Below are 72,089 nucleotides of genomic sequence, written 5' to 3'. Positions count from 1 at the left end.
AAAAAAAATTGATTCCAAAATTGTGCTGATGTAAAGTAGACATGTGGGAAATGTTGCTTATTAAGTATATTGTGGGATATATCTCTGTGATTTAAGGGCGTGAAAATACAAAGTTGGGAAATTGCAAAATTTTAAAAAATTTGACAAATTTCCATTTCTTTCACAAATAAACGCTGGTAATATCAAAGAAATTTAACAACTCACGTGAAGTAAAATGTTTCGAGAAAATGTGTCAGAATCACAAGGATCCATGGAAGCGCTCCAGAGCTATTACCTAATAAATGGACAGTGGTCAGAATTGTAAAAATTGGCCTGGTCATTAACGTGCAACCCACCCTTGGGGTTAAGGGTAGTGTTGAGCGATACCGTCCGATACTTGAAAGTATCGGTATCAGATAGTATCGGCCGATACCCGAAAAGTATCGGATATCGCCGATACCGATACCCGATACCAATACAAGTCAATGGGACACCAAGTATCGGAAGGTATCCTGATGGTTCCCAGGGTCTGAAGGAGAGGAAATTCTCCTTCAGGCCCTGGGATCCATATTAATGTGTAAAATAAAGAATTAAAATAAAAAATATTGATATACTCACCCGTCCGGAGGCCCGTGCACCTTACTGCTGTTAACCGGCAGCCTGCTTTGCTTAAAATGAGCGCGTTCAGCACCTTCCATGACGTCACGGCTTCTGATTGGTCGCGTGCCGCTCATGTGACCGCCACGTGACCAATCACAAGCCGCGACATCATTCTCAGGTCCTAAATTCCTAGAATGAGGAGTTTAGGGCCTGAGAATGACGTCGCGGCTTGTGATTGGTCGCGTGGCAGTCACATGAGCGGCACGCGACCAATCAGAAGCCGTGACGTCATGGAAGGTGCTGAACGTGCTCATTTTAAGCAAAGCAGGCTGCCGGTTACTACCAGGGCGCATCAGAGGGTGAGTATATCCCTATTTTTTATTTTAATTCTTTATTTTTTACATGGATATGGATCCCAGGGCCTGAAGGAGAGTTTCCTCTCCTTCAGACCCTGGGAACCATACACTGGGAACTTCCGATTCCGATTCCCGATACCACAAAAGTATCGGATCTCGGTATCGAAATTCCGATACCACAAGTATCGGCCGATACCCGATACTTGCGGTATCGGAATGCTCAACACTAGTTAAGGGGTTAACATATTTTTATCAAAAAGTGCAAATGCCAGTCAACCATGTTAAGGTGTACCTAGAAATGTTTGCTTCATGTCACTAATGTCCTAGCTCTATTTAATATCCTCATGCCTAATCTCCTACTCTTTTTTTGTAGTACATAATGGGGGAGTTTGGCTCCTTTCAGGGTTCAGCACTCTTATTCAACCATCTTTCCCATACAAAGTTTTAATTGCGAGTGATACTGTGTTTCCTTTTCACGTCTCCAGTTCATTTAAAGCTGGTTTGGCACATGAAAAGGTACTTAGGTATAACTTGATGTGGTCAGAGGATTTTTCACTTTTTGATTAAAAAATGTCAACTAACTGTGATACTTCCACCACAACCTGCTCCTGCAAGGTGTATTTCTGTCATCACTCAGCCAGCCGTGCTTTTGGTTGAAGAGATGTCAGAAATATAAGCTCTTCATGGTACAAGCTCTGTCCTGCCACTAAGGTTAGAGTGACTGGGACCAGTAATGATGTTTAGTCTGACAGAATAGGTGTCACAGTCTGCTGTCCAGCTCAAATTATGAGATCCTTACTTCAGCCTATTGAAAGGCACTACACCCTACTAAAGCTTCCAGCTTAATGCTGGAAGCTGCCAGATATAGTATTGTGCTTCACTGTTTAAGTCCCGTAAGTGCTTTGTTGGGTCATTGCTCTTTGTTTTGACCCTGCTTATGTTTTCTGAATATTCTTAAAAATCCTGTTTTTGCACATTATGTGACTTCTCAGCTTTGTAGCTAAAACTCCCAAAACCAAGGAAAGATCAGAACTTCCTAACAAATGGTAATAGGGGCTGGTTAAGGCATCATTGTATTCGGCCAGGCCCCCCGTTACACCTGGAGACTAAACATGGCTTTACCTCCTGGATTCTACTAGCTGTTCTGCATATTTTGCCACGCTGAGGAGCTAGAATGGATCAAGCACCTGTAAGGCATTTGGCCCGTTCCACAGATCTCAAAAATGTAACCGATGTGTGACTAGGATGTACAATAATTCTACATTAAATCTCCTTATGAAATTCTATCTGACTGGAGGAAGTTTGAATGAAGCAGTCACACAGTGTGAGCTTCACAGGTGGTCATCCTGTATGAGCCTGGATACTAACTGGTGGGGCTGGAACACCTGCTGAGTCAAGTGCCCTGTTGCAGCTAAACATGGTAAAGTAGGATTGCAAGCTGCCATTATATCCCCCATACTCTTCACACATCCCCTTTAGAGAGCTATGGGCTGCAGTTTGCGGTGTTTCTCTACGTGCACGTCTACAACCTCCCAGCTTTGGGATAACCAATCAGCATTACTATGTTAATTACCTTTCTTGTGGTGAATGATGAAGTAGTACTGCTAGAGTGCAAGGCTCCAGCATAACAACTTCCCTTTCATTCCATATACGGTGTGTAACCAGCTAAGCGGGTTGTGGTTTGTTTCTGCAGTAAATTGGGCCCACATAATTGCCATCATGGAGTAGGCCACCTTCCTTAGATGAAACTTCAGGTTCAGGGACAAGACTTGGTGTTCTTAGCTCATAGAGTCAACCTGACTGAGCACAGTACCAAGGACAAAGTCACAGGCGTCATTCTGTACTACAAACAGCTTTGTGAAGTCAGTGGCTTGTAGTACCAGGGAGCAGGAAAGATTGATCTTCAGTGCTCGGAATGCTGTTATGAACCGGTGACCTTGGAGCCGCATGAGAGACTTTCTCAGGAGTAGGTGGAAACCTGTACTGACCGCAAACCCTAAACTGACACCGCAACTAGAAGTAGCCGTGGGGTGTACCTAACATGTCCTAGACACCTCGACACAGCCGGAGGACTAAATACCCCTATAGGTGGAAATGGGAATTCTATCTTGCCTCAGAGCAGAACCCCAAAGGATAGGCAGCCCCCCACAAATATTGACTGTGAGTATAAGAGGAAAGACACACGCAGGCAGAAAAACAGAATTTAGCAAAAGAGGCACTTCTAGCTAAATAGAAAAGGATAGGACAGAATTCTAAGCGGTCAGTATTAAAATCCTAAAAATATCCACAGCAGAAAATACAAATATACTACATCTAACTAAAGACATAGCAAGTATATCTGCAACTCCTGAGAATCCAGCATGACTGAAAAATCCAAACAAAGTCTAAGCTGGACAAAAACACAATGAATTACACTGAATTGAAAAGCACACTGCATGTGTTCACAGAGACAAAAAACCAGCCACTTATCTTAGCTGAATTGGCAGCAGAGCATGAGGAACCAGAGAGAGATGCAATCCCTCCAAGAACAATGGACAACTGGCCAGGAGTAATGGATCCTGCAAACCTAAATACCTAGTAAAGCTGCAATCAGCAGAAACACCTGCCCTGGATTACAACCCCAAGACAACTGCACTACCACTAACAACCACCGGAGGGAGCCCAAGAGCAGAACTCACAGCAGTACCCCCCCTTGAAGAGGGGTCACCGAACCCTCACCAGAGCCCCCAGGCCGATTAGGACGAGCCAGATGAAAGGCACGGACCAAATCAGCAGCATGGACATCAGAGGCAAAAAACCAAGAATTATCCTCCTGGCCATAACCCTTCCATTTGACAAGGTGCTGAAGCCTCCGCCTCAAAAGGCAAGAATCCAAAATCTTCTCAACCACATACTCCAACTCCCCATCAACCAACACAGGAGCAGGAGGATCAACAGAGGGAACAACAGGCACCACATATTTCTGCAATAAAGATCTATGGAAAACATTATGGATGGCAAAAGAGGCCGGAAGGGCCAAACGAAAAGACACCGGATTGATAATCTCAGAAATCCTATAAGGACCAATAAACCAAGGCTTAAACTTAGGGGAAGAAACCTTCATAGGAACATGACAGGAAGACAAACAGACCAAATCCCCAATCCGAAGCTGGGAACCAATACACCGACGACGGTTAGCAAAACGCTGAGCCTCCTCCTGAGACAACACCAAATTGTCCACCACATGAGCCCAAATCTGCTGCAACCTGTCAACCACAAAATCCACACCAGGACAATCAGAAGGCTCAACCTGCCCCGAAGAAAAATGAGGATGAAAACCAAAATTACAAAAGAAGGGCGAAACCAAGATAGCCGAACTAGCCCGATTATTAAGGGCGAACTGTCATGATCTCTGCAGGCAGAGATCATAGCAAGCCTATAGAGGGACAAGCTCTCGGAAGATGGAACTATACTGACCATGAACTAAGCCTGCCGCGCAACTAGAAATAGCCAGGTAGCATTTCCTATTTATCGCTAGATGCCCAGCTCTGGCCTAAGACCTAAATAGCTAGCAGAGGGAAATATAAGACCTGGCTCACCTCTAGAGAAATATTCCAAAGAAGACAGTAGCCCCCCACATATAATGACGGTGAGTTCAGATGAAACAACAAACGTAGCAGGAAAATAGTCTTAGCAAATTTGAGGTCCGCTTACTAGATAGCAGAAGACAGATAGTATACTTTCATGGTCAGCAGAAAAACACTAACAAAACACCATCCAGAGATTACCTTAAACTCTGGCATTAACTCATAACGCCAGAGTAGCAATCCCTGATCAACGAGAGCTTTCCAGACACAGTAACAAAACTTCAGCTGTGAACTGGAACAAATAGGCAAAACAAAACATGGACAAAAGTCCAACTTATCTAGTAGTTGTCTAGAAGCAGGAACAAGCACTGAGAGGCATCAGATAACATTGTTGACCGGCAAGAAACCACCAGAGAAATGAGCTTAAATAGCGACACCCACTACTGATGGAACCAGGTGAAAACAGGAAAGAGGATGACAAGTCCAATTCCACAAGCGGCCACCGGGGGAGCCCAGAATCCAAATTCACAACAGTACCCCCCCCTCAAGGAGGGGGCACCGAACCCTCACCAGATCCACCAGGGCGACCAGGATGAGCCCTATGGAAGGCACGAACAAGATCAGAAGCATGAACATCAGATGCATTGACCCAAGAATTATCCTCCTGGCCGTAACCCTTCCAGTTGACCAGATATTGGAGTCTCCGTCTGGAAACACGAGAGTCCAAAATTTTCTCCACAACGTACTCCAACTCACCCTCAACCAACACCGGAGCAGGAGGCTCAACTGAAGGTACAACAGGTACCTCATACCTGCGCAATAACGACCGATGAAAAACGTTATGAATGGAAAAGGACGCAGGGAGGTCCAAACGGAAAGAAACAGGATTAAGAATCTCCAATATTCTATAAGGGCCGATGAACCGAGGTTTAAACTTAGGAGAAGAGACCCTCATAGGGACAAAACGAGAAGACAACCACACCAAATCTCCAACACAAAGCCGAGAACCAACACGACGATGACGGTTGGCAAAACGCTGAGTCTTCTCCTGGGACAACTTCAAATTGTCCATAACCTGCCCCCAGATGTGATGCAATCTCTCCACCACCGCATCCACTCCAGGACAATCCGAGGATTCCACCTGACCGGAGGAAAATCGAGGGTGAAACCCCGAATTACAGAAAAACGGGGACACCAAGGTGGAAGAGCTGGCCCGATTATTGAGGGCGAACTCTGCCAATGGCAAAAAAGCAACCCAATCATCCTGGTCAGCAGAGACAAAACACCTCAGATATGTCTCAAGGGTCTGATTAGTCCGCTCGGTCTGGCCATTCGTCTGAGGGTGAAAAGCAGATGAAAAAGACAAATCTATGCCCATCCTAGCACAGAATGCCCGCCAAAATCTAGACACAAATTGGGTACCTCTGTCAGAAACAATATTCTCAGGAATACCGTGCAATCGGACAACATTCTGAAAAAACAGAGGAACCAACTCAGAAGAAGAAGGCAACTTGGGCAGAGGAACCAAATGGACCATTTTAGAGAAACGGTCACAGACCACCCAGATGACAGACATCTTCTGGGAAACAGGCAGATCTGAAATAAAATCCATCGAGATGTGTGTCCAAGGCCTCTTAGGAATAGGCAAGGGCAACAGCAGTCCGCTAGCCCGAGAACTACAAGACTTGGCCCGAGCACAAACGTCACATGACTGCACAAAGACTCGCACATCTCGTGACAGGGAAGGCCACCAGAAGGATCTTGCCACCAAATCCCTGGTACCAAAAATTCCGGGATGACCTGCCAATGCAGAAGAATGTACCTCAAAGATGACTCTGCTGGTCCAATCATCCGGAACAAACAGTCTATCAGGCGGACAACGATCCGGTCTATCCGCCTGAAACTCTTGCAAGGACCGCCGCAGATCAGGAGAAACGGCCGACAAAATTACTCCCTCCCTAAGGATACCTGTGGGTTCAGAATTACCAGGAGAGTCCGGGTCAAAACTCCTAGAAAGGGCATCTGCCTTAACATTCTTAGAACCCGGTAGGTATGACACCACAAAATTAAAGCGAGAAAAAAAATAAAGACCAGCGCGCCTGTCTAGGATTCAGGCGTCTGGCAGTCTCAAGATAAATCAAATTTTTGTGGTCAGTCAATACCACCACCTGATGCCTAGCCCCCTCGAGCCAATGGCGCCACTCCTCAAACGCCCACTTCATGGCCAAAAGCTCCCGATTCCCAACATCATAATTCCGCTCTGCGGGCGAAAATTTGCGAGAAAAGAAGGCACAAGGCCTAATGACGGAGCAGTCGGAACCTTTCTGCGACAACACTGCCCCAGCTCCAATCTCCGAAGCGTCAACCTCAACCTGAAAAGGCAGATTCACATCAGGCTGACGCAACACAGGGGCAGAGGCAAAACGGCGCTTAAGCTCCTGAAAGGCCTCTACAGCATGAGGGGACCAATTAGCAACATCAGCGCCTTGTCTGGTCAAATCAGTCAGTGGTTTAACGACATCCGAAAAACCAGCAATAAATCGGCGGTAAAAGTTGGCAAAGCCCAAAAATCTCTGAAGACCCTTAAGAGAGGAGGGCTGAGTCCAGTCACAAATAGCTTGCACCTTGACGGGATCCATCTCAATGGAAGAGGGAGAAAAAATATACCCCAAAAAGGAAATTTTCTGGACCCCAAAAACGCACTTAGACCCCTTCACACATAAAGAATTAGACCGCAGAACCTGAAAAACTCTCCTGACCTGCTGGACATGAGAGTCCCAGTCATCAGAAAAAATCAGAATATCATCCAGATATATTATCATAAATTTATCCAGAAAATCGCGGAAAATATCATGCATAAAAGACTGGAAAACTGAAGGGGCATTAGAAAGACCAAAAGGCATGACCAAATACTCAAAGTGGCCCTCGGGCGTATTAAATGCGGTCTTCCACTCATCCCCCTGCCTGATCCGCACCAAATTATACGCCCCACGAAGATCAATTTTAGAGAACCACTTAGCACCCTCTATACGAGCAAACAAATCAGTAAGCAATGGCAATGGGTATTGATACTTAACAGTGATCTTATTCAGAAGCCGATAATCAATACATGGTCTCAAAGAGCCGTCTTTTTTTGAGACAAAGAAAAACCCAGCTCCCAAGGGAGAAGAAGATGGACGAATATGTCCCTTTTCCAAAGACTCCTTTATATATTCCCGCATAGCAGCATGTTCCGGCACAGACAGATTAAACAAACGACCCTTTGGATATTTACAACCCGGTATCAAATCTATGGCACAATCGCACTCACGGTGCGGAGGTAACGACCCAAGCTTGGGTTCGTCAAAGACGTCTTGATAATCAGAGAGGAACTCAGGGACTTCAGAGGGAATGGACGACGAAATAGAAACCAAAGGTAAGTCCCCATGAATACCCTTACATCCCCAGCTCAACACAGACATTGCTCTCCAGTCCAAGACTGGGTTGTGAGACTGCAACCATGGCAATCCCAGTACCAAATCGTCATGTAAATTATACAGCACCAGGAAACGAATAATCTCCTGGTGATCCGGATTGATACGCATGGTTACTTGTGTCCAGTATTGTGGTTTATTATTAGCCAATGGGGTGGAGTCAATCCCCTTCAGAGGAATAAGAGTCTCCAAAGGCTCTAAATCAAAACCACAACGATTGGCAAAGGACCAATCCATAAGACTCAGAGCGGCGCCAGAGTCAACATAGGCGTCCGTGGCAATGGATGACAAGGAGCAAATCAGGGTTACAGACAAAATAAACTTAGACTGAATGGTGCCAATGGAAACAGACTTATCAAGCTTCTTTGTACGCCTAGAGCATGCTGATATAACATGAGTAGAATCCCCACAATAGAAACACAATCCATTCTTCCGTCTAAAATTCTGTCGCTCGCTCCTGGACAGAATTCTATCACACTGCATACTTTCTGGCGTCTTTTCCATAGACACCGCCAGATGGTGCACCGGTTTGCGCTCCCGCAGACGCCTATCAATCTGAATAGCCATTGTCATGGACTCATTCAGACCTGCAGGCACAGGGAACCCCACCATAACATCCTTAACGGCATCAGAGAGACCTTCTCTGAAAGTTGCCGCCAAGGCGCACTCATTCCACTGAGTAAGCACAGACCATTTACGGAATTTTTGGCAGAAAACTTCAGCTTCGTCTTGCCCCTGAGATAGTGCCATCAAAGTTTTTTCTGCCTGAAGTTCCAAATGAGGTTCCTCATAAAGCAAGCCCAAGGCCAGAAAAAACGCATCCACATCGCGTAACGCAGGATCCCCTGCTGGCAATGAGAAGGCCCAATCTTGAGGGTCACCCCTGAGCAAGGAAATCACAATCCTAACCTGCTGAGCAGGGTCTCCAGCTGAACGAGACTTCAGGGACAAATAAAGCTTACAATTATTTCGGAAATTCTGGAAGCTAGCTCTATTCCCTGTGAAGAACTCCGGCAAAGGAATTCTCGGCTCAGATACCGGAGCATGTACCACAAAATCTTGTAAATTTTGTACTTTCATGATGAGATTATTCAAACCCGCAGTTACACTCTGGAGATCCATTATTGTCAGGTGCACACAGAGCCATACAGAGATTAGGAGGAGAGAGAGAAAAAAGACTGCAGCAAGGCAGACTGGAGGAAAAAAAAAAAAAAAAAAAAAAAAAAATTTCCAGCAGACTTCTTATAACTCTCCTTTCTCAACCTGGGTCTTTAACACTTTATTGGCCGGTCAAACTGTCATGATCTCTGCAGGCAGAGATCATAGCAAGCCTATAGAGGGACAAGCTCTCGGAAGATGGAACTATACTGACCATGAACTAAGCCTGCCGCGCAACTAGAAATAGCCAGGTAGCATTTCCTATTTATCGCTAGATGCCCAGCTCTGGCCTAAGACCTAAATAGCTAGCAGAGGGAAATATAAGACCTGGCTCACCTCTAGAGAAATATTCCAAAGAAGACAGTAGCCCCCCACATATAATGACGGTGAGTTCAGATGAAACAACAAACGTAGCAGGAAAATAGTCTTAGCAAATTTGAGGTCCGCTTACTAGATAGCAGAAGACAGATAGTATACTTTCATGGTCAGCAGAAAAACACTAACAAAACACCATCCAGAGATTACCTTAAACTCTGGCATTAACTCATAACGCCAGAGTAGCAATCCCTGATCAACGAGAGCTTTCCAGACACAGTAACAAAACTTCAGCTGTGAACTGGAACAAATAGGCAAAACAAAACATGGACAAAAGTCCAACTTATCTAGTAGTTGTCTAGAAGCAGGAACAAGCACTGAGAGGCATCAGATAACATTGTTGACCGGCAAGAAACCACCAGAGAAATGAGCTTAAATAGCGACACCCACTACTGATGGAACCAGGTGAAAACAGGAAAGAGGATGACAAGTCCAATTCCACAAGCGGCCACCGGGGGAGCCCAGAATCCAAATTCACAACAGCGAACTCGGCCAATGGCAAGAAAGCCACCTAATCATCCTGATCAGCAGACACAAAGCATCTCAAATAAGTTTCCAAAGTCTGATTAGTTCGCTCGGTCTGGCCATTTGTCTGCGGATGAAATGCGGAAGAAAAAGACAAATCAATGCCCAGCCTAGCACAAAAGGCCCGCCAAAACCTAGAAACAAACTGGGAACCTCTGTCGGACACAATATTCTCCGGAATACCATGCAAACGAACTTCATGCTGAAAAAACAACGGAACCAAATCAGAAGAGGAAGGCAATTTAGGCAAAGGCACCAAATGAACCATCTTAGAGAACCGGTCACAAACCACCCAGATAACCGACATCCTCTGGGAAACCGGAAGATCTGAAATAAAATCCATAGAAATATGCGTCCAGGGCCTCTCAGGGACCGGCAAAGGCAAAAGCAACCCGCTAGCATGGGAACAACAAGGCTTAGCCCCTGCACAAGTCCCACAGGACTGCACAAAAGAACTCACATCATGCGACAAGGAAGGCCACCAAAAGGACCTACCAACCAAATATCTGGTACCAAAAATACCAGGATGGCCTGCCAACACAGAACAATGAACCTCAGAAATCACTCTACTAGTGCATCTGTCAGGAACAAACAGTTTGCCCACTGGACAGCGATCAGGTTTGGCAGCCTGAAATTCCTGTAGAACCCGTCGCAAGTCAGGGGAAATGGCCGAAAGGACCACCCCTTCCTTCAGAATGCCGACCGGTTCCAGTACCTCAGGAGAATCAGGCAAAAAACTCCTAGAGAGGGCATTAGCCTTAACATTCTTAGAACCCAGAAGATACGAGACCACGAAATCAAAATGGGAGAAAAACAAGGACCATCGAGCCTGTCTAGGATTCAGCCATTTGGCAGACTCGAGGTAAATAAGATTTTTATGATCGGTCAAGACCACAATACGGTGCTTGGCTCCCTCAAGCCAATGTCGCCATTCCTCAAACGCCCACTTCATAGCCAACAACTCCCGATTGCCGACATCATAATTGCGTTCAGCAGGCGAAAACTTATTGGAAAAGAAGGCACACGGTTTCATCAAGGAACCAACAGAATTCCTCTGAGACAAAACGGCCCCTGCCCCAATCTCAGAAGCGTCAACCTCAACCTGAAACGGAAGAGAAACATCTGGCTGACGCAACACCGGGGCAGAAGTAAATCAGCGTTTAAGCTCCTGGAAGGCAGAGACAGCCACAGAGGACCAATTCGTTACATCAGCACTAGTGTTGAGCATTCCGATACTGCAAGTATCGGGTATCGGCCGATACTTGCTGTATCGGAATTTCCGATACCGAGATCCGATATTTTTGTGATATCGGGTATCGGGTATCGCAACAACATTAATGTAATAATGTGTAAAAAAGAGAATTAAAATAAAAAATATCGCTATACTCACCTGTCCGACTCAGCCGGGACCTCAGCGAGGGAACCGGCAGCGTTGTTTGTTTAAATTTCGCGCTTTTACTTGGTTACGTGAAGTCCCGGCTTGTGATTGGTCAGGGCGGCCATGTTGCCGGGACGCGGACCAATCACAGCAAGCCGTGACGAAATTACGTCACGGCTTGCTGTGATTGGTCCGCGTCCCGGCAACATGGCCGCCATTAACCAATCACAAGCCGTGACGTCACGGGAGGCTGGACATGCGCGTATTTTGAAAAGCGCGCGTGTCCAGCCTCCAGTGACGTCCCGGCAACATGGCCGCCATTAACCAATCACAAGCCGTGACGTCACGGGAGGCTGGACATGCGCGTATTTTGAAAAGCGCGCGTGTCCAGCCTCCAGTGACGTCCCGGCAACATGGCCGCCATTAACCAATCACAAGCCGGGACGTCACGGGAGGCTGGACATGCGCGTATTTTGAAAAGCGCGCGTGTCCAGCCTCCAGTGACGTCCCGGCAACATGGCCGCCATTAACCAATCACAAGCCGGGACGTCACGGGAGGCTGGACATGCGCGTATTTTGAAAAGCGCGCGTGTCCAGCCTCCCGTGACGTCACGGCTTGTGATTGGTTAATGGCGGCCATGTTGCCGGGACGCGGACCAATCACAGCAAGCCGTGACGTAATTTCGTCACGGCTTGCTGTGATTGGTCCGCGTCCCGGCAACATGGCGCCGTGACCAATCATAAGCCGGGACGTCACTGGAGGCTGGACACGCGCGCTTTTCAAAATACGCGCATGTCCAGCCTCCCGTGACGTCACGGCTTGTGATTGGTTAATGGCGGCCATGTTGCCGGGACTCGGACCAATCACAGCAAGCCGTGACGTAATTTCGTCACGGCTTGCTGTGATTGGTCCGCGTCCCGGCAACATGGCCGCCCTGACCAATCACAAGCCGGGACCTCACGTAACCAAGTAAAAGCGCGAATTTTAAACAAACAACGCTGCCGGTTCCCTCGCTGAGGTCCCGGCTGCGTCGGACAGGTGAGTATAGCGATATTTTTTATTTTAATTCTTTCTTTTACACATTAATATGGTTCCCAGGGCCTGAAGGAGAGTTTCCTCTCCTTCAGACCCTGGGAACCATCAGGAATACCGTCCGATACCTGAGTCCCATTGACTTGTATTGGTATCGGGTATCGGTATCGGATTGGATCCGATACTTTGCCGGTATCGGCCGATACTTTCCGATACCGATACTTTCAAGTATCGGACGGTATCGCTCAACACTAATCAGCACCTTTCTTCGTCAAATCGGTCAGGGGTTTAACCACACTGGAGAAGTTAGCAATGAAACGGCGATAAAAATTAGCAAAGCCCAAACATTTCTGAAGGCTCTTCACGGATGTGGGCTGAATCCAATCATGAATGGCCTGAACCTTAACCGGATCCATCTCTATAGATCAAGGAGAAAAAATGAAGCCCAAAAAAGAAACCTTCTGCACTCCAAAGAGACACTTAGACCCCTTTACAAACAAAGCATTATCACGAAGGATCTGAAATACCATCCTGACCTGTTTCACATGAGACTCCCAATCATTGGAAAAAATCAAGATATCATCCAAATATACAATCATGAATTTATCAAGATAATTCCGGAAGATATCATGCATGAAGGACTGAAAAACAGATGGAGCACTAGAGAGTCCGAATGGCATCACAAGGTATTCAAAATGGCCTTCGGGCGTATTAAACGCAGTTTTCCATTCATCACCCTGCTTAATATGAACAAGATTATATGCCCCCCGAAGGTCAATCTTAGTAAACCAACTATCCCCCTTAATCCTGGCAAACAAATCAGAAAGCAAAGGTAAAGGGTATTGAAACTTGACCGTGATCTTATTCAAGAGGCGATAATCAATACAGGGTCTCAAGGAGCCATCCTTCTTAGCAACAAAAAAAAATCCCGCTCCCAACGGTGAAGAAGATGGCCGAATATGTCCCTTCTCCAAAGACTCCTTAACATAACTCCGCATGGCGGTATGTTCAGGCACAGACAGGTTGAAAAGTCGGCCCTTGGGAAACTTACAGCCTGGAATCAAGTCAATAGCACAATCACAGTCCCTATGCGGTGGAAGGGAACTGGACTTGGGCTCATCAAATACATCCTGAAAATCAGACAAAAATTCTGGAACCACAGAAGAGGTGGAAGAGGAGATTGACATCAAAGGAACATCATTATGAACCCCCTGACACCCCAACTAGTCACAGACATAGACTTCCAATCCAACACAGGATTATGTATCTGCTACCATGGAAAACCCAGCACAATAGCATCATGCAAATTATGCAACACCAGAAAACGACAATCTTCCTGATGGGCTGGCGCCATGCACATGGTCACCTGTGTCCAAAACTGGGGTTTATTTTTAGCCAAAGGTGTAGCATCAATGCCCCTTAAAGGAATAGGGTTCTGCAAAGACTGAAAGGGGAAATCACAACGCCTGGCAAATTCAAAGTCCATTAAGTTCAAAGCGGCGCCTGAATCCACAAACGCCATGACAGAAAATGATGGCAATGAGCAGATCAAGGTCACAGACAACAGAAATTTAGGTTGTACAGTACTGATGGTAACTGAACTAGCGATCCTCTTTGTCCTCTTAGGGCAGACTGAAATGACATGAGAAGCATCGCCACAATAAAAACACAACCTATTCTGACGTCTGAATCCTTGTTGTTCCGTTCTAGACAGAGTCCTATCACACTGCATAGGCTCAGGCATCTGCTCTGAGGACAAAGCCACAGCGCGCACAGTTCTGCGCTCCCGCAAGCGCCGATCAATCTGAATGGCCAGAGACATAGAGTCACTCAGACCAGCAGGCATGGGAAGCCCCACCATAACATCTTTAACAGATTCAGAAAGACCCTTTCTGAAACTTGCAGCCAAAGCATCATCATTCCATTTAGTCAGCACAGACCATTTTCTAAATTGACAATACAATTCTACCACTTCTTGACCCTGAGACAGGGCCAACAAGGTCTTCTCCGCTTGATCCACAGAATTTGGTTCATTGTATAATAATCCTAGAGCCTGAAAAAAGGTGTCTACGTTAAGCAAGGCCGGATTCCCAGATTCCAGTGAAAATGCCCAATCCTGAGGGTCGCCACGCAAGAGGGAGATGACAATTTTAACCTGCTGAATGGAATCACCAGAGGAACAAGGTTTCAGAGCAAAAAACAGTTTGCAGTTGTTTTTAAAACTCAAAAATTTGGACCTGTCCCCAAAAAACAAATCAGGAGTAGGAATCCTAGGCTCTAAAAGCGGAGTCTGAACAATATAATCAGAAATGCCCTGTACCCTAGCAGCAAGCTGGTCTACACGAGAAACTAATTCCTGAATATCCATGCTAGCACAAGTCTCCTCAGTCACCCAGAGGTAAAGAGGGAAGGAAAGAAAAAACAGGCTACAGAAAAAAAATGGCTCAACACCTTTCTTCCCTTCTTTTGAGATGCATTTAACTCATTGTAGGCCAGTTGTACTGTTATGATCCGGTGACCTTGGAGCCGCATGAGAGACTTTCTCAGGAGTAGGTGGAAACCTGTACTGACCGTAAACCCGAAACTGACACCGCAACTAGAAGTAGCCGTGGGGTGTACCTAACATGTCCTAATGTCTATAGAAAAAACAGCCGCACACTCAAGACTTGCAGGTTTTTACGTGAAAGTTGTATTTTTTATTATTAGTACAGGCATCACCAAATGCTTATTAGTGTTCAGAGAAAATTACGGATACTTTAAGTTACGGTTAACGTTTCGACCAAGGCTGGTCTTTGTCAAAACCACACTGAAAAACAAACATACAGTGTAAGTACATGATATAGATATGCTGTACATGTATCTGTGACATGAACAATATACAGTAATCAATATATTAACACAATAATATTCACCTAAAACGAGGATCCAATATATACAATACATGCATATTTACAACCTAATATATACAAAACGATATTAACTAGAACCCCTAAGTCCAGGGGTAATGTAGGGACTCCCTATGAACATAAATATTGTAGAATCAGGAGAAGCAAGAGGAGTATGAGAAGGGCTGCCTAGGTATGCCCTGTAAGTAATATATATACATATATATATATATATATATATATATATATATGTATATATATATATATATATATATATATATATATATATATATATATATATATATATATATATATATATATATATATATTATATTATATACACAACCACCCAAGAGCCTAAATCCTATTATTGTACTAACCCCTGAAGTCACTAGTCCAATATACAGGAAGGAGCAAAAAAGGAGACCGCGGCCGTTATATTACAGACCCTAGGTTCAGCATAAACCATATACATGCAAGCAATCTGCAGGAAAACATATGCAGGGAAAACAAACAAAGTAGTCTGCAATCTGCTGGATCCTGGAGCAACATTAACCCCTATCTAGAGTCTCTAATACCACATGTGACACTGACCTTCTAATGGAGGGTAGAAAAGGTGCAGAGGCAGTCCGGAGTGGGCTGTGAGAAGAAAAGAAACTTATAAGTATCCCACATGTATACCTCTGCGGTGAGAGAATTGCAGATTAATAAGAGTCTAAAGGTACCGTCTCACAAAACGATTTACCAACGATCACGACCAGCGATACGACCTGGCCGTGATCGTTGGTAAGTCGCTGTGTGGTCGCTGGGGAGCTGTCACACAGACCGCTCTCTCCAGCGACCAACGATCAGGGGAACGACTTCGGCATCGTTGAAACTGTCTTCAACGATGCCGAAGTCCCCCTGCAGCACCCGGGTAACCAGGGTAAACATCGGGTTACTAAGCGCAGGGCCGCGCTTACTAACCTGATGTTTACCCTGGTTACCAAAAAAAACAAACACTACATACTCACCATCTGATGTCTGTCAGGTCCCTTGCCGTCTACTTCCTGTTCTGACTGAGTGCCACCGTAAAGTGAAAGCACAGCACAGCGGTGACGTCACCGCTGCGCTCTGCTCTCACTGTATGGCGGCACTCAGTCAGAACAGGAAGTAGATGGCAAGGGACCTGACGGATGCCGAAATGTGAGTATGTACTGTTTGTTTTTTTTGGTAACCAGGGTAAACATCGGGTTACTAAGCACGGCCCTGCGCTTAGTAACCCGATGTTTACCCTGGTTACCAGTGAAGACATCGCTGAATCCGTGTCACACACACCGATTCAGCGATGTCAGCGGGACCTCAACGACCAAAAAAAGGTCCAGGCCATTCTGACACGACCAGCGATCTCGCAGCAGGGGCCGGGTCGCTGGTACGTGTCACACATAGCGAGATCGCTATGGAGGTCGCTGTTGCGTCACAAAACTTGTGACTCAGCAGCGATCTCGCTAGCGATCTCGCTATGTGAGACGGGGCCTTTAGTGATTCCCATTAGAAATCCAGGTAATTACCGGAGTCTGCAAGGGTCCTGTAGCACTGAGTCCGTCACCTTGGTGATGCAGTGTCTGAGAGGGGGGGATGTGCCTGGAGCAAGGCCGTGTGATCTCTGTGAGGAGCTGAAATTGAACACCCCAGGAGAAATGTCTGAAAACCAGGAGATGGACGGGAAGGAAAAAAAAGGGGGAAAAAATCCCCTAATAGTAAAAATAAAAATAAAAGATTAAGGATTAAAGGGACGGGTAGCCTCTCGGTAGTTATATTGGAAAAATATGCCGGAAAGAATAAGCACAAGACGAGAAAGAATAATAAAGAAAAAATAATAAAGAAAAAAAATGAAAAAATAAGGAAAAAACATCCCAGAATATCAGTAAAACGAAAAAAAAGGGGATAATAATAATACCGTATACCCCCCCCTCTCAGACAGACTACACAGATTCATAGATCCCCACGTGGCCAGACTGCTTGTTTCCATAGACTCCTGTGACACAGCACTTCCAGCACTGTGCTGGGAGCGCTGTACTGGGCATGCCCGGAAATGACGTCAGACGCCTTCAGCTTAAAACACTGGGGGTTGTCACCATTCTACACTGCATCACCAAGGAGACGGACTCAGTGCTACAGGACCCTTGCAGACTCCGGTAGTTACCTGGATTTCTAATGGGAATCACTTAGACTCTTATTAGTCTGCAATTCTCTCACCGCAGAGGTATACATGTGGGATACTTATAAGTTTCTTTTCTTCTCACAGCCCACTCCGGACTGCCTCTGCACCTTTTCTACCCTCCATTAGAAGGTCAGTGTCACATGTGGTATTAGAGACTCTAGATAGGGGTTAATGTTGCTCCAGGATCCAGCAGATTGCAGACTACTTTGTTTTTTTTCCCTGCATATGTTTTCCTGCAGATTGCTTGCATGTATATGGTTTATGCTGAACCTAGGGTCTGTAATATAACGGCCGCGGTCTCCTTTTTTCCTCCTTCCTGTATATTCGACTAGTGACTTCAGGGGTTAGTACAATAATAGGATTTAGGCTCTTGGGTGGTTGTGTATATAATATATATACATATATATATATATATATATATATATATATATATATATATATATATATATATATATATATATATATATGTTGATATTACTTACAGGGCATACCTAGGCAGCCCTTCTCATACTCCTCTTGCTTCTCCTGATTCTACAATATTTATGTTCATAGGGAGTCCCTACATTACCCCTGGACTTAGGGGTTCTAGTTAATATCGTTTTGTATATATTAGGTTGTAAATATGCATGTATTGTATATATTGGATCCTCGTTTTAGGTGAATATTATTGTGTTAATATATTGATTACTGTATATTGTTCATGTCACAGATACATGTACAGCATATCTATATCATGTACTTACACTGTATGTTTGTTTTTCAGTGTGGTTTTGACAAAGACCAGCCTTGGTCGAAACGTTAACCGTAACTTAAATTATCCGTCATTTTCTCTGAACACTAATAAGCATTTGGTGATGCCTGTACTAATAATAAAAAATACAACTTTCACGTAAAAACCTGCAAGTCTTGAGTGTGCGGCTGTTTTTTCTATAGACATTGTGACTTTGTGTTCAGCCTGCACCTTTTTTTTCCATGCGGAGTGCACCACATCTCTTGTACTACCTAACATGTCCTAGACACCTCGACACAGCCGGAGGACTAAATACCCCTATAGGTGGAAATGGGAATTCTATCTTGCCTCAGAGCAGAACCCCAAAGGATAGGCAGCCCCCCACAAATATTGACTGTGAGTAAAAGAGGAGAGACACACGCAGGCAGAAAAACAGAATTTAGCAAAAGAGGCACTTCTAGCTAAATAGAAAAGGATAGGACAGAATTCTAAGCGGTCAGTATTAAAATCCTAAAAATATCCACAGCAGAAAATACAAATATACTACATCTAACTAAAGACATAGCAAGTATATCTGCAACTTCTGAGAATCCAGCATGACTGAAAAATCCAAACAAAGTCTAAGCTAGACAAAAACACAATGAATTACACTGAATTGAAAAGCACACTGCATGTGTGAACAGAGACAAAAAAACAGTCACTTATCTTAGCTGAATTGGCAGCAGAGCATGAGGAACAAGAGAGAGATTCAATCCCTCCAAGAACAATGGACAACTGGCCAGGAGTAATGGATCCTGCAAACCTAAATACCTAGTAAAGCTGCAATCAGCAGAAACACCTGCCCTGGATTACAACCCCAAGACAACTGCACTACCACTAACAATTACCGGAGGGAGCCCAAGAGCAGAATTCACAACAGAATGCTGTCTCACAGTTGTTTGTCCAATCAACTTTGGAGGGCAGCTTCTTCTTCAAAAGGTCCATCAGGGGCTTCGCCATGATACTATAGCAGAGGGAAAACCTCCTATAATGCCCAGCGGCACCAAGAAAGGACACCACCTGTTTTTTGGACGTGGAGGAGGGCCATCATGCAATGTCATCAACATTCCCAGGCTCCAACTTAAGAGACCAACCTCCTACCCGGTGTCCCAGTTAGTAAACCTCACTCTTACTCAGCTGGCACTTTTCTAGCTTAAAGGGAACCTGTCACCCCCCAGGCATTTTTAACTAAAAGAGCCACCTTGTGCAGCAGTAATGCTGCATTCTGACAAGGTGGCTCTTTTAGTTCTGGGTGCTGTAACTGCCGAAATAATCAGTTTTGTAATTTGTCTGAAATACCTTGTCTTCAGTCAAGGTGGCAGGCCTTTCCCCCCCTGCTGCAGATGCCACACAGCCATCACTCAAATCTTCTTGGCGTCGGGCGCCGCCTCCTCAACTCTGTTTTCAAATGTCCCGGCACCTGCGCTCTTTTCCCCTGCCTTGGGCAGGCGCAGTGAGCGCTGCCCGTCTGTCCTCATATGCAGTACAGCTGACTGCGCCTGTGCAGAGGCCCTGCCTGTGAATCCCAGCCCCGCAGTGTCTTCTGATTTATTCAAATTGCGGGGCTGGGATTCACAGGCAGGGCATTCGCACAGGCGCAGTCAGCTAGACTGCATATGAGGACAGACGGGCAGCACTCACTGCACCTGCCCAAGGCAGGAGAAAAGAGCGCAGGTGCCAGCACATTTGAAAACAGCGGTGAGGAGGCGGCGCCTGGCACCAAGAAGATGTGAGTGACGGCTGTGTGGCTGTGTGGTGCCAAGAAGATGTGAGTGACGGCTATGTGGCATCTGCAGCCTGCCTCCTTGACTGAAGACAAGGTATTTCAGACAAATTACAAAACTGATTATTTCGGCAGTTACAGCACCCAGAACTAAAAGAGCCCCCTTGCCAGAATGCAGCATTACTGCTGCACAAGGTGGCTCTTTTAGTTAAGAACACCTGGGGGGGTGACAGGTTCCCTTTAAGGATCAAGCCAGCCAGGTGGATCTGCCAATCAACTACACCAGATGCACAGACGGGTGCCATGGTAAGCTTGATTGCAATTATCAAGTGGGGCTCATGTTATCAGAAAAACTGTTAGTGAAGGTGCAGGAGCCGAGGATCAAACTGATGAGGATTAGGAGGAAAAGGTGATGGACGCACAACAGTAAGGAGATGAAGATGATAATGACTCCCTCTCTTTTGTCCATGGTTGGCAGGAGTAGACGGAGGAAGCAACCTTGATTGTTACCACACCACGAACACACCATTGACTTGGACCTCATAGAAGTAACACATGAGTGCTTATCTTCAACATTAAGCCTGTATTCTTAGGGTTAGGAACAGTGCTGACTATTGGGTTTCCACTCTGTTAAATCCAGGGTACAAGAGTAAATTTAGCCAGATCCATACCCCCTGGAAAGGGAAGCACGTACGCTGGAGTATAAAAACACGCTTATAGACAATCTTAAGAGTGGTTTTCCCCAAGACAGCCGTTGGGCGCACAGTGGACATCAAAGCATCATCGCAAAAACATTTGCGGCAGCTGTGTAAGTGGCATAAGTAATTTCTGTGAGTCATTTCACACATTTTTTAGACCAGCCCGTGCACCAGCAGAACAGGGTACAAGTCTGACACATTGTGAATGAACAGACAGGATGGTGCAGAAGTATATTCAGCTCAATATCAATGCCATAAGGGGGGATTTTGATCCTTTTACATTTTGGTATTCAAAAATGGAAGAGTGGCCTGAACTCGCCTGTCACGCTATAGAGGTTTTGTCATGCCTCGCAGCCAGAATTCTCTCAGAACGTGTCTTCAGCGCTGCTGGTGGTGTAATAATAATAGTAATAATAATAATAATTTTACTTCTATAATGCCAACATATTCCACAGTGGTTGATACCTTTTAATGGCTAACTGAAAAGATGGTAACAAATTGCAAGCTTTTGAGACTACATACGTCTCTTCATCAGGCAAAGACTAAAACAAATTCTGAAGAATCACATATTTATGCACAACATAGTATAGAGAAAAAAAAAAAAAGGGGGAAAAAAACCCATGGATAAGCCAGGTGACATGAAGCAGAATTACCATGGGTGATAAACAGTTACGTCCATAAATATTGGGCCAATTCTTAGATAAGGAATGTTTTATTGTCCTGTGATTAGGGTCTCTGGTGTGATGACCCCACATGGTCTGATGGGCAAGTTCCTTAATTGATGTAAAAAGACATAAATCCATGTGACACATTCATTCCTGCAGTTAGAGTGTCAAAGGTCGTCATCAGTTTATATTCCCAGACTCTCCTGTCTTTCTGTGTTTTGAAGTTACCTTTCAATACAAGTAATTTCATGTCATAATGTTATGATTTGGGAGACAGAAATGTATTGCCACAGGTATATCCATTCTTTTTTCTCTTATTGTATGGCGATGAGAGTTCATCCTTGTTCTCAGTTTCTGCCCTGTCTCCCCCACATACAGACCCCCAGTTGGACATTTAGTACAAATAATTAGGTACACCACATTAGAAGTGACGCAGCTGAAAGTACCTGGTATCTTGTAGTCCTGATGGTACCAAGATATATTTCTTTCCTGTAACATATTCCACAGCACTTTACATTGTAGATGGGACTTACACAAACAAAAGACATTACAGCATAAAAATAATCACATGAATCAAGATACCAAGATGAATGAAGGCCCTGCTCGACGGTTTACAATCTATGATGAAATAGGGTAGACATGAAAAGTGGATGATAACAATTGCTTTCATTGTTCTGACCAGCCATAATGTAAGAAATTGAGTGTTTATGTAATGCTGCATGAACCGGTTATCAGACAGAATATGTAAAAGTACAGACACAAAGGGCTATTAACTGCGTAAAACATGTGAGAATATGATACGAGGAACCTGATTATGGTAAAAATTTTGAATGGGCCGCACAGGGATAGTTAGATTAATGTGCGCGGCTGTAGGCCAGTCTGAAGAAATGTGGGTATTGGTGATTAATAGTGTTGAGCATTCCGATACCGCAAGTATCGGGTATCGGCCGATACTTGCGGTATCGGAATTCCGATACCGAGTTCCGATACTTTTGTGGTATCGGGAATCGGTATCGGAACCATATTCATGTGTAAAATAAAGAATTAAAATAAAAAATATGGATATACTCACCTCTCCGGTGGCCCCTGGATCTTACCGCTGTAACCGGGAGCCTCCGTTCCTAAGAATGAGCGCGTGAAGGGCCTTTGATGACGTCGCGGCTTCTGATTGGTCGCGTGACCACTCATGTGACCGCTCACGCGACCAATCAGAAGCCGCGACGTCAGCCGCGACGTCATCAAAGGTCCTTCACGGGCTGATTCTTAGGAATGGAGGCTCCCGGTTACAACGGTAAGGTCCAGGGGCTGCCGGAGAGGTGAGTATATCCATATATATCCATATACTCACCTCTCCGGCGGCCCCTGGACCTTACCGCTGTAACCGGGAGCCTCCGTTCCTAAGAATGAGCCTGTGAAGGACCTTCGATGACGTCGCGGCTGACGTCGCGGCTTCTGATTGGTCGCGTGAGCGGTCACATGAGCGGTCACGTGACCAATCAGAAGCCGCAATGTCATAGATTTAGCAAAGTGAGGCCCACTAATTAATAGCAGAAAATAGAAAGAGGACTTATACGGTCAGCAAAAAACCCTACAAAAATATCCACGCTGAATATCCAAGAACCCCCGCACCGACTAACGGTGTGGGGGGAGAATATCAGCCCCCTAGAGCTTCCAGCTAAAATCAGAAATCACATTGTAACAGGCTGGAACAAAATAGCAGTAATGCGAATAAACAAAAATAGAAAAGCAGGACTTAGCTTATCTTGCAAAAAGCAGGAGACCAGGAGACAGGAGCCAAAAGACATAGACTGACAACATCGATTCCAGGCACTAGACTGAGTATCCAGGAAGTCTAAATAGGAACACCCAAGGCCTAACGAACCAGGTGGGTACAAACCTGGAGAAAGGCAATCCAATTGTCATACCGCTAGTGATCACAAGAGGGAGCCAAGAAATACAATTCACAACAGTACCCCCCCTTTAAGGAGGGGTCACCGAACCCTCACTATGACCACCAGTGTGATCAGGATGAGCCGCGTGAAAAGCACGAACCAAATCGGCCGCATGAACATCAGAGGCGACCACCCAGGAATTATCCTCCTGACCATAGCCCTTCCATTTGACCAGATACTGAAGCCTCCATCTAGAGAGACGAGAATCCAAGATCTTCTCCACCACGTACTCCAACTCGCCCTCAACCAAGACCGGAGCAGGAGGATCAACAGCAGGAACCACAGGCACAACTGTTATGACCCCAGTGGACAGGGTCTCAGAGGAACGTGTAAGTCTGCAAGATACAAAAATCCAGCTCATAGGGCTGTGGTAACTGGGTTGACCAAATAGCTACTCCTAACGCCAACACTAGAAGTAGCCGGGGATCATGCCTACGGTGATCGCTAGATGACTCGCGCCAGCCGGAGAATCTAACTACCCCTAGGAGAAGAAAACAAAGACCTCTCTTGCCTCCAGAGAAAGGGACCCCAAAGCAAGATACAAGCCCCCCACAAATAATAACGGTGAGGTAAGAGGAAATGACAAACACAGAAATGAACCAGGTTCAGCAAAGAGAGGCCAGCTTACTAATAGCAGAATATAGCAAGATAACTTATCTGGTCAACAAAAACCCTATAAAAATCCACGCTGGAGATTCAAGAACCCCCGAACCGTCTAACGGTCCGGGGGGAGAACACCAGTCCCCTAGAGCTTCCAGCAAAGGTCAGGATACAGATAGGAACAAGCTGGACAAAAATACCAAACAAAACAAAAGCAAAAAGCAAGGAAGCAGACTTAGCTTGAAAAACAGGAACCAGGATCAGAGGACAAGAGCACAACAGATTAGCTCTGATTTCAACGATGCCAGGCATTGAACTGAAGGTCCAGGGAGCTTATATAGCAACGCCCCTGAACTAACGGCCCAGGTGAGGATATAGAAAAAGACAGACGCTCCAGAGTCAAATCACTAATCACCACTAGAGGGAGCAAAAAGCAAAATCACAACAGTACCCCCCCCTTAGTGAGGGGTCACCGAACCCTCACCACGACCACCAGGGCGATCAGGATGAGCGGCGTGAAAGGCACGAACTAAATCGGCCGCATGAACATCAGAGGCGACCACCCAGGAATTATCTTCCTGACCATAGCCCTTCCACTTGACCAGGTACTGAAGCCTCCGCCTGGAGAGACGAGAATCCAAGATCTTCTCCACCACGTACTCCAACTCGCCCTCAACCAACACCGGAGCAGGAGGCTCAGCAGAAGGAACCACAGGCACAACGTACCGCCGCAACAAGGACCTATGAAACACGTTGTGGATAGCAAACGACACAGGAAGATCCAGGCGAAAGGATACAGGATTAAGAATTTCCAATATCTTGTAAGGACCAATAAAACGAGGTTTAAATTTGGGAGAGGAAACCTTCATAGGAACAAAGCGGGAAGAAAGCCACACCAAATCCCCAACACGTAGTCGGGGACCCACACCGCGGCGGCGGTTGGCAAAGCGCTGAGCCCTCTCCTGTGACAACTTCAAGTTGTCCACCACAAGATTCCAGATCCGCTGCAACCTATCCACCACAGAATCCACCCCAGGGCAGTCAGAAGGTTCCACATGACCCGAAGAAAAACGAGGGTGGAAACCAGAGTTGCAGAAAAACGGCGAAACCAAGGTGGCGGAACTAGCCTGATTATTAAGGGCAAACTCAGCTAACGGCAAGAAGGTCACCCAATCGTCCTGATCAGCAGAGACAAAACACCTCAAATAAGCCTCCAAAGTCTGATTAGTTCGCTCCGTCTGTCCATTAGTCTGAGGATGGAAAGCAGACGAAAACGACAAGTCAATGCCCATCCTACTACAAAAGGATCGCCAGAATCTGGAAACGAACTGGGATCCTCTGTCTGACACAATATTCTCAGGGATGCCGTGCAAACGAACCACGTTCTGGAAAAACACAGGAACCAGATCGGAAGAGGAAGGCAGTTTAGGCAAAGGAACCAAATGGACCATCTTGGAGAAGCGATCACATATCACCCAGATAACAGACATGCCCTGAGACACCGGAAGATCAGAAATTAAATCCATGGAGATATGTGTCCAAGGTCTCTTAGGGACAGGCAAGGGCAAGAGCAACCCGCTGGCACGAGAACAGCAAGGCTTAGCTCGAGCACAAGTCCCACAGGACTGTACAAATGACCGCACATCCCTAGACAAGGAAGGCCACCAAAAGGATCTGGCCACCAGATCTCTGGTGCCAAAAATTCCTGGGTGACCTGCCAACACCGAGGAATGAACCTCGGAAATGACTCTGCTGGTCCACTTATCAGGCACAAACAGTCTGTCAGGTGGACAAGAATCAGGCCTATCAGCCTGAAATCTCTGCAACACACGTCGCAGATGTGGAGAAATAGCTGACAAGATAATACCATCCTTAAGAATACCAACAGGTTCAGCGACTCCAGGAGCATCAGGCACAAAGCTCCTGGAAAGAGCATCGGCCTTCACATTCTTTGAACCTGGTAAATACGAGACAACAAAGTCAAAACGGGAGAAAAACAATGACCAGCGGGCCTGTCTAGGATTCAGGCGTTTAGCAGACTCGAGATACATCAGATTTTTGTGATCAGTCAAGACCACCACACGATGCTTAGCACCCTCGAGCCAATGACGCCACTCCTCAAATGCCCATTTCATGGCCAACAACTCCCGATTGCCCACATCATAATTTCGCTCCGCAGGCGAAAACTTCCTAGAGAAAAAGGCGCAAGGTCTCATAACAGAGCAACCAGGGCCTCTCTGCGACAAAACGGCCCCTGCTCCAATCTCTGAAGCATCCACCTCAACTTGAAAGGGAAGCGAGACATCAGGCTGGCACAAAACAGGCGCCGAAGTAAACCGACGTTTCAACTCCTGGAAAGCCTCCACGGCAGCAGGAGCCCAATTAACCACATCGGAGCCCTTCTTGGTCATATCCGTCAAAGGTTTCACAATGCTAGAAAAGTTAGCGATAAAACGACGGTAGAAGTTAGCGAAACCCAAGAACTTCTGAAGACTCTTAACTGACGAGGGCTGAGTCCAATCAAGAATAGCTCGGACCTTGACTGGGTCCATCTCCACAGCAGAAGGGGAAAAAATGAACCCCAAAAAGGGAACCTTCTGTACACCAAAAAGACACTTTGAGCCCTTGACAAACAAAGAATTTTCACGCAAAATTTTAAAGACCATCCTGACCTGCTCCACATGCGAGTCCCAATTATCAGAAAAAAACAGAATATCATCCAGATAAACGATCAGAAATTTATCCAGATAGTTCCGGAAAATGTCATGCATAAAGGACTGAAAAACTGAAGGGGCATTAGAGAGCCCAAAAGGCATCACCAAGTACTCAAAATGACCTTCGGGCGTATTGAATGCGGTTTTCCATTCATCCCCTTGCTTAATGCGCACAAGGTTGTACGCACCACGAAGGTCTATCTTGGTAAACCACTTGGCACCTTTAATCCGGGCAAACAAGTCAGACAACAGCGGCAAAGGATACAGAAATTTGACAGTGATCTTATTTAAAAGCCGATAGTCAAAACAAGGCCTCAAAGATCCGTCCTTTTTAGCCACAAAAAAGAATCCCGCACCAAGAGGGGAAGAAGACGGACGGATGTGTCCTTTCTCCAGAGATTCCTTGATATATGAACGCATAGCGGTATGTTCAGGTATCGGCAGATTAAACAGTCTTCCCTTAGGAAATTTACTGCCTGGAATCAAATCTATTGCACAGTCACATTCCCTATGAGGAGGCAATGCACTGGACCTGGACTCGCTAAAGACATCCTGATAATCAGACAAGTACTCCGGAACTTCCGAAGGCGTAGAAGAAGCAATAGACACAGGCAGGGAATCCTCATGAATACCACGACAGCCCCAACTAGACACTGACATAGCCTTCCAGTCAAGGACTGGATTATGGGTCTGTAACCATGGCAGCCCCAAAACAACCAAATCATGCATTTTATGTAGAACGAGAAAACGTATCACCTCGCGGTGTTCAGGAGTCATGCACATGGTAACCTTTGTCCAATAATGCGGCTTATTTTCTGCCAATGGCGTAGCATCAATACCCCTAAGAGGGATAGGATTTTCTAATGGTTCAAGAATAAAACCACAGCGCTTAGCAAATGAGAGATCCATAAGACTCAGGGCAGCACCTGAATCTACAAACGCCATGACAGGATAAGATGACAGTGAGCAAATCAAAGTTACAGACAGAATAAACTTAGGATGCAAATTACCAACGGTGACAGGACTAACAACCTTAGATATACGTTTAGAGCATGCTGAGATAACATGTGTAGAATCACCACAGTAGTAGCACAAGCCATTCCGGCGTCTATGAATTTTCCTCTCATTTCTAGTCAGGATTCTATCACATTGCATCAAATCAGGTGTCCGTTCAGACAACACCATGAGGGAATTTGCGATTTTTCTATCACATTGCATCACATCAGGTGTCTGTTCAGACAACAACATGAGGGAATTTGCGGTTTTGCGCTCCCGCAACCGCCGGTCAATTTGAATAGCCAGGGACATGGTATCATTCAGACCTGTGGGAATGGGAAAACCCACCATAACATTCTTAATGGCCTCAGAAAGGCCATTTCTAAAATTAGCGGCCAGTGCACACTCGTTCCAATGTGTCAGCACGGACCATTTCCGAAATTTTTGGCAATACACCTCAGCCTCGTCCTGGCCCTGAGACATAGCCAGCAAGGCTTTCTCTGCCTGAATCTCAAGATTGGGTTCCTCATAAAGTAAACCGAGCGCCAGAAAAAACGCATCAATATCAGCCAATGCCGGATCTCCTGGCGCCAACGAAAAAGCCCAATCCTGAGGGTCACCCCGTAAGAATGAAATAACAATTTTTACTTGTTGAGCAGAGTCTCCAGACGAACAAGGTTTCAGGGACAAAAATAATTTACAATTATTCCTGAAATTCCTAAACTTAAATCGGTCTCCTGAAAACAGTTCAGGAATCGGAATCTTGGGTTCAGACCTAGGATTTCTGGTAACATAATCTTGTATACCCTGCACACGAGCGGCAAGCTGGTCCACACTTGTAATCAAGGTCTGGACATTCATGTCTGCAGCAAGCTTAAGCCACTCTGAGGTAAAGGGGAAAAGAAAAAAAAAAAATGAGAGAGGAAAAAAAAAACTCAAAATTTTCTTTCTTATAATCCCACTTCTGCAATGCATTAAACATTTAATACTGGCCTGGCATACTGTTATGACCCCAGTGGACAGGGTCTCAGAGGAACATGTAAGTCTGCAAGATACAAAAATCCAGCTCATAGGGCTGTGGTAACTGGGTTGACCAAATAGCTACTCCTAACGCCAACACTAGAAGTAGCCGGGGATCATGCCTACAGTGATCGCTAGATGACTCGCGCCAGCCGGAGAATCTAACTACCCCTAGGAGAAGAAAACAAAGACCTCTCTTGCCTCCAGAGAAAGGGACCCCAAAGCAAGATACAAGCCCCCCACAAATAATAACGGTGAGGTAAGAGGAAATGACAAACACAGAAATGAACCAGGTTCAGCAAAGAGAGGCCAGCTTACTAATAGCAGAATATAGCAAGATAACTTATCTGGTCAACAAAAACCCTATAAAAATCCACGCTGGAGATTCAAGAACCCCCGAACCGTCTAACGGTCCGGGGGGAGAACACCAGCCCCCTAGAGCTTCCAGCAAAGGTCAGGATACAGATAGGAACAAGCTGGACAAAAATACCAAACAAAACAAAAGCAAAAAGCAAGGAAGCAGACTTAGCTTGAAAAACAGGAACCAGGATCAGAGGACAAGAGCACAACAGATTAGCTCTGATTTCAACGATGCCAGGCATTGAACTGAAGGTCCAGGGAGCTTATATAGCAACGCCCCTGAACTAACGGCCCAGGTGAGGATATAGGAAAAGACAGACGCTTCAGAGTCAAATCACTAATGACCACTAGAGGGAGCAAAAAGCAAAATCACAACACACAACGTACCGCCGCAACAAAGACCTATGGAACACATTGTGAATGGCAAACGACACCGGAAGATCCAAACGAAAAGAAACTGGGTTAAGGATTTCCAAAATTTTCTAAGGACCAATAAAGCGAGGCTTAAACTTAGGAGAGGAAACCTTAAGAGGGACATACCGAGAAGACAACCAAACCAAATCCCCAACACGAAGTCGGGGACCCACACCGCGGCGGCGGTTGGCAAAACGCTGAGCCCTCTCCTGTGACAATTTCAAGTTGTCCACCACATGACTCCAAATCCGCTGCAATCTATCCACCACGGAATCCACCCCAGGACAGTCAGAAGATTCAACATGACCCGAGGAAAAACAAGGATGAAAACCAGAGTTGCAGAAAAATGGTGAAACCAAAGTAGCGGAACTAGCCCGATTATTGAGGGCAAACTCAGCCAACGGCAAGAAGGTCACCCAATCATCCTGATCCGCAGAAACAAAACATCTCAAATAAGCCTCCAGCGTCTGATTAGTTCGCTCCGTTTGGCCATTAGTCTGAGGATGAAAGGCAGATGAGAACGACAAATCAATGCCCATATTAGCACAAAAAGATCGCCAGAACCTGGACACAAACTGGGATCCTCTGTCAGACACGATATTCTCAGGAATGCCATGCAAACGAACCACATTCTGAAAGAACAAAGGAACCAGATCGGAAGAGGAAGGCAACTTAGGCAAGGGCACCAAATGGACCATCTTGGAAAAGCGATCACACACCACCCAGATGACAGACATACCTTGAGACACCGGAAGATCTGAAATAAAATCCATGGAAATGTGTGTCCAGGGCCTCTTCGGGACTGGCAAGGGCAAAGGCAACCCGCTGGCACGAGAACAGCAAGGCTTAGCCCGAGCACAAATCCCACAGGACTGCACAAAAGAACGCACATCCCGCGACAAGGAAGGCCACCAAAAGGACCTAGCCACCAAATCCCTGGTACGAAAAATCCCAGGATGCCCTGCCAACACCGAGGAATGAAACTCAGAGATAGCTCTGCTGGTCCATTTATCAGGAACAAACAGTCTATCAGGTGGGCAAGAGTCAGGTCTACCAGCCTGAAATCTCTGCAACACACGTCGCAAATCAGGAGAAATGGCCGACAAGATTACTCCCTCTTTCAGAATACCAGCTGGCTCTGAGACTCCAGGAGAGTCAGGCACAAAGCTCCTAGAAAGAGCATCAGCCTTCACATTCTTCGAACCAGGCAGGTATGAGACCACAAAGTCAAAACGGGAGAAAAACAACGACCAACGAGCCTGTCTAGGATTCAGGCGCTTAGCAGACTCGAGATACATCAAATTTTTGTGATCAGTCAAGACCACCACACGATGCTTAGCTCCCTCGAGCCAATGATGCCACTCCTCAAATGCCCATTTCATGGCCAACAACTCCCGATTGCCCACATCATAGTTCCGCTCCGCAGGCGAAAATTTCCTAGAAAAAAAAAAGCACAAGGTCTCATCACAGAGCAACCAGGGCCTTTCTGCGACAAAACAGCCCCTGCACCGATCTCAGAAGCGTCCACTTCAACCTGAAAGGGAAGTGAGACATCAGGCTAGCACAAAACAGGCGCCGAAGTAAACCGGCGCTTCAGCTCCCGGAAAGCCTCTACGGCTGCCGGAGTCCAATTAGCCACATCAGAACCTTTCTTGTTCATATCCGTCAAAGGTTTAACAACGCTAGAGAAATTAGCAATAAAACGACGGTAGAAATTAGCAAAACCCAAGAACTTCTGAAGACTCTTAACAGACGTGGGTTGAGTCCAATCATGAATAGCTCGGACCTTGACTGGGTCCATCTCCACTGTAGAAGGGAAAAAAATGAAACCCAGAAAGGAAACCTTCTGCACTCCAAAGAGACACTTTGAGCCCTTCACAAACAAAGCATTATCACGCAAAACCTGAAACACCATCCTGACTTGCTTTACATGAGAATCCCAATCATCAGAAAAAAACAGAATATCATCCAGATAAACAATCATAAATTTATCTAGATACTTCCGGAAGATGTCATGCATAAAAGACTGAAACACTGAAGGAGCATTAGAGAGCCCCAAAGGCATCACCAAGTACTCAAAATGACCTTCGGGCATATTGAACGCAGTTTTCCATTCATCTCCCTGCTTAATGCGCACAAGGTTATACGCACCACGAAGATCTATCTTGGTGAACCACTTGGCCCCCTTAATCCGAGCAAACAAGTCCGACAACAGTGGCAAAGGATACTGAAATTTGACCGTGATTTTATTCAGAAGCCGATAGTCTATACAAGGTCTCAAAGACCCGTCTTTTTTGGCCACAAAAAAGAATCCCGCACCAAGAGGGGAAGAGGATGGACGAATATGTCCCTTCTCTAAAGACTCCTTTATATAAGAACGCATTGCGACATGTTCAGGTACAGATAGATTAAATAAATGTCCCTTAGGAAATTTACTACCAGGAATCAAATCTATAGTGCAGTCACAGTCCCTATGAGGAGGAAGGGCATTGGACCTGGACTCACTAAATACATCCTGATAGTCCAACAAATACTCCGGAACTTCAGAAGGAGTAGAAGAAGCAATAGACACCGACGGGGAATCGCAATGAATTCCCTGACAACCCCAACTTGACACAGACATAGCCTTCCAATCCAAGACTGGATTATGGGTCTGTAACCATGGCAGACCTAAAACGACCAAATCATGCATTTTATGCAGAATAAGAAAACGAATCACCTCCCGATGTTCAGGAGTCATGCTCATGGTCACTTGTGTCCAATACTGCGGTTTATTCTCCGCCAATGGCATAGCATCAATTCCTCTAAGAGGAATGGAATGTTTTAAAGGCTCCAGGACAAAACCACAGCGCTTGGCAAACGACAAGTCCATAAGACTCAGGGCAGCACCTGAATCCACAAGTGCCATAGCCGGGTAGGAAGACAATGAGCAAATTAGAGTTACAGACAAAATAAACTTAGGATTCAAATTACCAATGGTGACAGGACTAACCATCTTTGTTAGGCGCTTAGAGCATGCTGAGATAACATGTGTAGAATCATCACAGTAAAAACACAACCCATTCTGACGTCTATGATTTCGTCGTTCAGCTCTAGTCTGAATTCTATCACATAACATTGAGTCAGGTGTCTGTTCAGACAGCACTGCCAGAGGATTAGCAGATTTGCGCTCCCGCAAACGCCGATCTATCTGAATGGCCAGAGCCATAGAATCACTCAGACTTGTAGGAATGGTAAAACCCACCATCACATTCTTAATGGCTTCAGAAAGGCCATTTCTGAAATTTGCGGCCAGAGCACACTCATTCCATTGAGTGAGCACGGACCATTTCCGAAATTTTTGGCAATACACTTCAGCCTCATCCTGGCCCTGAGAGATAGCCAGCAACGCTTTTTCTGCCTGAATTTCAAGATTGGGCTCCTCATAAAGTAAACCGAGCGCCAGAAAAAACGCATCAATATTTGCCAATGCCGGATCTCCTGGCGCCAATGAGAAAGCCCAATCCTGAGGGTCGCCACGCAAGAAAGAGATAATAATTTTAACTTGCTGAGCTGAGTCTCCAGACGAACGCGGTCTCAAAGATAGAAACAATTTACAATTATTCCTAAAATTCCTAAATTTAAATCGATCACCAGAGAAAAGCTCAGGAATAGGTATCTTAGGCTCTGACATAGGACTGCTAGTAACAAAATCCTGAATGCTCTGCACTCGTGCAGCAAGCTGATCCACACTAGTAATCAGAGTCTGAACATTCATATCTGCAGCAGAGCTTCAAGCCACTCAGAGAAAAAGGGGAAGAAAGAAAAAAAAAAAACTCAGAACTTCTTTTCTTTTAATCCCGCTTCTGCAATGCTTTAACGGCCTGGAATACTGTTGTGATCCTAGTGGTAGAGGATCGCAGAAGTTCCAGCTAAGTCCGCAAACACAAAATCAGCTCATAGGGAGGTGGTAACTTGGCTGACCATATATCTAAACCTACCGCAACAACTAACAGTAGCCGGGGAACGTACCTACGTTGATTTTAGACGTCTCGCACCAGCCGGAGAACTAACTAACCATTTCAGAGAAAATAAGACCTCACTTGCCTCAAGAGAAGGGACCCCAAAGTCATGATACAAGCCCCCAACAAATAATAACGGTGAGGTAAGAAGAAAAGACAAACGTAAGTATGAACTAGATTTAGCAAAGTGAGGCCCACTAATTAATAGCAGAAAATAGAAAGAGGACTTATACGGTCAGCAAAAAACCCTACAAAAATATCCACGCTGAATATCCAAGAACCCCCGCACCGACTAACGGTGTGGGGGGAGAATATCAGCCCCCTAGAGCTTCCAGCTAAAATCAGAAATCACATTGTAACAGGCTGGAACAAAATAGCAGTAATGCGAATAAACAAAAATAGAAAAGCAGGACTTAGCTTATCTTGCAAAAAGCAGGAGACCAGGAGACAGGAGCCAAAAGACATAGACTGACAACATCGATTCCAGGCACTAGACTGAGTATCCAGGAAGTCTAAATAGGAACACCCAAGGCCTAACGAACCAGGTGGGTACAAACCTGGAGAAAGGCAATCCAATTGTCATACCGCTAGTGATCACAAGAGGGAGCCAAGAAATACAATTCACAACAGGTAAGATCCAGGGGCCACCGAAGAGGTGAGTATATCAATATTTTTTATTTTAATTCTTTATTTTACACATGAATATGGATCCCAGGGCCTGAAGGAGAGTTTCCTCTCCTTCAGACCCTGGGAACCATTCCGATACTTTGCGTCCCATTGAAATGCATTGGTATCGGGTATCGGTATCGGCGATATCCGATATTTTTCGGGTATCGGCCGATACTATCCGATACCGATACTTTCAAGTATCGGACGGTATCGCTCAACACTAGTGACTAATCAAATTATCCTGGGTAATGCATTCCCAAAAATTTGTGTAGCATGTGAGAAGTTTTAGAGACTGGAGTGGGAGGTTCTAATTATTGAGAATGTTAACCTCAGGTCATTAGCTGAATGGAGAGCCCAGGTAGGGTGGTAAACTGAGACCAGGGAGGAGATGTAGAGTGATTCTGAACCATGGAGTGCTTTGTGGGTGAGAGTGATAAGTTTATATTGAATTCTGGAATGGAAGGGTGACCAGTGTAATGACTGGCACAAGGTAGAGGCATCGGTGTAGAGGTTGGAGAGGAATATAATCTTGGCTGCAGCATTCAAGACAGATTGGAGAGGGGAGAGTTTGGTAAGAGGGAGACCAATTGGTAGAGAGTTACAATAGTCCAGACAAGAATGAATAAAAGCAACAGTATGAGTTTTTGCAGAGTCAAAAGTAAGAAAAGGTAGAATTCTAGAAATGTTTTTGAGGTGCAAATAACAAGAGCAAGCCAGTGATCGGATGTGGGGGGTGAATGAAAGCTATGAATCAAGTATAACCCCAAGACATTGGGCATGTTGCTTGGGAGTAATGGGAGAACAATACAAAGAAATGGCAATGTCAGGCATAGGTAGATTAGTAGAGGGACGAAACAGAAGGAGTTCAGTTTTTGACAGATTCAGTTTCAGATAGAGGGAGGACATGGAAAATAATCACTGGTGTTTTGTAATAATGCAGGCGTGATGTCAGGAGCAGAGGTGTATTATTGGGTGTCATCAGCATAGAGATGGTACTGGAAACCAAATCTACTGATTGTTTGTTCAATAAGGGCAGTATACAAGGGAAGAGGAGGGGGCCTAGATCTGATCCTTGAGCAACACCAGATGAGAGGAGAAGGAGACAGCAAAAGATACAGTGAAGGAGTGGTCAGAGAGGTAGGAGGAGAACCAGGAGAGAAAGGTGTCCTTGAGGCCAATGGAGCGGAGCATAGTGAGGAGGAGCTAATGATCCAGTTTTGAATGCTGCAGAGAGATCCAGGAGAATTAGCATGGAGCAGCGACCATTAGATTTAGCTGTTAGTAGATCAATGGACAAGCACATGCAGCTGTCCCCTGAAAGTGTAGACTGCCTAACTTTCATAAGAATGAGCAAGTCATGGATCTCCAATAACTTTTTGCCCCAGATGAAGACTGGGCAGACTAGGCAATGGTGTCATTTTTAATGTCATGCATTGATCTAGAGTTATTGCAGTCTGTGACACTTTTATTGTGACTTCTGTGCCTGCTGTTGCCTTTGATGTTACAAACAATTTTTTGAAATGTGGAGAATCAAAGTTGGGTCTCCATCTGGTGGGTGTCCTGTAGTGAAATGTGTTTTAGATAGCTATTATACTGTTTCTACTCTGTGGAAATTGATGCCACGTTAGTGGTGTGTGTCAATATTCTTTTGAAATGTGGAGACTCTAAGCTGGGTCTCCATCTGGTGTGTTAGGCTACTTTCACACTAGCGTTTTTTGCAATACGTCGCAATGCGTAGTTTTGGCGAAAAAACGCATCCTGCAAAGTTGTCTGCAGGATGCGTTTTTTCCCCATTGACTAACATTAGCGACGCATTGCGACGCATTGACACACATCGCAACCGTCGTGCGACGGATTCGTCGTGCTTTGGCGGACCGTCGGCACAAAAAAACGCTACATGTAACTTTTTTTGTGCGACGTGTCCGCTTTTTCTGACCGCGCATGCGCGGCCGGAACTCCACCCCCACCTTCCCGCACCTCACAATGGGGCGGCGGATGCACTGGAAAAATGCATCCGCTGCCCCCGTTGTGCGGCGTATACAATGCTAGCGTCAGTAACCTCGGCCCGACGCACTGCGACGGGCCGAGTCTGACGATAGTGTGAAAGAAGCCTTAACTGTAGTAGAAGGTGTGTCATAGGACAATAACAATGTTTCGACTGTGGAAATTGATGCCATGCTAGTGGTGTGTGACAGTAATTTCTTAAAATGTGCTTATTATACTGTTTCTACTCTGGAAATTGATGCCACTTTAGTGATGTGTAACAATAATTTATTGAAATTAGGAGAATACAAGTAAGGTCTCCTTCATGTGTGTTCACTGTAGCAGTAGGTCTCCCAGGCAGGTATGCCTTCACTTACTTTCACTCAACTCTATGAAACTGATGTTTCTACCATCAGAGTGTTGCTGGAAAAAAAACAACAACTGTTGCATGCGGTATCAGGGCTCTCAGCAAAGAAGGCTTATACCACTCTCTTAACCACCAGGTCTTAATTGAAACTTCAATTTAAAGCTCTTAAGGCTGGCTCACACACTCATACCTCATTCATGGTTCATTTCTGACTTCTTCTGTGCTTTTATAAAATGTTCTACTGTGGGTCAACTGATCAGTCAACTACCTGTGTTACTATCCTTACATTTTTCTAACATTAGTGGTCTACCAAGCTGACATTTGTAAGAACTGAGTGTGGCTGAGAAAAAAAGTTTGAGCCATTGCATGAGGTATCAGGGATCCCAGCAAAGATGGCTCACACCACTCCCTTACCCACCTCGTCTTAATTGAAGTTTCAATTCAAAACTCTAAATGCTGGCCCAGGACTTGATACTCCATGCTTGGCCTATATATGACAGGTTCTGTGCCATTTTAAAATTTCTATTGTCAGTCAGTCGATCAATCAACTACCTGTGTTACTTTCCTTACATTTTTCTACCAATTGTACTCTATGACGCTGATGTTTGTGCTATTTGAGAATATCTGGGAAAAAAATTGGAGCTGTTGCATGAGGTATCAGGACTCCCAGCAAAGATAGCTTACACTGCTCCCTTAAACACCAGGTCTTCATTGAAACTTCAGTTCAAAGCTGTAAATGAAGTTCATACCCTGACATCTCATGCATGGCCAATGGCTGACTGTTGCTGTGCCATTAACAAATTTCCTTAAGGAGTCAATTGATGACACTTTTCATGGTGCCTGCCCCTAATTTTAGCTGTTTGGGAAGTTTTTTGTCACTCCATAAGTTCTGTGAAAGTTTGGCCTGCCATTAATGTTGAGCATTCCGATACTGCAAATATCGGGTATCGGATGATATTCGCTGTATCGGAATTCCAATACCGTGTTCCGATATTTCTGCGATATCGGAAATCGGAATCGGAAGTCCCCACAGTGCAAAAATGCACTATAATGGAGTGTGGGTGGTGCGTGGGCAGAGACTGCGTGTCTCTGTGCGGGCGGGGTCTGTGCGAGTGTGTGTGCCTGCCGGGGGGTCTGTGCGGCCTCTCCGGGGTCTGTATGACCTGCCGGGGGGTCTGTGCAGCCTCTCCGGGGTCTGTATGGCCTGCCGGGGGGTCTGTGCGGCCTCTCCGGGGTCTGTACGGCCTGCCGGGGGGTCTGTATGGCCTGCCGGGGGTCTGTGTGGCCTCTCCGGGGTCTGTACCGCCTGCCGGGGGGTCTGTGTGGCCTCTCCGGGGTCTGTACGACCTGCCTGGGGGTCTGTACGGCCTGCCGGGGGGTCTGTGCGGCCTCTCTGGGGTCTGTACGGCCTGCCGGGGGGTCTGTGCGGCCTGCCGGGGGGTCTGTACGGCCTGCCGGGGGGTCTGTGCGGCCTCTCCGGGGCCTTTACGGCCTGCTGGGGGGTCTGTGTGGCCTCTCCGGGGTCTGTACGACCTGCCGGGGAGTCTGTGCGGCCTGCCGGGGGGTCTCTGCGGCCTCTCCGGGGTCTGTACGGCCTGCCGGGGGGGTCTATGCGGACTGCCGGGGGTCTTTGTGTCTGTGCAGGCATCGTCCGATGTGACTACAAGTCCCATCGGACGATGCCTGCTACACTGACAGTGATTGACACATTAGCCAATGATGGGACAGTAGTAGTCCCATCATCTGGCTAATGTGTTGAATGTAAAAAATAAAAATACTCCATACATGCTACATACATACATACATGCTACATACATGCTACATACATACATACATGCTACATACATGCTACATACATGCTACATACATACATGCTACATACTTGCTACATACATGCTACATACATACATACATTTTGTAATCAAATAGGGTGATCAAAATAATGTGTATGCTATCACTAATAATACAAATTTCAGTCGGTACCACTAACAGCTCACTTGAGCAGTGACACAGAAAGCACACATATTGCTATATATAAAAACAGTATTTTTATTGAACAAATAGATAAATAGATAAAATACACAGTCATAAAACACCAGACTATCTCAGTAGTAAGGGACCGACAGGATACTAATCACAAAACAGCATAGAATATTGACATACAAAATAGAGATAGGCTGAGCATCAAAAAGTTATAAAATCCCTCCACTAATCATCAATACAAACAGGTATATATGTATACAGAGGGCCCCCTGAAGAAGTTGTGGCACAAAACGCGCGTCGGGGTAAGATGGACTGGGAACTCTTCTAACAGCTTAGTAAGTATAGGAATATTTTACTATTCAATCCACGGCACTACAGGTGCCATTGTCTCCTGTCAGTGTGTCACTGAGGGTCCTATAGAGCAGTGACATCACCCGATGTCACTGTTCTATAGGGGAGATCGTCGTGGGACACTCGTTATTAATTGGACTACGGCGGACAGGTAGTATACGGTTTATTATTTTACGTTTTTTGCAGGCGCTGAAGTATGGTAAGTATGGTGAAATGAAGAATATTAAAATACTTCTTCCTAATGTGTGTGTGTTTTATTAACCCTTTTCTTACTATTGGATTAATAACGGACAGGCGTCTTATTGACGCCTGTCCGTTATTAACCCGGCTTAATGTCACCTTACGATAGCAAGGTGACATTAACCCCTTATTACCCCATATCCCACCGCTACACTGGAGTGGGAAGAGAGGGGCTAAGTGCCGGAATTGGCGCATCTTACAGATGCGCCATTTCCGGGGCGGCTGCGGACTGGTATTTGTAGCCGGGGGGGGGGGCAATATCCATGGCCCCTCTCTAGGCTATGAATATCAGCCCGCAGCTGTCTGCGTAGCCTTTCTGGCTATAAAATATAGGGGGACCCCACGCCATTTTCTTCCATTTTTTTTTTTTTAAATTCAACGCTCATAAAGGTCTCTTTCACACTTGCGTTGGTACGGGTCCGTCGCTATGCGTTGGGCCGACGTACCGACGCACGTTGTGAAATTTGTACACGACGTGGGCAGCGGATGCAGTTTTTCAACGCATCCGCTGCCCATTCTAAAGTGCGGGGCGGAGGGGGCAGAGTTTCTGCCGCGCATGAAAGGTAGAAAATGGCGGACGCGATGGACAAAAAAAGTTCACTTGAAAGTTTTTTCGTGCCGATGGTCTGCCAAAACACGACGGATCCGTTGCACGACGGACGCGACGTGAGGCCATTCGTCGTGATCCTTCGCTAATACAAGTTTTTGGTGCTGTTTTTGATGTATATTTTTGGTGCAGTTTTTGGTGCTTTTTTATGCAGGTTTTTGGTGCGGTTTTTGATGCGGTTTTCGATGCAGTTTTTGGTGCAGTTTTGATGCAGTTTTTGGTGCAGTTTTTGGTGCAGGTTTTTGGTGCGGTTTTGATGCAGTTTTTGGTGCAGTTGTTGGTACAGGTTTGTGGTGCGGTTTTTGATGCAGTTTTTGGTGCTGTTTTTGATGTAGATTTTTGGTGTGGTTTTTGATGCTGTTTTTGATGCAGTTTTTGGTGCTTTTTTGATGCAGGTTTTTGGTGCGGTTTTTGATGCAGTTTTTGGTGCAGTTTTGATGCAGGTTTTGATGAGGTTTTGGAAAATAAATAAATGGAAAATGTACATGATTTGAATGGAAACATGCATGAAAAAAACGAACAAAAACCGTTCCTATGTGTTTTCCGTCCAGCGGAAACAGCTTTTTTGACGGATCCTGCAAAAAACGGATGAAACGTGTGGCCATCAGGTGCAATCCGGCGCTAATACAACTCTATGAGAAAAAAACGGATCTGGCGGAAAAAAACGGATCCGGCAGGAAAAAATGTATCTGGCGGAAAAAAACGGATCTGGTTGAAAAAAACGGATCCGGTGGAAAAAAACAGATCTGGCAGAAAAAAACGGATCAGACGGAAAAAAAAACGGATCTGGCGGAAAAAAACGCATCCTGCAAATGTGCTCACAGGATGCGTTTTTTTCCCCATAGACTTGTATTAGCGACGGATCGCGACAAATGGCCACACGTCGCGTCCGTCGTGCAACGGATCCGTCGTGTTTTGGCGGACCGTCGGCACGAAAAAACGTTCAAGTGAACGTTTTTTTGTCCATCGCGTCCGCCATTTTCTACCGCGCATGCGCGGCAGAAACTCTGCCCCCTCATCCCCGCACTTCAGAATGGGCAGCGGATGCGTTGAAAAACTGCATCCGCTGCCTACATCATGTACAAATTTCACAACGTGCATCGGTACGTCAGCCCGACGCATAGCAATGGACCCGTACCAATGCAAGTGTGAAAGAGGCCTTTATGAGCGTTGAATTAAAAAAAAAAAAAATGGAAAAAAACGGCGTGGGCTCCCGCACAATTTTCTGTGCCAGAGGGGGAAAGCCGACGGCCGGGGGCCAATATTTGTAGCCTGCTATGAATATCAGCCCGCAGCTGTCTGCGTAGCCTTACTGGCTATTAAAATATTAAAATAGGGGGACCCCCCAAAAAATGACTTGGGGTCCCCCTATATTTTATAGCCAGAAAGGCTACGCAGACAGCTGCGGGCTGATATTCATATCCTAGAAAGGAGCCATGGATATTGGCCCCCCCAGGCTACAGATACCAGTCCGCAGCCGCCCCGGAAATGGCGCATCTTACAGATGCGCCAATTCCGGCACTTAGCCCCTCTCTTCCCACTCCCGTGTAGCGGTGGGATATGGGGTAATAAGGGATTAATGTCACCTTGCTATCGTAAGGTGACATTAAGTCGGGTTAATAACGGAGAGGCGTCAATAATACACCTGTCCGTTATTAATCCAATAGTAAGAAAAGGGTTAATAAAACACACTAGGAAAAAGTATTTTAATATTCTTCATTTCACCATACTTACCATACTTCAGCGCCTGCAAAAAACGTAAAATAATAAATCGTATACTATCTGTCCGCCGTAGTCCAATTAATAACGTGTCCCACGACGATCTCCCCTATAGAACAGTGACATTGGGTGATGTCACTGCTCTATAGGACCCTCAGTGACACACTGACAGGAGACAATGGCTCCTGCAGTGCATCACTGAGGTTACCTGAGTTCAAAGTGTCACTTTATGGCAATTGCTGCATGGGAAAATGTCTCATACAGCAATGCCATAAAGTGAGACTAGTGACTTTTTTTTTTTACAGCGGCGGAGGAATACAGTGGCGGAAGGATACCTTCCTCCCATCATTGTGTTCCTGGGGCCCCTGGAGAGCGGTTGCAACAGCTGTTGCTGCTTCTCTCCATGGGAGATCGTCGTGGGACACACGTGGATTTCTGCGGACAGGGAGTATATTGGTTGTTTGTTTTTTTCACATTTTTTACAGATGACACTGGCTTCGGGGAACAAAATGACAAGTAATGGTGATTATGTAATATATGTTTAATGTACTGTATGTCTGTATGTATGTACTGTATGTATGTATGTATGCAGTATGTATGCATGTAGTATGTATGTAGCATGTATGTAGTATGTATGGATGTATGTAGTATGCATGGATGTATGTATTAGAAGCAAATAGGTATAAAACAGTAACATCACATAAACCGAATGACAATTCAAGTCTGTTGCCCGTGTCTCGGATACTTCTTGACCTAAGTCGTTGTTAAACAACACTATGGGGATGTGGAAACCACAAAAAACAACCAAAACTGGCTAGTTAGCATAAATAAATAATCTTTATTAGAACACACTTATAGTAAAAGTAAAAATCAGACAATGATAAAACAAAATGAACGAGTGATGCGGAACACCGCACAACGGTGCTACTGTGCAAAACAAACATGCTGACTAGAACACTTTGGTCCCCAGATGACAGATGTAAAAAAGGGGGATGTAGCTACCAAGTGTCAGTGCTAATATACAGGATGGAAAAAGCACAATAACATGGAGGGCATCTCCAGGGACAAAAATATAACACATCTAATTGCCCATATAATCTGCCAGATGCTCAGAACGGCAGCAGCCTACACATTAATTAATATGCCCATCGAAGACCTCATTAAGCACTATACAAAGGTACACTGACATTAGTGCACCACCTTAGCACTGTCCACCCCAAACGGCCCAAAATCCCATACTCAAAGTTGTGTCACAGAAAATACAAGACAGCACACACTGTCCCAATCTATCTTACCTCCTGCGGGGAACACCTTGTAGCAAGCGGTCTAGACCGCACGTCTCCCGACGCGCGTTTCGGAGCGGAAGCTCCTTCGTCAGGGGGGCGTGTCAGATAGGCACCGATGCAGGGCTTAAATACAGGTACTAATGATATCAGCCGCGGCGCCACCTATATACCTGTATTTAAGCCCTGCATCGGTGACTATCTGACACGCCCCCCTGACGAAGGAGCTTCCGCTCCGAAACGCGCGTCGGGAGACGTGCGGTCTAGACCGTTTGCTACCAAGTGTTCCCCGCAGGAGGTAAGATAGATTGGGACAGTGTGTGCTGTCTTGTATTTTCTGTGACACAACTTTGAGTATGGGATTTTGGGCCATTTGGGGTGGACAGTGCTAAGGTGGTGCACTAATGTCAGTGTACCTTTGTATAGTGCTTAATGAGGTCTTCCAGGGCATGTTAATTAATCTGTAGGCAGCTGCCGTTCTGAGCATCTGGCAGATTATATGGGCAATTAGATGTGTTATATTTTTGTCCCTGGAGATGCCCTCCATGTTATTGTGCTTTTTCCATCCTGTATATTAGCACTGACACTTGGTCGCTACATCCCCCTTATTTACATCTGTCATCTGGGGACCGAAGTGTTCTAGTCCGCATGTTTGTTTTGCACAGTAGCACCGTTGTGCGGTGTTCCGCATCACTCGTTCATTTTGTTTTATCATTGTCTGATTTTTACTTTTACTATAAGTGTGTTCTAATAAAGATTATTTATTTATGCTAACTAGCCAGTTTTGGTCGTTTTTTGTGGTTTCCACATCCCCATAGTATATGGATGTACTGTATGTATGCAGTATGTATGTAGCATGTATGTATTATGTATGTAGCATGTATGTAGTATGTAGCATGTATGTATGTAGCATGTATGTATGTATGTATGTAGCATGTATGTATGTAGCAGGTAGCATGTATCTAGCATGTATTTATGTATTACATGTATGTATGTATGTAGCATGTATGTCTGTAGTATATAGCATGTATGTATGTATGTAGAATGTATGTATGTAGCATGTATGTAGCATGTATGTATGTATGTAGCATGTATGTATGTATGTAGCATGTATGTAGTATATAGCATGTATGTATGTATGTATGTAGAATGTATGTATGTAGCATGTATGTATGTATTATGTAGCATGTATGTAGTATGTAGCATGTATGTATGTAGCATGTATGTATGTATGTATGTAGCATGTATGTATGTAGTATGTAGCATGTATGTATGTATGTAGAATGTATGTATGTAGCATGTATGTAGCATGTATGTATGAAGAATGTATGTATGTAGCATGTATGTAGCATGTATGGAGTTTTTTTTTTTGATTCAACACATTAGCTGGATGATGGGACTACTACTGTCCCTTCATTGGCTAATGTTTCAATCACTGTCAGTGTAGCAGGCATAGCCCAATGGGACTTGTAGTCCCATCAGACAATGCCCACACTGAGACCCCCGCACGCCGCACTGACCCCCCCACGCCGCAGAGACACCCCCCATGCTGCAGAGACACCCCCACACCACAGAGACACCCCCCACGCCACAGAGACCCCCCCACGCCGCAGAGACCCTCAGCATGCCACTGAGACACCCCCCACGCTGCAGAGACACCTCCCACTCGCCGCACAGAGACCCCCCATGCCGCAGAGACCCCCCCATGCCGCATCGAGCCCCCACACACCGCATAGAGCCTGGGCAGCCCGGATACAGCACCGTATAGAATTAGATCCCTGGCAGGCCCGCACAGACCCCGCCCGCACACACAGACACTCACAGTGTCCGCCCACGCACTGCCCACACTCCAGAACAGCATATAGGAGGACAGAAAGGGCTGATTTATGTTCCGATATTTGTGTCCCATTCACTTGTATTGGTATTGGGTATCAGTATCGGTGATATCCGATATTTTTTGAATATCGGCCGATCCAATCCGATACCGATACTTTTGATTATCGGAAGGTATCACTCAACACTACCTGCCATTGAATTTAATGGGAGTTGGGTACGTTTGTCGATCTGTTCTGTGAACATCGGGAAGCTCGGCGAACCGAACTGAAATTTGAAAGGTTTGCTCATCTCTAATCCTTAGATGCCACCAGAATTTCATGTGCCATCTACAACTCCACCCTGAACGGATAGGGTACCACTAACTGACAGTCAGTATGTCAAGCTTCCAGTGATCCCTGCTGGATTGTTACGCTGTACGGCCAACCGCCATAGGTCTGAGTCTGAGGGAGGCTGTATTGCCTTTTCTTTAAGAGCTGAAACCCCTTACTGGACATGGCCAGAATAGATGAGATTGCAACGTCTTCTGTCAGTTCCACGGGACCTGTCTCCTTGCCTGTGTCTGAACCTGGAGCCACTTAGTCAGAAAAGGGTAAGCTGTCAGACACCCAAGGGGCCCTGATGCTACCACTGCGTTTGGCAGCAGCCACAGCTGCTGTAACTGTGGTTTTTGCTGGCTTCCCCTCTGTTTCTGAACAAGTCACTGTCCAGACTGACAAATCTGGCCCCCTGACATCCCGGTAGTGAAGGAATCCTGCAATGAGGCTTTACCGTGGAGCCCTACCTCTCCTGGAACAGCTCAGCCCTCAATTGCTTGTTCCCCTTCCACAGCTTTCTGCCCTCTGTCTGTCCCCTCTGTGACAACCTCACAGAACTAATGATTACTGCATGCCGGCTGGCCGCACTCAGCTAGCATTTTTATTGTTTGCTTTATTGATCCTCCTCCCCCCGAGGAACACAGTACTTCACTCGCCACTACATCTCCATCAGTGGGCATGGTAACCACATTGCCATTAACAGTTTTGGACATTATGTTATCTGGAGGATCATGCCTTGGGTGTTCTGTGGCCACATACTCGGACACTAGCCATCCCAAGTTTGTCCAAAGCAAAATACTGAAGGAAATATTCGAGGATACCCCCAAATCCTGCACTTGCTTCCTGGCGCCCCAGTCCAAATACACCTTGGGGACAGGCAGGGACAATTTGACTCCTCCACTCCTGGAGACAGGAATCTTTTCCTAGGCACAAATCCTGTGGGGACACCAGCTCAGGCTGCACAAGAGTCATCTCATTGTCAGTGTCTCACAGTCCCATGGCCAGGGCCTGGCCTATGGTGATGGGCTGAAAGTTGTCAAGGGACCTCCCACCATGGCCACCCAAACGAAAAACAGTGGACAGTATCTTGGAAAGGGATGGGCCCTTCGAGCTCTGGGGACAGATGGCTTTGAACTGTCTCGGCTGTTAGCAGAGATGACGTAATTGGAGTTACTCAACCGACATGGACAGGGAAGCATGGGCCAGTGCTCCTTAGGCTTGAGGGCAGGGACAGCAGGCACAATGCTCATCTTACTCTCTCTCCAGCTGGCAGGTTTCCTGGCCTCTAAAGTCCTGTTGTTGGAATACTGATCTTCAAGTGTATCTGTTTCAGAGGCCCCTTTTAGCTTCCAGTCAGGGAGATATTGCTAGATGTCCTCATGGCAGTTCCAAAAAAAACTGCTCAGTTATGATGTGAGCTCCAATCCCATTTTCCATTGGTCGACTGCTTTCAGTAGGGCCGACATATGATCTGCCCAGCTTTCTGCAGTACCACTCTGCATACTCCGGAGCTTATTCCACTATGTCTCAGGTAACAAGTTGTTCCACTAGACCAGAGCCTGCTTGATATCCTCTTAGATTATTGTAGCCAAAGATTTCCTGGGCCATACCTCTGAGGTGAGGAGTTAAGAACCGGACCCATTGGAGCTTAGGCATGCATTTCCGGGGCCCCTGCATGCTGCCTCTCTCTCCTCAGCAGGGATGCTAACTAACTCACTGCCGCAGCCCGTGTCCCACTCCTCATTCTCCTTTATGCTCCGCTGCTGCCCAGTGTAAGCGCAGTCCCCTCTCCCTCATCCCTCCTTGGATCGCGGTATCGTCAGCTGCCGTGCATCCAAGGTCAGACTTGGTGAGGTGCCTTGCCATGCTCCTCCAGGCTCTCATCGGCTCATGGCACAGTGTTTTCACCACCCAGTCTTTTACAAGACAAGTTTTTATAAATTTACCCAAACATAAAGGCCTAAAAAAGACACCCAACATTTTGGCCAAACCTGGCCTCTTTTAAGGTATTTCTGTACAAAGTTAACAAAAATTATACAATTAGGAAATAATACATAAGAAATAATCACATAAATATATACAAATTACATTTCTCGGGAATCTGCCAGCTTGCGTGGCTTGTGTCAAGGTTGCTTTTTTTTTGAGTCTGTGACCTCAGACGAATGTTACATTGAGAACGTTCTATTTTTAATGTTCACAGCAATAGTGAAGTTCATCTTTTCACTCTGTGTGACTGCAGACTTGTGACTCTGTGTGACTGTAGACTTGTGAATCATACCAGTGTGCATACTGTGAACTGTGAGGATTCGACATTGTCAAAACCAGGAACGACGGTCAAGTATTCCATATGCATACTCCTGGCCAGAACCCGTCTAGTGGGTGTGGCTTCACTCAATACACTTGTATATAATGAGGCCATGCCCACTATATAATCACACCCACTATATAATCACACCCATTAGATGATCACACCCACTAGACAGCCACACCCACTAGACAGGGTGTGACCTTACTCAGGACACTTGCATTGAGTGATGACACATTCACTAGACTGCTTCTGGTTGGATTCACAAGTCTGCAGTCGCACAGAGTGACCTCTTTGCAGTTTTTGAACACATTTTGCCACCAGACTATAAATGTAAAAAATGTTAGCTCATTTGCATGTTTGATTTTGATATTGTACTGAGGCATCGTGGGCTTGACAGCAGAACATACAGGAATAAAATGCAGGGTGGAATATGACAAGAAGGATTATGACAAGAGGAAGAAGGAGGTTAAGTGAATAGAATTAAACCCACTATACATAACAGAAGTACAGACTACAATAGATAGGTGTGGGATGCAGAAATGGATAGCGAGGCTGGATTTCTTCTTCAAGTGTTTCATTGAATTAATTATTACATGTATTTATTGGAGATACATTACTATTATTTTAAGAATTTACTTCCAGGCACCGTGCACCCCAGAGCCAGAAGATTGGATTAATATAAAGGATTAAATGAGGGTTTCTGAAGAACAAGACCTCAGATTTGAGGCATATATGTATGACTATTTTAGCTATTCTAGTACCTGTAAGGTTAGATACATCCAGGGGGTGACAGATATACGTTTAACTGGGAGAGAAGGAGAAGGTGGGAAAAGAAAGATACCAGTAATGTTTTAACTTCATTTCTCCAAAGCCAGGATCTCACTCTGCGCAAGGTCACCACCGGCGCCATTTTACTGATGACCTCTGGGACATGAATTTGAACCTGCTCTACCAACACTGCCATTCTACTGAACACCGCTGGAGGATGAATCTGCACATACACCAAACACAGCTAGGATGGCACCAGCACAAATTTTTTGAAAAAGGAGGAAGATGATGACACCAGAGTCACCCGGCATCTCCACAGTGCGATCATGGTGCAACATTAGTTGGTTGCAGTCACCAGAGGCTTGACAATGGCGTCCAGTCTGCCAAACACTGATAGGATAGGTTAATGCACAGCGCTACTCAAGAAGTGTAATGTATTACCAATGCGATCCTAGGATCACATTCATTTGAATCATAGGTTCACGTCCACTTGAGGGATTAATAAATACTGCAAAAAAAAAACATTCTTAAGAGTTTAAACACATAATTGGTAAGGCCACACTTGTAACAATATGTAGTAGTAACACTATTCAGTCCTTCATTCACAGTGAACGTAGAAAAAAAGTTTAAACTGCTGTTTTATGTTAATTTCCCTCAAAAATTGAAATTTTGATATAATAAAAATGTATATGTATCCAAGTATGGTAGCAATAAAAGCTACAGCTTGTTGCAGGAAAAAAAACAAGTTGCTCTGCTACTCCTCCTCTTCCAGGATGTAAAAAGAAGTAAGGGCTGATGGAAGTAGTAGTCCAGAGCATTACAGCAAAAAAAAAAAGTGCTGCTGTGAATGACTGGTTAGTCCGACCTGCAGTAGTGTCTGTACACCTAGCTCCCACTGCAGGTGTTATGTAAAAAACCTGCATAATTGCTTAATATTATTATCATACTGACCTGCAAAGAAAAGGAAATGTGTTAAATAAACTGAATAATGAGCAGTTTTGTAAAATAACAAAGCAGTCAAAATTCAAGAATTGCAGTTTCTTTTATAATTAATTACTCCTCCCAAAAAGTGTAACAAAAAGTGATAAAAAAGTTGTATAAAACAGAAAGTAGAACCACTAAATACTACATCTCATCACAAAAAGAATAAGACCTCACACAGTTACCTTGATGAAAAATTATAAACGTTATGGCCCTCAGAATATGGTGAATACAGATGAGCGAATATGATCGGGTCCCTGCTTATTAGACAAGCTATAGCGCTTAGCGAATAAGCTGCAGAGGGAACCTGGACACATGGAGCTCTCCGGCTGATCAGCTGTCCGGCATCGTAGCTTCATGTATCGCGGTTGTGTGATTGTCACAACACATGCATGAAGAGCCTGTGTGTTATGACTGTCACACAGCAGTGACACATGCAGCTGTGGCACCGGACAGCTGATCAGCCAGGAATGATCCAGGCTTCTGGGTTCTCGTTGTAGCTTATTCGGCAAAAGCTATAGCTTGCCGAATAAGCAGGGACGCGACCATATTCGCTCATCTCTAAAGGTGACACAAAAACAAATGGTGGCTCATGCTGATAGCCAAATATACTCCATATCCAAGTGCTTCCTACAAGATGTTGCCACAAGCCCTCATGTGTTGTTTTCCATCTTCTTGAGTCTGTCTGTGTAAGGCTAAGTACACACTTGCGTTTGGCTGGTATGTGTATGGCTGCATACATCCTTGCAGCCTTTGTTCACAGACTACGTAGACAACCAGGACGCTGAAAAATTGTCCTACAAAATAAATAGACTAAGATGTAAATACAGTAAATATACTTTTCTCATTCTTCCAAAATTCCCAGCATTCAATGACAACTGCAATCCTTCAGATCTTGCCAACCATAGGTAACATTTCACTATGTAACTTCTAAGCGGTTAAACTTATCTACAGGATATTTCATAAATTTTCCTCTTCAGGACAATCTCCTCTCAGAAGAACAGGAGATCCCTGATTCACATTCTAGATTTTAAAGTGGACTTGAACGTGAAAACATGAAAACATGACCACTAGAGAAGAACGAATCATGCAAAATTCAATTTGCCAGTTTGCACAAATTTTATTAGAAAATTTGATTATCAGAGAAAATCATTTTCCACAAATTGAATTCCTCCCTATTAGGCTCCAGACCCTAAAGCTGTAGAAATGTAATTTCTGCGTTTGCTCTAGGATGAGGACGTCGGCTGTAAGCTGGCTCCGGAGTCAACTATGCCTGCGCAGTGACCTTCAGCATCTATGGCCAAAAGTCATGATCCAGTGGTCACTCTAATCTGGAACTTCCAGATGTGAGAAGGGTCTGGAGCTTTAAAAGAGAACTCTTGGGCCTGATCAAGGCTGGACAGTGGGCAGAGAGCTGCAGGAGCAAGAAGAGGTAAAAAGAATAAAGAACATGCTACCTGCCCGTTGTCCGGTCCTCCATGCCTACTTCACATCAATACATATTTAATTAAATATATGTACAATACCGTACAGAGAATTGCACCAGTAGGCTACTATTGTCCTAGTTAGCAGATTGATCTGTGGATGATCTGTTTCAATTAGAAAAAAAATATTTCCCATCTCCATTTCTCACATTGCTGAAGCACCAGAAAGTGGGCTCATATCCCCATACTGCTCTGCAACTATGTCAACTGCGGATTATCATACCGTGTAGAGTGGTTGTCAGTATCAGGGCCATCAGAGATCAAAGGTTCACAGTGGAGCACAATTTGTATAGCAAAATCCTTTTCCACCTCCAGAGTGACTGGGCAAGTCTCTCTCTCCTGTAGAGTGTAAGCTCTTATGACTAGCGGTGTCCTAACTCTCTTGTAGAGTGTAAACTCTTACGGTCAGGTGGGTCCTATGTCTAAAGTGTAATGTAAGCTCTTATGGTCAACAGGGTCATATCTCTACAGTAGAGTGTAAGCTCTTATGGTCAGTGGGGTCCTATCTCTCCTGTAGAGTGTAAGCTCTTATAGTCAGTGGGGTCCTCTCTCTCCTGTAGAGTGTAAGCTCTTATGGTCAGTGGGGTCCTCTCTCTCCTGTAGAGTGTAAGCTCTTATGGTCAGTGAGGTCCTCTCTCCCTCCTGTAGAGTGTAAGCTCTTATGATCAGTAGGGTCCTCTCCTGTAGAGTGTAAGCTCTTATGGTCAGTGGGGTCCTCTCTCTTCGGTAGTGTGTCAGCTCTTATAGTCAGCAGGGTCCTCTCTATCTTCTTTAGACTGTAAGCTCTTATGATCAGCGGGGTCTTCTGTCTTCTGTAGAGCGTAAGCTCTTATGGTAAGTGGGGTCCCTTTTCTCTATCGCTCTCTCTTTCCTATACAGTTTAAGCTGTTTTGGTTATCGGGGTTCTCTTTGTCTCTATTCTTTCCCTATGTGTATTTTCTGGGCAATAAAGAGCTTTCCAGTTTTGAGATTCATGCAAATTTGTTTTGCTGGAAGACAAACATTGAGGGAACATTCAGTGAAGGCAGAAAATTTGAATTTCAAAAGATCCACATATCTTTTTAGGTGAGAACTAGTGATGAGCGAATGTACTTGTTACTTGAGATTTCCCGAGCACGCTCTGGTGTTCTCCGAGTATTTGTTAGTGCTCGGAGATTTAGTTTTTATCACCGCAGCTGAATGATTTACAGCTACTAGCCAGCATAAGTACATGTGGGGGTTGCCTGGTTGCTAGGGATTCCCCACATGTAATCAAGCTGGCTAAGAGATGTAAATCATTCAGCTGAGGTGAGGAAAACTAAATCTCCGAGCACTAAAAAGTACTCGGAGGACCCCCGAGCGTGATCTGGAAATCTCGAGTGATGAGTATATTCGCTCATCACTAGTGAGAACCCTTAGGTTGTGATACGGATTGCCTTGTGAGTATGTTATAAATGCTGATCTACTCCTGTTCCCAGTAATCAGAATCATATCCCGCAATCCATTTCCTGTGGCTCTATCAAAATTTGAGTTCCAAGTGTGAACCCATTGCCAAACATGGATAGCCTGATTTTCAGTCTTTCATATTTTTGTTTGACTGCATTAACAATATTGCAAAACATTAAAAAAACTCAGCAATATCTTCTTGATAAGAATGTTTGTTGTATTTATGAGTAAAATAAGTGAATTCAGGTATGAAATACCATGGCTTGAAACATTTTTTCCACTATGATTATCAGAAAAGCATATCCATAATTATTTACTTGCTTTAACCTGAAAATCCTGAGAACATAATACATTTAAAAACTCAACATTCAGAATCCATGAAGAAGACCTTTATTGTAAATTACCAGATCCTCCACTTTTGAAATGTCTCCAGTACGGCTTTCCTAATGTCTTTATTTCTCAGACTATATATAATGGGGTTGACCAAAGGAGTGAACACTGTATATAGCAGTGAAAGAACTTTACTCATGGTGAGTGTTAGGCCTTTTGTTGGGACAACATAAACGCTAAAAATTGTCCAATAGTATATGGAGACCACAGTGAGGTGGGAGCTACAGGTGGAGAAGGTTTTCTGTCTACCGGTACTGGATGGGATCCTTAACACTGCTAAAATTATATAAGTGTAAGACATAATAATAATTACAGTTGGAACTAGTAATAATGGAAAGCTTAAAAAATACATCTCAATGTGAATAATGAAGGTGTCAGAACAGGCGAGTTCTAGTAATGGGACAATGTCGCAGAATAAATGATCAATGATATTTGGACCACAAAAGTTCAGCTCTGCTATTGTAAAGATGTATATCAAATTGATAGAAAATCCAAACAACCAACAGATTGCCGACAGTATTTCACAACGTCGACTTGTCATTATAGAGATATAATGGAAAGGATTGCAGATGGCCACATATCTGTCATAGGACATCACAGCGAGGAGAAGACATTCACATGCTCCCGAGACACAGAAAAAATAAAACTGAATCATGCAGCCAAAAAAAGTAATGGATCCCCCATTATTCAGGAGAATGTGGAACATGTTGGGGACAATATCTGTGGGTAACAAGATGTCACTGATGGACAACTGTGAAAGGAAAAAGTACATTGGAGTGTGGAGGTTCTTGCTGGTGGACACGAGGGTGATGATCAGGAGATTCCCACATATTGTCCCACAATAAATCACCAAGAGAAGAGAGAACAAAACATTTCTTGAACAGTGACTGACTTGAAATCCTAAAATAAAAAACTCAGTGACTGCAGTCAGATTGTTCCCGTGGACGTAGAACACATCATAGCTATTCTGCAAAAAAAACAGAAACACTTTAGGATTTATATAAAATGTCCAGAGAATTTAGTAAATAGGTTTGAAATATCAATATATTACAGCATTTTATTAAATATACATTCAGATATTTTCCATAGATGCAATTATGAACCACAAACTTTACAATAAAGCCATAAATTTTAAAGAAAGAGTAGAATCAGCCTAAAATAATGAAGAACAAGAACAAACATATGAATGTTACATTTTGGAGATCACCTTTTTATTTTTTGAACGCTGATTTATATACAGTGCCTACAAGTAGTATTCAACCCCCTGCAGATTTAGCAGGTTTACACATTTGGAATTAACTTGGCATTGTGACATTTGGACTGTAGATCAGCCTGGAAGTGTGAAATGCACTGCAGCAAAAAAGAATGTTATTTCTTTGTTTATTTTTTTTTTAAATTGGGAAAAGTATTTTCAGAGGGTCATTTATTATTCAACCCCTCAACCCACCAGAATTCTGTTTGATTCCCCTAAACTATTAAGAAGTAGTTCAGGCACAAAGAACAATGAGCTTCACATGTTTGGATTAATTATCTCTTTTTCCAGCCTTTTCTGACTATTTAAGACCCTCCCTAAACTTGTGAACAGCACTCATACATGGTCAACATGGGGAAGACAAAGGAGCATTCCAAGGCCATCAGAGACAAGATCATGGAGGGTCACAAGGCTGGCAAGGGGTACAAAACCCTTTCCAAGGAGTTGGGCCTACCTGTCTCCACTGTTGGGAGCATCATCCGGAAGTGGAAGGCTTATGGAACTACTGTTAGCCTTCCACGGCCTGGACAGCCTTTGAAAGTTTCCTCCCGTGCCAAGGCCAGGCTTGTCCGAAGAGTCAAGGCTAACCCAAGGACAACAAAGAAGGAGCTCCAGGAAGATCTCATGGCAGTGGGGACATTGGTTTCAGTCAATACCATAAGTAACGTACTCCACCGCAATGGTCTCCGTTCCAGACGAGCCCGTAAGGTACCTTTACTTTCAAAGCGTCATGTCAAGGCTCGTCTACAGTTTGCTCATGATCACTTGGAGGACTCTGAGACTGACTGGTTCAAGGTTCTCTGGTCTGATGAGACCAAGATCGAGATCTTTGGTGCCAACCACACACGTGACATTTGGAGACTTGATGGCACTGCATACGACCCCAAGAATACCATCCCTACAGTCAAGCATGGTGGTGGCAGCATCATGCTGTGGGGCTGTTTCTCAGCCAAGGGGCCTGGCCATCTGGTCCGCATCCATGGGAAGATGGATAGCACGGTCTACCTGGAGATTTTGGCCAAGAACCTCCGCTCCTCCATCAAGTATCTTAAGATGGGTCATCATTTCATCTTCCAACAAGACAACGACCCAAAGCACACAGCCAAGAAAACCAAGGCCTGGTTCAAGAGGCAAAAAATCAAGGTGTTGCAGTGGCCTAGTCAGTCTCCTGACCTTAACCCAATTGAAAACTTGTGGAAGGAGCTCAAGATTAAAGTCCACATGAGACACCCAAAGAACCCAGATAACTTGGAGAAGATCTGCATGGAGGAGTGGGCCAAGATAACTCCAGAGACCTGTGCCGGCCTGATCAGGTCTTATAAAAGACGATTATTAGCTGTAATTGCAAACAAAGGTTATTCCACAAAATATTAAACCTAGGGGTTGAATAATAATTGACCCACACTTTTATGTTTAAAATTTATAAAAATTTAACTGAGCAACAAAACTTTTTGGTTTGTAAGATTTATGCATCTGTTAATAAATCCTGCTCTTGTTTGAAGTTTGAAGGCTCTAACTTATTTGCATCTTATTAAACCTGCTAAATCTGCAGGGGGTTGAATACTACTTGTAGGCACTGTATACATATATGTAAGATGCAAAACGTTGAAGAGAGTTTTAAGAGAGTTTGGTGGTTTTCTGACAATACTTACATATATTTCTTTGTTCTTCATATTCATCTTCTAATATTTTTATTGTGTTTTTTATGTAAGAATTGTCCCAGAATTATACAACAGTCATGCTATGCGGCCGTCAGAGGTATGAAGAAAAATCTAAATGGCAATGAGCCTAGACATTTATATAGTAAAATAAAGGTGAGGTACAATTAAGGGTGAATCTTATGAGATTTTTACCATCGTCCCATGAGTCTCATTTATTTCACACAATTAAATAATGTCAATAAAAACCTGCTAAAGGCTTCTTTTCAAAACAATTCAATCATCCACCTAATCTGCCTAATCCACCTCTCTCCTTGCTACTCCCCTGCTTCTCCCCTCTGCAAATCCCTCCACTGGCTCCCAATCCCCCAACGAATCCAGTTCAAGCTACTAACACTGATCTACAAAGCCATCCACATCCTATCCCCTCCCTATATCTCTGAACTAATCTCCCAATATCTTCCCTCACGTAATCTTCGTTCATCCCAAGACCCCCTACTCTCCTCCACACTTATTCGTTCCTCACACAATCGCCTCCAAGATTTCTCCCAAATATCCCCCATCCTCTGGAATTCCATGCCTCAACACGTCCGATTATCCACCACCCTCAGATCCTTCAGACGGAACCTGAAAACCCATCTCTTCAGGAAAGCCTACAGCCTACAATAACCGAGCCGCCGCCTCACCACCACCAGAGCCGCCGCAGCCTCACCCCTACCTTCTGTCTCTTCCCCACTATCCCATAGAATGTAAGTCCGCAAGGACAGGGTCCTCTCCCCTCTGTACCAGTCTGTCACTGTAAACCTGTTTACTATAAATGATATCAATAACTCTGTATGTAACCCCTTCTCATGTACAGCACCATGGAATTAATGGTGCTATATAAATAAATAATAATAATAATAATAATAATAATAATAATAATAATAATACTAATAATAATAATCAACAGGATTATATACAGATGTACAGTGCTGTGCAAAAGTTCTAGACAGATGTGGAACAAATCCTGCAAAGCAAGAATACTTTAACATTGGAAAAGATAGCACTATAATAATATCAATTAACAAAATGTAATGTGAATGAACAAAAGAGAAACCTAAATCTCATCAATATTTGATGTGACCGACCTTTACCTTCTTTCCTTGGTCACTTGGACAGAGGTTTTGAAGGAACTCAGTAGAGAGGTTGGTCCAAACATCTTGGAAAGGTAGTTACAGATCTTCGGTGGATGAACCTTGTGCAGATCCTTCTATCTGTTCACGTAATCTTACCCAGGAGGAAAATGTTGAGATCAGGGCTCTGTTGGGGCCATATCCTCACTTTCCGTTCTTCTAGCTTTTCTTTTGAAGATAGTTCGAAATGACATTGGCTGTATGTTTTGTTTTATTCCCTGCTGCAGAAGATAATTTAGATGCCTCCTTGACTGCATCAAATGCTTGGATTTCTCTGAGGCCACCAACAAATGGCTGTTTTGATTACTTTAGATGTAGTCGTTGACAAGGCAACTTAGTGCAGCAGATGGAATGCGCATCATACTTACTTCCTTTTGAAACTAAAAGATGTCCAGCAGTGCCATCAACTCAAAAATGTAAGCAACCAGCGGGACTCGGCAATGTCAAGGAAATCAAAATACAATGAGATATCAGGACATTAAAAAAGTGATCCTTAGAAGATCTTAAAATGAGTTACTATAATTACAACCTAAGAAGAACAACACATCATTTTCTTTATCAAAAATTAGGCCAAAATGCAGAAGTAATGCATGGAAGATTAAAGACATCCAATGAATCAATAGCTTGGGCAACTTGAGTCTTATTGTCCACTAACAATGTTGTGTGATGGGAACTATAATTGTCCTTATTGTTTATGGCCGTTTTTGTACTGGGATGGGAAGGTAGGTAAATACTTCTGTTTATTTTTTAACATTAGGGAGATTTCTATTTTAAAACAAATGTAATAATATTCTGCATCTAAAAAATACAGAGATCACATTTTTATTTGCAAACGGAAACAAGCCTTGAATTCAGAATTTGGATTTACTTGCAAAATCTGCAAATAATGGTTTATTACTAGCCTTGCATGATGGCAATGTGAAATAAGGCTAGTTTCGGGTGGTCAGAAACTAAAGTTAATTGTAGCCCTAAATGTCAGTCTACGTAATGCAAGAATCTAATCGCTTTTCTAATATAGATACAAACTCCCTATTGTTCCTTATCTAATCTATCTAGCAGCTTTATTTTACGTGTAATTTATATTATTAAGTTAAATAGAAAGACATTTTGGTTTAGAAATCAACTTTCATTTCCGATCAGCACTTTATCTTGTTACTTGCTGTTACTAAGCGCTCGTTAGTTTAGTGGCGAGTATCCCCACGTGCCTAGAAGGAGACCCGGTTTATATTTTCCGATGGGGAGGCTTCTTCAGGCTGGGGCTGGGCAAACATCTGTCTGAGATGGTATAATGCCAGGGGGTTGGACACCATGACCCTGGAGGTCCCTACCAAATCTAACGTTCTATGACTTTACGGTGCAGTATATTACAGATGTAATAATTCACCGTCACAAACTGAATGGGGATGATGAGACGCTACAACAGATTACAGGAATCTTGTACTTCCATTACAGACTATTGCCCCCATTTTTAAGCTGGTACATGAGCACTGCAGTAGTACACCCTGGTCACATTATGCCTTTATCTAGCTCTATCCTGTGCGCTCTGAGCTCCTATCCATACATAGCAGAAGCATAAAACCCTGGTTTTATACTGCCTGTGATAGCCCCACTGATTGGTTGTGCTGCACCAATAGACTGGATTGCTGCTGGGCATTATGAGGGAGCCTGCACTGTTTCACCTGATGCTATTCACCTTTTTGCGGCTCATCATGAACAGAATCACAAATTGTTCGAATTTGCAGTGTGTTTCAGAAAATTTGACTTGAAATCTACTAAGCATAGCGCTGGCTCGTGCCCAATGTTGCCACACCACTGTGCCTGCAGACACCCTACAGCTCTAGGCCCCATCAACTCTCCAACACAGCAACAATGTCCGCCACATGTCACCAGCACCAAATGAGCTGATCTGAAATACTCCCCTTGCATGAGCTTTCAGGCAAAATGCTGAAAACAAAACACAGTAGGTGGGACCATTTTTGCAGTCTCCTGCTAGTTTTCAAACACCTGTACCAAAAGCATGGAGTGCTGGTACCAAGAGAAAAAAATAAAAAAATGAAGAGATAAACTATTCAATGTGCCATAACTGTAGAAAGAAGACCCAGACCACGCATTCAAACAATGCACATTGCTCTACTGCAAAAAAAGCAACAATTATAAAATTATACAAAACTAAATATGAGATTATTAGATAATATATTGATCAGAATGTATATCCTCCCGCCTGTTATTGGGCCCCTAATTTACTAGCCTGTCTGGCGACCACTGCCACCATGACACTGTACCACGGAGGGGTCAACTCATGCATCCTACCGCATCCTTGCTGCCAGATAAAGCCCCCACAGCTCTGGGTTATATCACCCCACAGATAGAGAACCACAGCAATAATGGTCGCCTCATATGAAATGATGGACCAAATAAAGGTTCGATAATCCATTACTTTGTGCTCATCACCACCAACCATCCTGTCCCTATCATGTATTTGGTTCACCCTCAGCCGCAATGAGGTTCTGTGCATGTTTCAGAAAAGATTGCAGTGAATGCAGATAGAAAGCTCTGCCAGTTCTTGATGCTGGCCACTCCGCTGACCCAGAAGACCATAAAATCATGACTCAAGGGTACCAGACTGAGAAATGGACATAGTCAATCAAAAATAATAAGTTAAACCGCACCTCATATAGCCAGGGTACTACAGGACACTACTTAGGACGCACGTCACAACCAGGGAGTTCATCCTGGAAAAAAGTCCATACCAAATAGTAGAAAAGACAGCGCCTCAAACATTGGTGAAAAAAAAATCATATTTTATTCCACCTCCTGTGGAAACGTTTCTGCAGCGCCCCAGAGTCCTGGTCGTTGCAGTAACGTCGCTCTGCCGCTAAGGGGAGTGATGTTGCGTCTGACTGCACTAGAGGAGTTCACCTGATCAGGTAACACTCACTCTACACTTCACACTCCGGCCACCAGGGGGAGTGGTTCTATCTAGTAGGCCACTCCTCACACTCTGGTAAAACTGGGGGTTGGACAGGAAGACAGGGAGAAGTAACTGGGAAGAGCTAGAGAGAGGACCTGTCAGGGATGGGATCCTGGCAGACTCCTAAGGGAACAACGCAACCAGTGAGCAATAGGAATACAGCAAAGAGGCAATAGGACCAGAAGGAGTCGTGCTGAAAGATCTAGGCAACATCCTTCTGAGGCACAAACAGTCGGTGGCCGGAACGCCGAGAAAGTAAGAGACTTTAAGCATTACTTCAAACCACGGCAGGACAGCCAATTATAGGTTGGCTGTCTCACTTAAACACCTAAGCAGACAACGGAGGCAGCTGTGGGAGAGGGGCGACTCTAGAGTCCCGGAAAAACTCCAGGCCTACCCCATCATACGGGTGCGTCCTGCCATATCATCTGGGGGACGGAGAGAGAACGAACATCAGAGGCAGACAGAATCAGTTGTGAGGACTATCCCGGGGTGCTCAGCAGGGAAGGACTACAACACATAGGCGCTAGCAGGTAGAAGCTGATTCTCACCTGTCAAGGGAACTCCTAATGTGCCTTTGGACCGGCCGGTCTCAGACAGCCTGGTTAACAGTGTTCTGGATTGGCTAACGCGAAGCCTTCAGTAAAGAGGTAAAGAGACTGCAACCTGGTGTCCTCGTTATTTACTGTGACCCGCACCGCACTGCACTACCACCACCATCCACACCTATTATTGAGCGCCCCTCAGCAGGGTCACGGCCGGGTCTAGCCACCGTGACAATCCCAGAGCAGAGACTCAGAGGCCCGGTACCGGGTACCCCTCGGCCCTGCGGCAGTGGGGGCGCTGCAACTTGGCAACACGAACAGGATCTACTTAAGCCTGAAGAATCAGGTCATGTGTGCCTTGGAACTGTGATTTATTGTGCTTAGACTGTGACTTATTGCAAAGACTGTGCATTGTTATTGCGCCAAGAGTTCCCGCCACTATTCGCCATCGCCGCGCACGGAGGGAGGAGCCTTAGCTTCGTGGGCAGAACCGGTCAAAAAGAAGCGCAGAACGAGAAAGCGCGGTAAAGTACCAACCCCGGAAGAAGAACTCCGACCTCCAGCAGGTTAGTGGGAGGAAGGGCCAGCCATGTCGGGGTCAGGGGAAGCGGAGGCGGCGGTCGCAGCCATGAACGCAGAGGCAGCTCCAGTCACCGTAGCGGACGTAGCCGCGGCCCTAGTACCACCGCCGGTGGCCGCAGAGCCCGCTGCCCCCATTGGCCAGTCGGACACTGCCGCTACCACAAAGGCCATAATGCCCTTCTCTATGCCGTACCTGCCCGGAGCGGCCTGGCTCCCGCGATACTCCGGGGAGTCACACACATTAACTGATTTTAAAGAAGGAATCTGCAGCCTGCTCGAGATCTATCCCCTGACGGAGCCTCAGAAGGTTCATATGATAATCGGCCAACTCTTCGGGGCGGCTCTGAGAGAAGTGAAGTCCTGGCCCGCCGCGGATAAGGGAACGGCACAGCAGGTTTTTACAAAGCTTAAAGCCACCTTCGATACCCGTACTGCTACAGAAAATAAATTGACTTTCTATGGATGCAAACAGAGACCGCAGGATAGCTTACGGGACTATGCCCTTAATCTCCAGGAGGCGCTACGGGCCATTAAGCAGAGTGACCCCGGCAGCATGCAAGATGAGGATAAACTCCTGAAAGAGCGGTTCATTGAGGGGCTCCTGTGCAGTCACCAAAGGGGCCAATTACACTTCTTGGCCATGCAGAATCCAGACTTGACTTTTGCGCAATTCAAGGATAAAGCTATCCAGGCACTGCAGGAGCTACAACCCAGCCGCGCAATACCACCCAGGCGTACCGCTCTCACATACCACCAGGAGGTGGCGTTGGATGCCCCAGTCGCCGCCGAGGCCGACGCCCAGAGCCTAGAGGATGACTCCCCTGCAGGACTTCGCCTCCAGATGCAGGAGCTGACCAAGAGCGTTGCTGCCCTAGCCCGGACGGTGCAGTCCCTACAGGAGGCCCCCAAGGAAAAGATCCAACTGGCCTCCAGACCAGAAGATGTCCCCTGGATGTGACAGAGGAGGACTCTACCGACCAGAGGCCCGGACAACGATCGCTTCCATCATGACGGATGACCCATCTGCCGCCGCTGTCACCAGGTGGGCCACCTTGCAAGGTACTGTCCTTTAAACGAGCAACCCCTGGGGCAAAGGGCCAACCCCCAGGAGTAGGACGATCAGGCCCACAGCATTGGAGAGCCAAATACATTGGAGGGCGACCAGTTCTTCCTGTAGTGGTTGACGGTATCCCCATGAACGCTTTGCTGGACACCGGTTCTCAGGTGACGACTATGCCTTACGTGCTTTATAAACGGTATTGGGAGGACGCCGATATTACTCGTGGCCCCGATGACGATTTCACTATAATAGCCAGTAATGGTCAGCCATTGCCACAAGTGGGGTATAAAGAGGTCACCATCAAGGTGGGGCGGGTGGAATTGAAAACCCAAGGGATTGTAGTTGTTGATATTGACCGCCGAGAATGTAATCCCATGATGACTATCGGTACTAATGTTATAGAAAATTGTCTTGCAGAAGTTATTGTTTTGTTGCAACAGGTAGCAGAAACCGCTGGCCACAGTGAACAACGCACCCTGCAAAAAGAAATCAGAGCTCTGATGCAGAGACAGCAGGTAGAGCTGACTGGTGGTGAGATTGGTCGTGTCACTGTGAGTGATTCAAACCCCATCGCGATACCCCCCAGGAGTGAGATGTTAATATGGTGTCGGGCAGCCATAGGCCTCAGGGGTAAGGACTACCAGGCCTTGGTAGAACCCGTATATTCAGACAATAGGCCTACTATCCTGACAGCCCAGGGGGTGGTCGACGTTCGCCAGGGGAGGGTGCCCGTACGTGTCCTCAATTGTGGGGAGGAAGAGGTTCACCTCACCAAATATGCCACGCTCGCCAAACTGTTCGCTGTCAATAATAGTGTGATACAGACACCTGAACCCTTGATCCCGTCAAACGTGGCGGAGGACAACGGTTCTGCAGGACACTCGAAAGATTGGTGTCAGGAATTGCATGTGGGCACTGACTCTACCCCATCCCATCAGAAACAGGGGACCTACAGGGTGGTTCACGAGTTCGAGCAGGTATTCAGCAAACACCCCTTAGATTTTGGACAGGTGAAAGGGATCCAACATCACATCCCCACGGGAGATCACCGACCCATAAAAGAGAGATATTGCCCTGTACCCCCAGCTCATTACCAGTGTGCCAAGGACATGTTGCGAGAAATGAAGGAGGCTGGGGTGGTGAGAGACAGTTGTAGCCCCTGGGCAGCCCCATTAGTCCTTGTTAAAAAGAAGGATGGTACAATGAGGATGTGCGTTGATTACAGGCAGTTGAATCGCATTACACATAAGGACGCATATCCACTGCCCAGGATAGAGGAGTCTCTGGCTGCCTTAAAATCTGCTAACTACTTCTCTACCTTAGATCTCACCAGTGGGTACTGGCAGGTTCCCGTGGTGGAGGCGGACAAAGAGAAGACGGCCTTCACGACACCGATGGGTCTCTGCGAATTCAACTACATGCCCTTCAGATTGTGCAATGCCCCGGGGACGTTCCAGAGGATGATGGAGTGCTGTCTGGGGCACAAGAACTTTGAAACCGTACTGCTGTATTTGGAAGATGTCATTGTCTTCTCCAAGACCTACGAAGACCATCTGAAACACCTGGCTGAGGTGTTTGAAGTCCTGTCCAACTTTGGCTTAAAGGTGAAACCGTCCAAATGTCACCTGCTGAAACCTAAAGTGCAGTACCTGGGTCATGTGGTGAGCCCTGAAGGAGTGGCCCCAGACCCCGACAAGGTCACAGTGATCCAGGACTGGCCGAAGCCCAGCAACCTCCACAAAGTCCGGCAGTTCCTTGGGCTGGTAGGCTACTACCGGAGGTTCATTAAGGACTTCACCAAGAAGGCAGCACCCTTGCAAGACCTGTTGGTGGGCCAGTCAAAGAAGACCAAGGGGAAGAACACCCCATTTGATTGGAACGAGGGGCTGGAAGGATCCTTCACTTGCTTGAAGTCGGCACTGACGGGAGAAGAGGTACTGGCCTACCCTGAATACGACCAACCGTTTGTGCTGTATACGGATGCCAGCAATATAGGATTGGGGGCCGTGCTGTCCCAGGTCCAGAAGGGCCAGGAGAGGGTAATCACTTACGCCAGCAGGAAGCTCCATCCCACGGAAAGAAACCCTGACAACTACAGTTCCTTTAAGCTGGAATTCCTTGCCATCGTCTGGGCGGTGACAGAGAGGTTTAAACACTACCTGGCCTTAGCGAAATTCACCGTCTTCACGGATAACAATCCGCTAACGCATCTGGATACCGCCAAACTCGGGGCCTTGGAACAGCGGTGGATGGCCCGGCTGTCCAACTACGACTTCACCATCAAGTACTGGGCAGGACGCAAGAATGCAAATGCCAATGCCTTGTCTCGAATGCCCAATCTGCCAGAAACAGGGGAAGACCCGGAGGCACTTGAAGAGGTGGAGCTGCCTGCATTCCATCGCCCCAAAGCCACTCAGAACTCCCATCATGTGAAGAACAGGCACAAGAACCAACCGGATGCCACGCTGAATCCCCTACCCCATCACGGATGGGCGGAAACCCAGGATGGTGACCCCGCGGTCCGTCGGGTGAAAGAGCTCTTGACGCAGGCAGGGTTGCATCCCGGCCCAGATGATCCACAGGAGACCCAACAGCTGTGGAAGGGGAGAAGCAAACTGTTTATCCATGATGGCAAGCTGTGCCGGAGAAGCATCGAACCACGTACTCACGAATTGGTTTGGCAGATAGTAGTGCCAAGGAGAGATGCGCCCATGGTTCTGGGAGCCTACCACGATGGAGCTGGACACTTCGGATGGAAGAAGCTGGAGAGGCTACTCCGAGGGAGGTTCTATTGGATTGGCATGAAGAGAGCCATTGAGAAGTGGCGTTGAGAGTGTGGTCCATGTAGCCTACGCAGGAGGGACCGTGGCAGCCAACGCGCTCCCTTGCAGCCTATCATCACCAGGCGACCGCTTCGAACTGGTCGCGCTGGACCATGTGAAGCTGACACCTAGCCAGTCAGGCTATGTCTACGCTCTTACCATCGTGGATCACTACTCCAGATTTTTGGTGGTTGTACCTGTCAAGGATCTAACAGCCAGGACGGCCACCAAGGCTTTCCAGCAGTACTTTTGTAGGCCCCATGGCTACCCGGAAAAGGTACTGACTGATCAGGGACCAGCATTCGAAGCGGAAGTGTTCCAAGAGTTCTGCCAACTGTATGGGTGTAAGAAGATCAGAACCACACCGTACCATCCCCAAACCAATGGGATGTGCGAAAAGATGAACCAGGTGGTGATCGACTTACTAAAGACCTTGCCCGTAGAGGAACGGAGCCTGTGGCCAACGAAGTTGCCTGACATGGTGGACATATATAATCACATCCCAGTAAATTCCACCAACTGCACCCCAGGATATCTAATGCGAGGAAGGTCTAGCAAGTTACCCGTTGATCTGGACATGGGGTCCTAACCCCCGAAGATACATCGCCGGATGCCGATTGGGATACCGAGAGGTGGCAAAGGTACCGCAAGGTACAAAAAAGCGTGGAAAGAAGCCTTGCTCAGGCCAGGCAAAAACAGGAATGGGACTACAAACAGCATGCCCCTGCGATTCCTTTGCCACCTGGTGAGCACGCACTCAAATGAAAGAGGAGGCTACACAAACTTGACGACCAATGGGAAGCAGAACCGTATACCGTCCTGCCATCCGATTTTGACAACACAAAGGTTTGCCTCATCAGCAAGGATGGAGGGGAAACCTCGACAGTGATATCCAGGGACCACTTTAAAGCCTGCCCTGATAAGCTGAGAGCGAGGGAAATGGATCCAGGAACCTCCCCATCTGTAGAAAAGGAGAATATGATCCACACTGTCCTTGGTGACTTTCCCCAGTCCTGGACTCAGATAAACCAGGCCATCGTGGTACCTGTTCTAACATTCCACCAACCGGACCCACCAGAAACAATGGTGGTACCAGATCATCCGGTCCCGCAGCCTCAACAAGCCATACCTGAAGATGCCGTGCCAACCGTGGAACTGGCAAATCCTCCCTCTGCTATCGGCGAGCCTGCCGTACCCACTGTTGCTGGCAGCAGCCCTGAGAGCTCCAGCCTGCCAGTGCTACCCAGACTCACTAGAAGTGTAGCTAGAAGACAGTGCACTACACCAGCGGTAGCAAGCATAGTGGGCCCTGTTAGGTCAGCAGCAACCCCTGCGCTGCGAAGGTCTACGCGCAGCACTCAGAATCAAACTCCCCTCCGCTACAAGACTTGGAGGTATTAGTGAGGGCTGCTATTTAATGAACAATTGTTTGTGTGCATATCTTTTGTTGCAGGTTTTAAAATGGACAACCGAGTAATGGACAGTGAATTACTCCAAAAACTTCTAAAAGTGGACCCCTTTGTTTACCCGGGGTCCCCGCTGCTTCAACCACTGAACTGAGAGTCATAAACTGTGCATGACCTAACTTTTGCAATGTTCAAGAGTCCTCACCTCCCATAAAGGGAAGCACTGTTATGTTTACTGGTTTATGATGTTTCAAAATGTTGTGTGTTTTCTGTTGACATGTATTGTTGTTCTTATTTTCCCAGTCCGGGAGTACTGGATTTAGCCGGGGGGGAGTGCAGCGCCCCAGAGTCCTGGTCGTTGCAGTAACGTCACTCTGCCGCAAAGGGGAGTGATGTTGCGTCTGACTGCACTAGAGGAGTTCACCTGATCAGGTAACACTCACACTACACTTCACACTCCGGCCACCAGGGGGAGTGGTTCTATCTAGTAGGCCACTCCTCACACTCTGGTAAAACTGGGGGTTGGACAGGAAGACAGGGAGAAGTAACTGGGAAGAGCTAGAGAGAGGACCTGTCAGGGATGGGATCCTGGCAGACTCCTAAGGGAACAACGCAACCAGTGAGCAACGGGAATACAGCAAAGAGGCAATAGGACCAGAAGGAGTCATGCTGAAAGATCTAGGCAACATCCTTCTAAGGCGCAAACAGTCGGTGGCCGGAACGCCGAGAAAGTAAGAGACTTTAAGCATTACTTCAAACCACGGCAGGACAGCCAATTATAGGTTGGCTGTCTCACTTAAACACCTAAGCAGACAACGGAGGCAGCTGTGGGAGAGGGGCGACTCTAGAGTCCCGGAAGAACTCCAGGCCTACCCCGTCATACGGGTGCGTCCTGCCATATCATCTGGGGGACGGAGAGAGAACGAACATCAGAGGCAGACAGAATCAGTTGTGAGGACTATCCCGGGGTGCTCAGCAGGGAAGGACTACAACACATAGGCGCTAGCAGGTAGACGCTGATTCTCACCTGTCAAGGGAACTCCTAATGTGCCTTTGGACCGGCCGGTCTCAGACAGCCCGGTTAACAGTGTTCTGGATTGGCTAACTCGAAGCCTTCAGTAAAGAGGTAAAGAGACTGCAACCTGGTGTCCTCGTTATTTACTGTGACCCGCCCTGCACCGCACTACCACCACCATCCACACCTATTATTGAGCGCCCCTCAGCAGGGTCACGGGCCGGGTCTAGCCACCGTGACAATCCCAGAGCAGAGACTCAGAGGCCCTGTACCGGGTACCCCTCGGCCCTGCGGCAGTGGGGGCGCTGCAACTTGCCTAGATCTTTCAGCACGACTCCTTCTGGTCCTATTGCCTCTTTGCTGTATTCCCGTTGCTCACTGGTTGCGTTGTTCCCTTAGGAGTCTGCCAGGATCCCATCCCTGACAGGTCCTCTCTCTAGCTCTTCCCAGTTACTTCTCCCTGTCTTCCTGTCCAACCCCCAGTTTTACCAGAGTGTGAGGAGTGGCCTACTAGATAGAACCACTCCCCCTGGTGGCCGGAGCGTGAAGTGTAGAGTGAGTGTTACCTGATCAGGTGAACTCCTCTAATGCAGTCAGACGCAACATTACTCCCCTTAGCGGCAGAGCGACGTTACTGCCATGACCAGGACTCTGGGGCGCTGCATTTCGATCCAAAAGTTCTTTCTCTAGAGATCTTTCCTGAGAAAGATCTTTTGGATCGAAACGTTGACACAGGAGGCGGAATAAAATGTGATTTTTTTTCACTAACGTTTGGGGTGCTGTCTTTTCTACTATTTGGTGAGAAATGGACATAGTCTAGGTTCAACTAAACCTGACTGTTCAATGTGTTTGTGTTTCTGCTTAAGTGATTTTTCCAGGATAAATGTGAAGGTGGTGATATCATTCATTCCAAACTTGTCCGTACTGACATTTCTTTTTGGCACTTGGAGTTTTCTGGTGTACACAACCATCCAATATCCACAAAAACTCCGTCCAAGCCATTTAGAGATAACGCAATACTTCATGCAACTAGCAGCCGTCCGAAGCATACAATCAGATCAAACCCTGGGGGGGAATTCACGAGGATTAAAAGACACATCAGTAATGAAGAGAATTTATTTACAGAATTAAATCAGTCCCTTCAAAAAATAAAATCAGAAATTATTCTGATTGGACACTTAATCAAGCAATAAACATTGCATCACACAAGAAACATGAGGAGCTTATTTTTTCCACATAAATAATATAAAAAATAATAAACAAATAGTGTTGAGCGATACCTTCTGATATTTGAAAGTATCGGTATCGGATTGGATCGGCCGATATCCGAAAAAAATCGGATATCGCCGATACTGATACCAATACAAGTCAATGGGACACAAATATCGGAACAAAATAGGGAGCGATCCTGGATGGTTCCCAGGGTCTGAAGGAGAGGAAACTCTCCTTCAGGCCCTGGGATCCATATTCTTGTAAAAAATAAAGAATAAAAATAAAAAATATGGATATACTCACCCTCGGACGGCCCCCCGGCATTCAGCTGTGCAACCGGCAGCCTCCGTTCCTAAGAATGCAGAGTGAAGGACCTTCGATGACATCGTGGTCACATGAGCGGTCACATGAGCGGTCACGCGACCAATCACAAGACTGCGACGTCATCGCAGGTCCTACACTCACTGCATTCTTAGGAACGGAGGCTGCCGGTTGCACCGCTGAGAGCCAGGGGCTGTCGGTGGGTGAGTGTATCCATATTTTTTTTTTTTTATTCTTTATTTTTTACATGAATATGGATCCTGATTCCAATTTCCGATAACGCAAAAATATCAGAACTCAGTATCGTAATTCCGATACAGCGAATATCGGCCGATACCTGATATTTGCAGTATCGGAATGCTCAACACTACAAACAAATCAACAATTCAACATAGTCTGCAATTTTACATGATTAGACATATTGTCCGCACATTTCTGCCCATTTTGCATGACGATCATCAGACTTTAGCTTTGGTTCTACAGTCTGGGTGCAGCATAGCTGTGAGTAGAGCACCCACAATTGGGAACATAATATCTCCCAGTATGTTTCTTTCCAAAGTTCTTTAAAAAAACGTAATTAAATTGCTTGTTTCTTTTAAAATGCAGTAGCACTAACTGCAGAACATGTAAACAGGTGACAAACACATTTTTGAATGGTCTTTTCTTAATCCTTTCCAGGCTGCGGTTATCCCGGTTGCTTGTTCACCTTTTTCTACCACACTTTTTCCTTCCACTCCACTTTCCATTAATATGCTTGGATACAGCACTCTGTGAACAGCCGGCTTCCTTACCAATGACCTTTTGTGTCTTCTTCTCCTTGTCGAGTGTGGCAATGACTGCCTTTTGGACATCTGTCAATCAGGAGTCTTCCCCATGATTGTGGAGCTACTGAAACAGACTAAGGGACCTTTATAAATGCTTAGGAAGCCTTTGCAAGTGTTTTTTTGTTAATTATTCTAATTTACTCTAAGATAATGACTTTTAGTTTTCATTGGCTGTAAGCCATAATCATCAACATTAGCAGAAATCAACACGTAAAATAGATCACTCTGCTTCTAATGACTCTATAAAATGAGTTTCACTTTGTGTATTGAAGAACTGAAATAAACTCACTTTTTGATGATATTCTAATTTAGGCATTGCATCTCTCACCATTCATTCAGTATTGCATCTCTCCAGTAATGTGGGACTGAAAATTTAGAAGATTGTTGCTTGGAGAAGACATCAGGTAACGTTTCCTGACACGTGAAGCCTTTTGGATTTATAATTTAGGTACGAGCGTTCAAAATGGTTTAACCCCTTAAGGACAATGGGTATTTCCGTTTTTTGTGTTTCCATTTTTTGCTCCCTTTCTTCCAAGAGACATAACTTTTTTTTATTTCTCTGTCAATATGGCCATGGGAGGGATTATTTTTTGCAGGACGTTTTGTACTTTTGAAAACCATCATTGATTTTACAATGTCTTGTACTGCAAAAACGGGAAAAAATTCCAAGTGCGATGAAATAGCAAAAAAAGTGCAATTCCCCAATTGTTTTTAGGATTTTTTTTTAATCTGTTCACTAAATGCTAAAACTGACCTGCTATTATGATTCTCCAGGTCCTTGCGAGTTCATAGTCATGAAACATGTTTAGGTTCTTTTTATTTAAGTGGTGAAATAAAATTCCAAAATCTGTAAAAAAAAAAAAACTATGTTGCCATATTCCTAGACCCATAGCGTCTCTATTTTTTGTGATCTTGGGTTGGGTGAGGGCTTATTTTTTGCGCGCCAATCTGATGTTTTTATTGATACCATTTTGGTGTGCATATGATCTTTTGATCCCCATTATTGCATTTTATTGCAGTTTTGCAGCAACCAAAAAAATGTAATTCTGATGTTTTGATTTTTTTTCTCACTACGTCGTTTACCAATTGGATACATTCTTTTTTATATCTTGATAGATCGGGCGATTCTGAACCTGGCAATACCAAATATGTCTATGTTTGATTTTTTTATTGTTTTATTTTGAATGGGGAAAAAGAAGGGTGGTTTGAACTTTTATATTTTTTTATTAGTTTTAAAAAACATTTTTTTTTCCTTGCTTCAATAATCTCCATGGGAGACTAGAAGCTGTGAACATCCGATCACTTGTGTTACTTAGAGCGGGGGCTGCAAACACAGTGGAGGAGGACAGTTAGTCCTTACATTTCTATTTCTATTTTTGCATTGTAGCCGTTTGGCTTTTTTAATTGTTTTTATATTTGTGTGCTTGTCTATCTTGTTTAAATAATAAAATGATTGGATTGTTACTTCCATGGTGATCCTTACTCGTCACTCACACTTATTTTCTTCTTAGTTGATTGCTTTACCCTTAAGTGTGTGGTTTGTGATCCCGCTACTTATTTTGTAATGTCCTTAGGTTTTCTGTTTCTATCATCATTCATTCCAAACTTGTCCTTACTGATAAATCTGGTCACGACTCTGAAGGGCTTCAGTAGACGACATGCATCATTCATTAGCTGCCAATGGTGGTTCTCGCATTACACCACTCATCAGTTAACATGTATGATATGGCCCCTCACCTCTCCATACTGCTCATACAAATACTCCAACATAGCTTGCATCAAATTCCATTGGTTTGTGCCATTGAAAATCATACAGTGCTCCGGCAGACCATTCTGTTTTTGCAAAGCTAGGAGGACATACCTTACCACATAAAACCAGTTGAAATGAGCTGACACTTTTCTGGCCATAGCTACCATCCTCCACGAGCAGGTATATTTGTGAAGTAAATGTACAATTAAATTTGGATTGAGGGTTATACATGGAGCATTTGTTACTTTCCTAGACCGTAAGATCACCATTATTTTCTGGGCATTGTTGATGAAGGGCCAGATAGCTTGCTAGTTGACGCTTCATGTGCATCAGCAACTTGTCCACTGCATGGAATTTTTCACTCTACTTTCAAGCTAAAAAATGCTTTGCAATGATTTATCTTGCATTTGAAGAGTGAGTGAGATCGGTGAGTGGAATCAACGTTATACCCAGTGACTGTTGGGCATGGACCATGTTTGTTGAATAGGATCTGGAGGAAGTGTTGGAGAAGGCAGATAATTGTCGAATGCCAGTGGAAGTAGATGTTTCTTGCAGTTCTGGAAGCTTCACCATTTGTTTGATTTGTGGTGGTGCATTTCTCCCACTACAAACATTCAACCAGTGGCCGTGAATCTCATGTGATGTCCTTTCCAACAGTTACTGCTCTAGTTGTCTATGATTTCTACAATGTAGTGCACTTTGGAGCTCAAAAAGAAGTTGAGAGAGCATTCTACGTTCTCCTGTCCTACATGTAAGAGCAAAAAGTGAGCACTCCTTTCCGTGAGAAATATTGGCACTGGCAGCATATGCCTTAATTTGACACAATCAGTGATTTATATTTGCAAGCATGATGGAGGAGGGGGCATGGTCTCAGTACAAAGAGCAGCAGTTGTAAATGACAGTGATGAAGGTGTCGATGACATTGACCAGGTGCTAAATAATGGTGTGACCTGACTGACAGAAAGACAAGCATGATGAGAAGAGGGAGGAGGACAACTTGGGACAAACTCATTTTGCGGACCAGATGGACTGTTAATTTTGCTACAAGTGCTGATGAAGGGATGTAGTTCCTAGTTTATATGAGCTTGGATGTGCTCAGCTCATTTTCCTGTTGCAGAGTCTGCAGAGTGCCAGATAGTCCATTTCCATTGTGTGGGAAGTTTGATGAACTTTTTATCCCCCTGCTTGATTCCCACCTCGAGTGCTAGTATGATTACCATTGCCACTATCACCATGACTGTACAGTAAGAGCCACCATCACAACTTGAAATTAGAATTAGGTTTTTCACCTCCTCCAGCCCCATGTCATCTGAGTACAAAGTTTGATTGTTCATCTCTTTCAAAA

At 45.3% G+C, this 72,089-nt stretch overlaps 1 protein-coding gene across 1 annotated transcript; it reads right to left on the bottom strand.

The window, feature by feature from the left end:
* Positions 1-52,161: 52,161 nt before the first annotated feature.
* LOC143774734 (olfactory receptor 1496-like) lies at positions 52,162-55,082 on the bottom strand. Its single transcript, XM_077262498.1, has 2 exons — positions 55,056-55,082; positions 52,162-53,118 (listed from the first exon to the last, which is right to left on the bottom strand). The coding sequence occupies exons 1-2, from the start codon at positions 55,080-55,082 to the stop codon at positions 52,162-52,164; spliced, it is 984 nt and encodes a 327-aa protein (XP_077118613.1).
* Between the last annotated feature and the right edge of the window lie 17,007 nt (positions 55,083-72,089).

This window comes from Ranitomeya variabilis, chromosome 5 (assembly GCF_051348905.1).
Source record: "Ranitomeya variabilis isolate aRanVar5 chromosome 5, aRanVar5.hap1, whole genome shotgun sequence".
In the NCBI taxonomy this organism is placed as follows: domain Eukaryota; kingdom Metazoa; phylum Chordata; class Amphibia; order Anura; family Dendrobatidae; genus Ranitomeya; species Ranitomeya variabilis.
Note: the sequence above shows the minus strand (reverse complement) of the source record. Positions and strands in the feature narration are given on the sequence as shown.

What these genes read in the sequence shown, in the direction of transcription:
- LOC143774734 (XM_077262498.1), bottom strand. Translation starts at nt 55,082, where the DNA reads ATGAATATGAAGAACAAAGAAATATAT. An exon ending in TGAAGAACAAAGAAATATAT is followed by an intron (nt 53,119 to 55,055) that starts GTAAGTATTGTC and finishes TTTTTTTTGCAG; the next exon opens with AATAGCTATGATGTGTTCTA.